The sequence below is a fragment of the Pleurodeles waltl genome, chromosome 1_2 (assembly GCF_031143425.1).
Source record: "Pleurodeles waltl isolate 20211129_DDA chromosome 1_2, aPleWal1.hap1.20221129, whole genome shotgun sequence".
NCBI classification, from domain to species: domain Eukaryota; kingdom Metazoa; phylum Chordata; class Amphibia; order Caudata; family Salamandridae; genus Pleurodeles; species Pleurodeles waltl.
Genome location: NC_090437.1, coordinates 1156542317 through 1156614405, shown reverse-complemented (window position 1 = coordinate 1156614405; position 72089 = coordinate 1156542317).

The window sequence follows — 72089 nt, the reverse complement described above, 5'->3', positions numbered from 1 at the left end:
GTCGGTGACTTGGTGGGGTCAGGAGGTGGACCTTTATTTTGCATCACACCGAGTCTGAGGAGCATCTACAACGTGACAGAATAACGCACCCACGAATAAAACTCCTCCCGCTCGGTGTAATGCAAAAATGGCGTCTATGGATGATGTATTACAGGCGTTAGTAGTAGTGCAACAAGAGTTGGCTAATTCTAGGGCTGAGGCAGCGGCTTTAAGGGAAAAGGTAGACAGGCTTACTAGGAATCCTTTTGATGCCTCAGCATCTACACCGCAGGTAACCGTTAATGTCTCCCCTCCTATCCCTTTGGCCAGCCCGGAACGGTTTTCAGGGGACCCCAGGAGGGTTCAGGCCTTTCTGACTCAGTTGTCTCTTCAATTCTCTTGTAGACCCGCGTCTTTTCCCTCTAACCTTTCCAGGGTAACGTTCGCTATTTCTTATCTCTCGGGAGACGCCGCTAATTGGGCCGTGCCCTTAGTCAGAAACGATGACCCTTTGTTATCGGATTGGAATGCCTTTCGGTCGGCCTTCGAGAGGGTGTTTGATCATAGAACAACCACCTTTAGTGCTGATAGGGAATTACTGGAGCTGAGACAGGGGAGGTCTGATTTGGTCACTTATCTTACGACCTTCAATAGACTGGTGGCGGAATCAGGGTGGCCAGAGGAGAAGAGAATGTCTCTCTATTATCAAGGCTTACGAGACGACATGAAGGATATAATCGCTCAAATAGATCCGCAGCCTTCCACTTGTACAGACCTTGTGAATCTTACCCTGAGACTGAATCACAGATTAGCAGAAAGAAGGGTAGAGCGTAGAGCGGGTGATAGGCGACCATGCATTCCGGAAAGGGAGGGGCGCCCAGTTTCTACTCCCAATGATACATGCGGAGAACCTATGGACGTGGGAGCCGTGAGGGCACCCTTGTCGAAGGCCGAGAAGGAGAGTAGGAGGGTCCAGGGGTTGTGCATGTATTGCGGCAGGAAAGGTCATTATGTGAGAGAGTGTCCCCAAAAACCAAAAAAAAGTTTCTCCTACTTCCCCACTCAAAAGGCAGCGGTTACGTCAGGGAAGACATCTGAGAAAAAGGATTTGCCCTTTACAGAACCCCAACCGGTGTTACGGGTAACTTCTTTAAACCTTTTTCCACAGGAAGAAAACGCATCCCACCTTTTTTTATCAGTAGAGCTGATGTCCCAAGATCGACGATATCCAGTATGGGCGATGATAGACTCCGGAGCCACGGGAAATTTCATAGATGCCGGGGTGGTTAGGAGACTGGGACTTCCTAGTATTCCAAGAAAGGACCCCGAAATAGTGTTGGCAGTTGATGGAACACCGCTGAAATCTGGACCCCTTACAGAACATACGGAGGACGTTGGGTTGATCTTCAATGGGGTATCTCCGGCACATAAAGAAAGGATCAGGCTAGATATAATAGAGGCTCCTCAGTATGAAATAATTTTGGGAATGCCCTGGTTAAGAAAACACAATCCTGCTATCGATTGGCAAACCAAGACGGTTAGTTTTCAGTCCTCGAGGTGTGAGAATGGCTGCTTCTTGTACGACAATCCCCCCACGTTAGCACTGGCTCAAGGGCTACAGTTGGCCACAGTGGTGGAGAAAACAGTGATATTGCCCTCTGTTTATGCCGAGTTCAAGGATGTATTTGACGAAGGTCAGGCTGAGACCTTACCACCCCATCGTATATATGATTGCAAGATAGATCTGATTCCTGGAGCTCTCCTTCCTTCTTGTAGGGTATATGCTCTATCAGACCCAGAAACCAAGCATTTGAGAAAATACTTGGATCACTTCCTGGAAATCGGGTTCATTAGACCATCTTGTTCTCCGGCAGCCTCTCCCCTCTTTTTCATAGCTAAAGCTAATAAAGAGTTGAGAACCTGCATCGATTATCGAATGCTGAACAAGAACACGGTAAGGAATAGATATCCTCTTCCCCTTATTCCTGTGTTACTGGAACAGGTGAAAGAGGCAATAATCTATACAAGGTTGGACCTGAAGGGAGCTTACCATTTGGTCAGAATTCACGAAGGGGATGAGTGGAAAACGGCGTTCAAAACCTGTTATGGCCTGTTTGAGTACTTGGTAATGCCGTTCGGGTTGTGTAACGCCCCGGCGGCTTTCCAGTATTTTCTGAACGATGTTCTTAAGGAATACATAGACCATTTCGTGATCGTTTATATAGATGACATTCTGGTGTATTCTACATCCCTGGAGCGCCACTTTGAACACGTTTCCTTAGTACTCCAAGCATTGCGACAGCATAGTCTTTTTTGCAAACTGAGCAAATGCGAGTTCCATGTCCAGAAGGTTGAGTTCCTGGGGGTGGATTTAAGCCCTGAAGGGTTTTGCATGTCGACCCGAAAGATACAGGCTGTTCAGGAGTGGCCAGTACCCACTAGTGTGAGAGACGTGCAATGCTTCCTTGGGTTTTCCAATTATTACAGAAGATTTATCTGTCATTTTTCCCCACATTGTGTCACCTATAACAAGGTTGCTAAGAAAGGGTGTGTCTTTTGTTTGGTCAGAGGAGGCAGAGGAGGCCTTTTGCTTTTTAAAACAGGCCTTCTGCTCCGCACCTATACTTCAACATCCACAGCCAGACGTACCTTTTATCGTCGAAGCAGATGCCTCTGATATAGCGATTGGGGCTGTGTTATCCCAAAGAAACAAAACCACCGGACAGCTTCATCCTGTCGCGTTTTTATCTAGGAAATTATCTGCTGCGGAACTTAACTATACGGTGGCAGAAAAGGAACTGCTAGCCATCAAAAAGGCATTTCAGGAATGGCGACACTACCTGTGGGGAGCCCAACACCCGGTCACGGTATACACTGATCACCGAAACTTGCAGTATATGAAGGAGGCAAGACAGCTTACCCAGCGGCAAATGAGGTGGATGCTCTTTTTTTCTGAATATGATTTTGTGGTAACCTTCCGTCCTGGGGTTGACAATCGCAAGGCAGATTCACTGTCTCGACAAGAGGATGTGAGAACCATCGCTTCAAGACCTGATGAATCAATCATCCCACCTGAAAGAGTGCTTTGTGCCCTTCATATCTCCCATTTCCTAGAAAAAGTTTCTAAGCATAAGTCTGTTGCTCAGTGGAAGAAATGGGCCGAAGTAAGTCAGGACCGTACCCTTAAGCATGGAATACCGTTGCAAGGTAATCGTTTGTATTTGCCAACACATGAACTCCGAGTGCAAGCCTTCAATTGGTGTCATGATGCGGTAACGGCTGGTCATCCTGGGTACACCAAAACTGCGCAAATAGTTCAACGACATTTCAGGTGGGAAGGTTGGGCTAAAGACGTTGCGGCATGGGTGGCCCGGTGTGAGATATGTGCTCGAGCCAAGGGAGAAAATGCGAAGAGTCAGGGCAAACTGATGCCTTTGCCCACTCCGGATAAACCATGGCAAACCATCAGCGTGGATTTTGTGGTAGGATTACCAATGGATAAGGGGTACAACGCTATCATGGTGGTAATCGACAGTCTCACCAAGATGGGTCACTTTCTCCCTTGTAGAAACCTACCTACAGCAAGTCAAACCGCCCACCTACTTTTGTCTCAAGTAGTGCGGTTACATGGTCTACCAAGAACCATTATTTCGGACAGAGGCCCCCAGTTCGTCGCTAGGTTTTGGCGCATGTGGTGCAAGGTTCTGCGCATTGAATCCGCCCTATCCACCAGTTTCCACCCACAAACCGATGGCCAGACGGAGCGCCTCAACCAAACCCTGAAGAAATATCTGAGGTGCTATGCAAAGGACGCCCAGGAATCTTGGGTATCGTTGTTATGGCTTGCCGAACTATCGTACAACAATGCTTGGCATAGCTCGATAAGGGAGTCTCCTTTTCGTGCTAATACGGGGTTCCACGCGGAAATGTTGCCCATAATCATACCTCGGGATGTCACGGATCAACCTACGGTTCATGCTATGATTAAGAATCTCCAATCCATGCAAAAGAAGATACGACTCAATCTGGAGAAAGCCAAGGAACAATATAAGAAATGGGGTGATGAACATCGGCGTGAGGGGCCGGCGTATCAGCCAGGTGATCGAGTGTGGCTTTCCACCAAGTATATACGCTTCAAGATGCGTAGCATCTTTCATCCTCGTTACATTGGTCCCTATGTGGTGTTACGCAAGATAAACCCTGTGGCTTATCATCTCAACTTACCTGCTTCCTTAAGGATCCATCCGGTGTTTCATTGCAGCCTTTTGAAACCGGCTCTTTCAGCGACCCGGCAGGCGGTGCCTCCGGTGGTTAGAGATGGGCAGCTGGAGTATGAGGTGCGCAGAGTGTTGGATTCCAGAGGACGGGGGGGGTAAGTTATGGTACTTGGTTTCGTGGAAGGGGTATAATGCCGAGGAGGATTCATGGGAGCCGGAAGGCAATGTCCATGCCCCTAGGGCAGTGCACCTGTTTCATGCCCGTCATCCCACTAAACCTGGTCCTAGGAGGCGCCTTGGAGGAGGGCGTACTGTCAGGTGTTAGCCGCGGCGCCTACATTGCCGATCGGGATCTTGTAGTCCTGATGGACTACATATCCCATGACGCCATCGCGGAAGAGGCCGCATAAATCCACGCCCATCCAGGAAGTATTGTGCGTTATTCATTTCATGCAACCAAGTCGAAGGCTCAACGAGGGCTATGTGGACGGCGTTTCCAAGGGGGAAATGTTAGCGTCTGAGAGGAAGAACTGATTTCTTCTGGGTTCCCACGGAGAATTGGACATTCTGATAGCAGAGGGTTCCATGTACTACCTGACACCAGAAGGAGGTGGTAAGCGGCGAAACGAATTAGTACCGGAGTCTTTCGCCTTTCTTTTTTGTACATTTCGGCCAAATTGTTTGGAATCTTCCGTAGTACGGCGTTCCATTATTCTAACTACCATTTAAACACGGACAACGGTCTTTGGAGCCAGAACATAGATACAATTGGCGGCGTCTCAGGATTAATGTTATTTTTGCAGGAATTAAACAGTCGGGACAAGTTGTTCTTTTTCAGGATATAGTGGAGTGGGACCTGGTTACTTCTACAAGTTACGTGACAATAACATGAGGCTTAGTATTTTAACTGAGTCATAGACAGTAGTACGAGATAGGGTTTTTTGCCATCCTTATTTTTTCTCTTTGTTTTTGTTTCATCGTTATTACATGACTATCTTGCATATGAGTGGGTGTTGTGAAACCCTTAAGTGATTATTGGTATTCGTTGTTGGCTTGTGGCCTCCATCTATGATTCAGATGGAGCATAGACAGGCATGGGACTAGTTCTGCCCTCATGAGTTATGGGCAGGCACGGTCATTGGTGTGTTAGTGAGACATTACGAGAATAGACAGGCAATGTGATATTTAACACTGTGTATTTTTCTTTACAGCTATCCCGTCCCTGCTGTTCCTTCCCCTACCTTCCCTCACCTGATTACTCCAATGCACCGTGGTTTTTGTCGGTGACTTGGTGGGGTCAGGAGGTGGACCTTTATTTTGCATCACACCGAGTCTGAGGAGCATCTACAACGTGACAACTTCGGCAGATGTCAACACCGGAAAATCCACTCCAAATATTATCATGGAGCAGGTGTGTTCCAGAGCCCCAAAACCATCAAAGGCGGCATCCCGTGCAGAGCCTTTGAACGAGACAATACCATCTTCCTCCAGGAAGGGAATCTCATAAACCGCCTCACGAAGCAAACGCAACCGTAGTGCACATGTTTGGGAATGAGCCCTAATCTGGAACATCAACAGATTAGCATCAACCACTGGGGGGCGCTGCAGTGAGAGACAGAGAGCCATCGCATGTTCAAACGAGCACCATAGGCACCGAAACATGGGCTGCACACAATCCAGAACTAGTCGGAATGACAGAGACCAGTCACACTCCAAATGTCCCAGGAGTGTTGCTCCAAAATGCTGCATCATGCACTCACGACACAGCTGCGCAGATGGGAGCGCCCATATTGGATCTTGTCGCGCTGGGACAGCCATTGCGGAAGAATAACAGCAACAGCAAAACACCAGCCACTAAAGCCAAAGTTATCGGAAATCCTCCAAAGATGCTTCAGAAAATAGAATGAATAGCCGAAGGTATCAAACCGAATATGGAAGAGAAGGCATGAGCAAATCCAACACCAACGGCTTTAAAAAAATGTGCAATTCCAGCAGTGCTGGAAGCATTAAATATACGTCCCACGAGTTCACCAAAGTGGCTCGGAAAGTTAGTATTTAAAAGGGACTGTATTTCTGCTGATGACTTCGCCACCTGAAGTGCGTAGGTCTCGCGTGCAGATGTAAGGGCCACATGCTTTTGAAACAATAGAGCCTTTAGTCGACTCAACTTGTCGAAATTCACCTTGGAAGTAGCAATATGAGGCCAGATGTCTGCTACCTCCCTAAACTGAGTGGGGGGAAACAACACATTTCCGCAGCACGAAACGGCCTTGGTGACAACGACCACGTAAACTATTCCGGCACGCATGCCACAACAGGCTTCACTGTTAAGAAGGACGTAGCTGCCATTTGAAAGCACCTGGAATGTGTTTTTAATCACGGGGACTGGAACTCCCTTTAGATAGCAAGCTAAATTCGCAACCGAGGCATTACACGCCCCATGCAAGGACAGCTGCTTACAAACCATCGAATTGCTGACAGAAGTTTCACATTCACTACCGCTAAGAAAAACCTCCTTCATACCATTAAGACATCTGTATAAAAAGGGAAGCTCCCTCACCTCATGTATGTAAATGTCTCCCAATTTCTCTTATCTGCCCACCGGAATATGCTTCAAACAAGAAGTGAATTGCAGAGTGGAAATAGACAAATTTATAACCCCGTGTATCAACCATTCAGCTGACGGAATCTCAGCCACAGTAAAAGGCAACTTCTCCAACTTTTCAATATTCAACATCACATATGTCGCCTCCTTTTTAGCCATCAGCTGCTGCTGACGTGTCAAATTAAAGGAAAAGAAAATCTCCCTGGCTTTGATGTGTTGCCACAGAACGCGACCCGCCTTCAATGTCTGTAGAGTGTAACCCAACTGCATAATGGACCGCGTTTGACTCTGCCCATGATATAAAGAAGACATATCTGATCTAATAATGTCTATAGCAGAGGAAACAATGTTGTCAATCGTATATACACGGTCGGAAAAGGTATGCATCCCATTATCTACAACAGACAACGCTTGCTTCAAATTCTCCTGATCTATCTGCCTCAACCGGGCTGCTGCCTCCTGTTGTGAAAGTTTCCATATCTCATTATAAACTTCATACAAAAACCTTTTCTTCCAGGGCACTCTTGGACCTGACAAAAAATCTTGTGAGTCAGTATAATTAGACAGTAAGGTGAGATGTGTCTTAACTGCATCCAGCGTGGATGACTTTAACCATTGCTGACAAAGTTTCCCCACGCTATATGTAGTAACGATATCAGCATGTTCTGGTGATATGTAGCGTGGGTCTGCCCTATTAGTCCTGAAACCCCCCGAGGAGGTGACAAAACGTTGATGACAACCATTAGTGTCTATGGGCCACAATAACCACCCGCCTGGACGTGTCAATGAAGTGTTAAGCGTACCATTCTGGACCCAGTCTGTAAGTTCACTAAACGTGGCATTAATATATTGCTGCCAATTTTTCATTTTGGAAGGGACAGGTATGCCGGGCACATTCAATTCTCTAATGGTTGCTAAACCCAAACAGCTAGTCTGTTGCACAGTGTCATTTAAGAAAATCATCTGGACAGGAATAATACATGCCCTAAACAATGTGTCCCCACCCCGCATTTGCCAATTTTTTGTTCCCCAAATACTTTTCAAATCAATAGTTTTGGACCAGTATTCTTACCCTTCAACAGATAGTTTGGATACAAACAAATCGGAATACAATAATTTAGTATCAGTCAACAACATTTGCTTATTAGTATGCGGAGTAACTCAAAAATAATATGACTTAGCATTCTGTTGATGATGGCCAGAAAAATATGCAAATTTATCATAATAAGTTTTAGAACTCCCCTGTGGAGGAGTCTGGCAATGTTCCCATTGCATATACTCAAATATTGATTTAGGGCTACTGGCTTTATGAATAAAGTGGTGTCCATAATAATTATAACAAAACATGTCACCATAATTATCTCTAAACTGGTAAGCATCTTCATTTTCATAGACAGTATAATATTGCAATTCTGTCAACATAGAATAGATAAATTGAGAACATACGGTATCTGAATTATTTCAGTGGGACCATATATATCAAACATTACTCTATCCCACACAATCCCATCCGGAATAGGTACAGCAGAAATGTTCACAAAGGACAAGTTTCTTCGAACCATATGTGATGAAAAATGCGGTTTCAACACCTTCTCCACCTGCTCAATCTCAGATCGTTCAGGAAGAAAATGACCATGTATCACCAGAAAAAAGGTGACTACAAACCCCAGCCACAGGAAAAAAGCCATCACAGTCATAAAAAGCCATAGATAGTTCCAAGGAAAAACAAAATACTTATGTCTGAGCCAATACAACAGCTTACATGTACCCAGGGCTGGTGTCGAAGAGGGCGAATAGTCTGACACGGCATCATCATTGTTATTAAAGCAGCCAGAGGCAGTTCTTGCAAAAGGTGCAACCGTAAACAAAGAGGGAGATTGTGTCTCTCGGCGTGGTACACTGTAGATAACAGCTTCAGTACCATCAGAACTCACAGCAACTGGATCAAAAGATTCCAAATTATTCGCCGTCAGTGGAACAATCGCAAGATCAGCGTCCACCCTCCCCAAGCTCGGAGAGGAAACAGCATCGGTGCAAATCACCTGCAGCGGAACATCATCCCCAGTAGTGAGAGGGATTCCGGAACTACTGGGCGTTCCTCTTGGTCTGCTGTGCAGAATCGGCCACATGTTGTAACTTGACATTGTCGATGGATACAAAGCGATTTCCTTTGGCCCCTTGCAACGGCAGCAAAATCACAGTTCTTGTGCCGTGGACCCCTAACACAGGGACTGGCGCTCGATACGAAGGGCCAAATTCTTTTTTTACTGCGACCTTTTCACGCACAAGATCCCCAACTCTGGGAATCCAACCAGTGGGCGTCACTGGTTCATCCTTAATTCCTGTGGAGGCAGCACTGGCAGAAGAGTTATCTTCACGGAATTGTTGTAAATCCTGCAAAACAGTGACACGATCATTTATGTCAAAGGGCGTATCTGCCGCCTCCACACCAGGACCATCCAGATCAGGAACATGCATTTGCGTTCCAAACAGGCACTCATATGAAGTACGACCACCCAGGGACCTTCTAGGCAATTTATTCAGTGCTCTCTGTACTCCATACAGGTGGGCTAGGCAGCTACGACCCGTACCTATAACTCTGGCTGTTAAGGATTGCTTTAAATCGCGATTTAAACGCTCCACAACAGAATTTCCCTCGGGATGAAATGGAGACGAGAACTGGAGTTGGACCCCCAACGAAGCCATGGTGTCCCTGAATGCCTTAGAGGCAAAAGCAGGGCCTTGGTCCGAATGAAAAGCCGCAACTGCATATGTATCGACAAAGATGCGCAAATCTTTAATAACAGTCCGAGCATCAGCCGAGCGCTGTGGCCAGACCCACACAAATCTGGAGCACGAATCTACAGCTACCAATATATATTTGTATGCACTATCTGGGCTCAATGGACCACAATGATCCAAGTACACACACTGTAATGGTTAATTCGATATTAGAAGGGGCATCTGCTGCGGGCGTCTAGCCGTGGAAACTTTAATTTGTTGACAAATGTCACAACAAAGGACATACTGCTTCGTCTCTTTATAGAGACCAGGCCACAAGTAACGGGCCTGTAAGAGCGAAATTGTGGCAGCCACGCCAGCATGTGCAGATGCCGCCCCCTCATGAGCTGCAGTGATCAATTGAGGTCGCACAATTTTATTGGGCACATCGCGTACACCAACGCCAGGGATTTTAACCTCATCGTTCAGCATATCACACATGGAATAATGATATTTGGAAAGGAATCCTTTAGGATATGGGGTGCCATCAGCCGTAGCCCCTATGGCAGCCATAATCTCTGTGTCCGGTTTGGAACTCGAACGAGTTACTGCGGCTACAGTGGCAACTGCCACTGCCGATTTCGCGGCTTCATCAGCCAAAGTATTTCCAGCAACGTGTATTCCAACGCGCTGGTGTCCAAGTGTATGCACAACATGGACTTTAGGAAGCGTTTCCTTCAGATCCGCAACCTTCCCCCACAGTAACCTGTGTTTAATGGTGTTGCCCTTGGAATCTCTGAACCCATTTAACCTCCAGTAATGCAAATATTCATTGAAAGACTGAACACAGTAATATGAATCACAAACAAGCAGTGTAAACTGTGCTGGATCCGCATGCTCCAATGCTAATAACAGAGCCTTCAGCTCAGCCAACTGTGCCGTACAGTCTCCCAAGGTCTGTGTATAAGTATGTTGGGGGCAGAACTTCTCCCCCTCCATATAGCCGCTCACCACCGCACATGCAGCAGAATACTGTTGTCTAGTTCCCACCGCAGGCTGCGCAGAGCCATCAGTGTACATGACCACTTGATATTGATCAATAGGCAGCGTGCCAGCAGGAACTGGGTACTCCATTTCATAATGAAGAAATTCTTGAGTATGCAGTTTTGGGTCAAAAATGTAATCTACATCAGTGGCTGTCAAAGACGTAGCCCATTGTATCCAGCGCGGGTGTAGTGCTTTCGCATTAGGAACACTCGCTTTCGTAACAGCCTCTAAGGCTGGAATCGGGGAAATGACAATGATGCGTTGGCCCTGGGCAAGAGGTCTTTCTTTAATCACAGCCATCTGTACAGCAGTGAGAATGTTCTCTGTTTGTGCAAAATGTTGTTCTGCAGCAGAATCCAAGTGAGACTGTCTCACCCTCATTAAAGGTGACATACGTAAACCCAACGGCCCCAGCTATTACCCTGATGACCAGATGTGTGTTATTGTCCCGTGTGTGTCAATGTTTTACCGCTAAGAGATCAGTTTGCAAGTCTCGAAGTATATGTGTATGCTCAATCGTCCAAAATCTACTTGAAAAATTTGGGCGAATCAACTCGTATAAAGGCTTTATACGTATAGCATAATCAGGAATGTAAGTTCTGCCAAAATTTAGAAATCCCAATAACAACTGGAGTTTCTTAATCGTATTCGGAGGTTGCAATTGTGCACATTTTTCCAAAAAGTGTGGCGCTAGGCTCTTGCCCTCATGCGACAGTTCATATCCCAGGGAAATTATGCTGAGGGAGGCAATTTTCGACTTTTTAAAGTTAAATTTGTAGCCAAGTTCGGCAAACCCTACAACAAATCGGGCTACCCGCCTTAAATGTTGTAACAACTCGTCATCTGTCAGATATATATCATCGACATAAGACAAAGCCTCAGGGTCCAACTCGTGCAAAATTTCAGTGACACGAGCTGAAAACAGTCCTGGGCTATTCTAATATCCCTGAGGCAAACGACAAAAAAATTTCTGAGAGCCAAACGCGCTAAAGCCAGTGAAATCCCTACTTTCGGGCGCTATATTCTGGCAGAAGAAACCATTCGAGATATCTAAAGTGGTTTTGTATTTTTTACGCACTATATTATTCATAAGCGCAGCGCTGTGTGAATTTTGTATTGCATATGTGTGTGTATGTCCATTTAAATGTCTGTATTCCACCACTATCCTATAAGAATGGTCCGGTTTAGCAACAGGGAATAAGGGATTATTCATCAGCGAGACACAGAGTTCAATTACTCCCTGGTACTCCAATTGTGTAAGTATGTTCCTAACCGATGCCCTTGCTTCAAATTTTATAGGATATTGCGGTTGTGGCTGAGGTTCGCCTTTAATTGGAATTACATGATAAGGTGAATGCCTATCCCACCCCACATGATTTCTATATAAGGCGGGTGCTTGTGCCAGAGCCCATTTAACGCTATAGGACTCTGCGAGTTCTCCCGGAACAAGTGGTGAGAACGAAGGTGAGAACGAAGGTGTAATAACCTCCTCCTCAACTGGACAGTCGCGAACAAAGTCAGGGGGCCAATCCTGTTCGGCCAGCAGAATGTCATACAGTTTGACTACACGATCCCAAAAGATGGCGTTTATTGTGCGCTCAATGTCCCCTTTCAACTGTAAAGTTACTGTATAAACTCTATCTGGATCAGAGACACGCATATCTGCCGTTTCAACTTGTATGAAGTCATCAGTTGCTTTCACCTCCAGATGCTCTAGTAGATTCCGGCAAACTATTGTGACCTCTGCTGCGCTGTCTAAAAGTGCCAGAGCCCATGTGTTGTTCTTCAAGAGAACTCTCTTCTTGTGCGGCATGTCTAACTGAGACCGCCGCCACTTTTTTCTTTTTAAACTGCTGTTTGTGTTGGACCGGTTTCCCTTCCTTCTTGAAAGAAACCTCCGAAGAGCGTTGTGATTCCTGTCTCGGTTTCACATACTCAGTTCTTCGCTCTGACCGCCCACCTCTCTCATTTCTCTTTTCCGATGAGTCCTGAAAGGAACGAGATTGGCGTGTATCAGTATATTGTTATCTATCAGGCGTCTTCAAATTATCCCTATTTCTGAGATTATACTTAGCCTGCGGGGTCTCCGGTCGCGGAGATTCTCTCCTTTCTTTTTTAGGTGTTTGCTGTTTTTTCTCCCAGCGCTTTTTAGTACCCTCAGGTTGCTGTTGTTTAGTAGTATCCTTACTATTCTTACCCTGAAACTGTGTTTTTTGCGGTCTAGCCCCTAGGCTATCACGACCGATACTCGAATATGTTTCCGCTATTATCCTCGCCAGCTCCCGCTCCTGATTAAGCTGCGGGATGTTTCGAAGACGCATACGCACCGCTAGTGCTACTGCCTCCCCTTCTAGATTACTCAATATGATGGAAGATACCGTGGCAAAATTGCCCATCAGTTGCATCCCTAAATCTAAGGCTGGGACAGCCCCATATTCATCTTGAATTTGTTTTAGCACTTCCGGTAAATTAGCCAATGTCGGTGTACCGTGTGCTATAGTGTAGAGCGCGGCAAACACCATGCCCCATGTATTACAATGGTCCGCAGTAGGAACCATACCAAACGGCAACCACATCGTCAATATTCTATGTTTATCCTGAGGGAAATACTGCTTCCAGCGGATTAATTTTTCGCACCAGCCAAAATGGAGTCTCCTCTCGTTTAGCCGGTACTTTGCCCATAACTGAGTGCACAGTGGCCGGATTGATACCCGTAACCACTGCATGTGGTTGCGCCGGAGCAGCACGCGCTGCGTTTGTATTTAGTGTCTGCATTACAAATTGAACTAAGCGTCTATATGTAGCCGTTAAGTCTGTATATAAACGACGAACTTCAGCCACTGCCAATTGAGCAACCGCAGGATGTGGTGTATATGTAGCCAATAAAGGCCAGGTAGGACCATCATTACTTAGTGGACCTAACCTAACTTGTGCTATGGTATGTGTGAGGGCGCCATCAAGCCAATTATGGTGTTCTTGATAAGATAAAGGTATCTCTAAGTATGCATATGCCCTGTATTGTCCAGGGGCATTCGCAACAGTGTAATCATGAAAAGTGTGTGATGCCCCATCAACTGCCGGAAATACGACCCAAGAATAAAAAAGCTCTGTTCTATAGGCTGCATGGGCGTCCACCACAAACGTGACCGGACCCCCCTGGTTCGTTAGACCATGTGCTAACAGATGTCCCGTGAGCGGGTGTCGCATATTAAGTGCGATGTTCACTACTTGGGGATTCGCCATTATGAAAACAGCGCTAGTTCAGAGAAGGCACACCAATATCGGGGTTTTCCTTTCAGAGTTCAAGCTTGAACAACCAACCACAAAAAAAAATAGGATCTACCTATATTGTGGTGTAGGAAATCCTCAGCGCCACGGACGTCTCCGTTAACGGAACCGAGGAGTCAATATATATATGAGACCAAGAGAGTCAGTCGGAACCGAAAATTAGAGCCAGACCAATTGTTGGCGGCGCCATGTTGCGTGGGCTCTCATTATCCTAAATGAGACTACTGGATTTCTAGGTAGCAGGATCGTTCCTGGTGTGGGGGACTGAGTCTGACCCACTTGGAAGGACCTCTGTCACCCTCAATCCGGTTTTGCTCCGGCTAACTAGCAGTGCCTCATCTCTCCCAAGGGGGAGGGATGATTGGGCAGCCGAACGCATGACATCTTTAGAACTTCTCAGGGAAGTCGTGGTCACTCAGGTCCCAACCAGCTCTCTCATTTACAATATGATCTCATATACAAATGACATAGGCAGTTTAAGTTTTATATATTGTTTTTAATAAAACGACTGCATTTTAGATAATAAGGCATGAACCGAAATAACCAGAACCATACAACACAGTAGGATTGAAATAGTCACGATGAGAGTGAAACATAAGAACAACGTTATCATGGTGTTAATAGGTTCTATTCTCTCTAAGTATCTTATATTTCGAGCACAGCATGTTAAGCTACTAACTTGCCTTTCAGATTCCCCGGGAAGACATCAACCCTCATACCTGAGCAAAGGCCTGTGATCTGGTTCAGCATCTGCAACAAGGCAGTCAGTGTCTAGTTGTGGTTCCCTGGTCGGAATCTCCCTCTTCCGTGTATTAGGACAAGTAAGTGTTTTTATAACTAACATGTCAGTGTGATCACAAAATGTCCCAACGCAAGTAATCCAAAGACTAAACTCCTACCACGTCTATCGGCAATGTACCAGACTGTATCCTTGACTGAAGCACAGAGTGAACAAGAATGTGTTATTGAGATCTCCAGTGCTGAAGTAGGCTAAACAGTGTGATATAAAAAATAAAACAAGACCGTAGAACTGGCTATTTGAAAAATAACAGTACGAAGCTGAATAAAATGCATTTAGAGCAAAGTGCCCAAAGGCTCTATGATGCAAGCAAAGGAATAAAATACATCCAGGGCAAAGTGCACAAAGGCCTAACGCCTGAAGCAAACGCGCAAAGGATACCTAAAAATGACCACACTACAATACTATTTTCTTGAACCAAGGCCTCGAGCACAGCATTGTCCCTTGATGAAGTGTTCATAAAGGTATGCTTATAACCCAATTTATTCACATCAGATAAGACTTGTGAGAGATTGACCACTAGATTGTCTTTGTCTGGTTCTTCCGTCGGCTCCTGGTGACCATTTGTGGTTCTTCCTTGGCCCAATAGACATGATGACTTCTTCCTCTGCATCTGCCTCTTCCTCTGCCACCGCCTAAAAAAGGCACAAACAGCACCACGGGGCATGGCTGAAAAAGGGGTAGTTAGTTTGCCATGGCGGAGGTTGGTGCATTTGGAACTGAGTTAATTGTAATAGGGTTGAGGCATACCCTTGTCTGTACTCCAACCATCCAATGGGGAGCTACTACTGTAGGTCCTTGGTTTCCTATACGAGGGTCCGGATTCACCTGAATCTTCCTTAATGTAAGCATATATCTTCTCTTTACTACACTTAATGATGTCTTTTTGGAGTTTGATGATCTTTTGTTGAGTGAGATACTCTTTGGTCTCATTTAGTTCAGTGTTGATCTCAGCAAGCCGATTCTTAAGGGCTTTCACCGATAAAGTAGTCTTGAGTGTATTTTCTACCAGGTTAATCTCAATAGTAATGGAATCTGCTATTCTCTTAGATTTATTAATAATCAGGACTAACCAGTCCCTAGTGCACTTCTAATTCCTAAAGACCAAGCCTTGAAGAAAAATCCGAGGTACATTGGTTACAATCAGGCCATTGGGAGCTATATTGGCCCAAAGGTATTTGGTCATAATAGTTCCATGCAAAATCATTTTTATGAGTTCACGTTTCAATGTGGAAAGTTTATCCCAATCCTCCTTGAAACTACCCGAAAGTCCAGTCTCAACTTTACCAAGAGTGGATGAGTTAAACTAACCTGACCTCAACCCCCTGGTAGCTATTGCACAGAGCAGACTGGCATAACATACAGCAATATGTAATGTATTTATGCAGTACTAAATCAGTAAATCAGAATGAAAAAATCTCAAACTGCATTAGAAAAATAGGGTATGATTTAATAAACAAAGTGACACCAAAATGACACAAATCCAATAGGGGGAACCAAAGAAATGAACTTTTAAAGTTATAGTAAGAAATAGAATTAAAAAGCATAAAATGTATATGATAATCAATGGTTGCATTACTCAGAGCCCTGGAGTGTAGGTCAGATACATCAACCAGGCTCACCCTGGTTAAAATTTTTACTGCTCACATAGGGCCTGATTTAGAGTCTGACCAAGGGGTTACTCCGTTACAATGGTGATGGATATTCCATCCGCCGAAATATAAATCCCATTATATCTTATGTGACGGAGCAAACTCTAAATCAGGCCCATAGTCTTTTAAGCCCCAGTCAACCACAGGAGTACACTTCTACGGCCTTCAGGACTTTAGGGAAGGCACTTAGAGACTCACAGGGTGTCATGCAGAGGCCTGCAGCACAGTCCAGTCAGGTCCAGTTTCCAGAGGTCAGCCAGTGAAGTAACATTAGCCCCCACTGTGGGGGGGTCCCCGAACTCCAGGGGGCCCCCTTAGCACAACGCACTGTGCACCAGTGGCAGGCCCCCAGCCAGAGAGTTCCTTAATGGGTTGCGGGCCCCTTCCATGTTCTTTGCGGGGGGACTTCTGTTTCAGTACAGCAGTTAGTTCAGCTGGGTACTTCCAGGAAAAGGTCTCTTGCAACTTGTTGTCTCCCTGTAGCCACATAGGAGGCCAGCCTTATGACCCTTGGAGTCTATTTTTTTCTCCTGGGTTCAAGAGGGAATAAATCCAGTCCTTCAGAACTCCTCTCAGATTAGAGACAGTAGGTCCAATCCTGTATTGATCTTCTGCAGGCTCAGAAGGGGTTATGAAGAGAGTCCCTAGGAATGCCACGTTTATGCGTTGAACTAGCTAGTGGGTGGTGGTGGCCCCCCCTTAACAATTGAGTAAAAGTTCTCAGGCACTGACCTACCTACTTCTACAGAAGTTTCTGTTTGTCTTCCTGCAAACAAGCTCAAAATGTGATGTGTCAGGACAAATCCAAGACGGCAAAGGTCATCAGCCACACTAAACTTGGGCTCTGAGGCTGGTGGTGTGAGTGGGGAGTGTACTAAGGTAATCCTGGTGCTCTTCCACATCTAACACTTAAGTACAATTTGAAGTAGGCACTACAACCACAGCAAACCCAGAGACAGAAGTCTGGTAGACAAAAGTAGGGTCCTTCAGCAGCAAGACAGGGTATCCAAAAGAATTGTCTTGGCATCCTATTATCTCCCTTTCAAGTATTCCCCAAGCTACATTACATGTGTCTTATCAGAACGATCAAGCAGCATGTAACACTGTGCTGTGCTGTTGTAAAGAGGCCCACAGCACCCACCCTATATATTCTATGAAGTTCAGATGAGTCATCGCTGCCCAATAAGGCCAACCTAATGTTTGCTCCTGGATGGCATTTCACACATATTTTCCACCTATTCAAGGCTGAGCATGGAGCTGACAGAGGCTTATGCTAATTAGCTTTCAGACAGGTAGAGGGTCATTTTCTAAAAGCACCATTTCCTTAATATTTATAAAAAATCTGTCTCCAATAATAAATTGGATTTTAACAAACATAATGGAGGGTGTGAGATGTGAGATGCGAATTTGACACAGAAAGCAAAGCCACTACCACAGAGGCGGAGGTGATATCGGCCAGGAGGGAGGCTTCCTTGACTGAAGAGTCACTAACTCATAATTTCAGAGACACCAAGCTGAGGGTTTGGAGACCTCTGAATGGGTAGTTGATACTTTGTGAATTTTGTGTGAGACATTTATTTTGATTTTGAACATTACTTTTGACTTTGATCTTGGCTTAGGACCATATACGTTTGGGCAATTTGATTATTTTTACTTATTTTTCCCACTAGGTGTTGTATGTACACTGTAGTTACTTGACATTCTCCATATGTGTTTTCCATTGTCCACTCCCCTCCAAGCTGACTCTTCCTTCTGAACCTGGGCCCTATTTTTGTCTTTTCTCCTCTTTCCACACATCCCTAAAATCTACCATCACGGAGGCCTGGGGTTTGAAGGTCAGTGTTTTTCACTAGAACACTCAAAAAGGGGGGAAGAGGAGAATTGTCCCTGCCCAACCTCCCAAACTCTCAATCAATAACACTATAGGACAGGAAAGAACCAGTGCATCATGCACCCCAACAGGCGTAATCACCAGTTATGAAAAAACTGCCCTCACCCACAAATTGTGGCATGCTTCATCATCGGACTACTGCTAACACGCTCCAACAAAATCCCAAGTCGGAGTGGAGCAGAAAGGGTAGGGGAACATAAAATTGCACAAAACAAATACACAACATTAAGCACAGGGACCAAGGACGAACAACAGACTTATAAATCTGTCTCAGATGAAGTACGAAGGTTGAGTCCGCCCAGGTGGCACTGTCCTACCTGGGTGGGGCTAGGTGGTCAAATGATGAAGCATGACATTATATAGTGTGTGAGACAACCTAGTCCGTAAAGGAAATACCCCCTCCCCCTACCCATCACCACCTCACAGCACTCACACTCCATTTATACACCCATTGAGGTCTAGGAGCCCCTGAATAATCTCCCGTGGACACAGCTCCCTATCACTAGTGAACCCCATACCCTTTTTGTGTTTATTGTCTTTATATGTAGGGAGTTAGTATGGGTTGATTTCTTCTAATCGCTTTGTTCCAATCTCACTATACTCTCCATTTGTATTACGATGGTTCAACAGATTGTAATTGATCTTGCTAAAAATGTTCAAGGCTCCACAATCCATCTGCTACCTGTGGCCAATCCACATGTTGGCATACTTGAAGCAGAAGAGGTGGTAGTAGCTGTTGGAGGAGAAAATGCCAGTGTGTACAGGGAGCCCTGGGGCCTCCAGGGTTGAAAGAAACCTGCAGTCTGACTCTCCATCTTCACCACAGGGGCTCCTACTTAACAGTTTTTGGGAAATAGAGGTGATGTTCACCAGGACAAGGATGGAGATTACCTGCCCAACATGGTCTCTGACTTGTAGATAGTCAAAGTTCTGCATGATTCAAAATGGCCCACTGACATTTTATGACCTCTCTTTCCTTAATGGCTGATTCCTCAAACAAAAATGGTCATCATTGAATTTTAGATTTATGATCCTTTACTTCCCAGTTAGAAGGGAATCTGATAGTACATTAGGCAGCACTCTTGTCTTTCAGGAACCCCTTTTGTGTTCTTGTGTAATTGCTTGCTACTTATCACTCCCTGCAACTTTTCTTGGAGTGTTGCCAGTGGGAACCACTCTATGGACTCCACTTGGTTCAAGGTACCCTCAGAACAATTGGTTGTAAGTGTGTCTGGTTTTGGGTTACCCTGAGTACTGGTGAGTGTTCATAGTGATACTTATCAAGTCTTTACAAAAAGGGGTGTGCTCCTGACTTTGATAACCGAGCTGCTAAACCAATTATATTTTCTCTACCTACCCCAAACCTGTTTCACATCATCCTACATCTCACAACAAACAGGGTCAAAGGAATTAAGAAACTGGGAGGCTTGGCTATATTATTTGCAATCCTCTCCTCTGGGCATGACAGCAGACAGCACAGGACCTTCAAAGTGAAAGATGACATGATGTGGATGAGCACATTAACAGCCAATTCAATGACAATTTAGTTATGAGTTGAGCACATTTTATCTATACATATATATTAGAAGTTTGTTAAAGACAGTGTAGAGGTGCAACAATCAAATAAATGCAATTTTGTTGAGTGTGGTAGTGCCATTGATATCAGTGTGATTGAGTTTAGTGTACAAATGAAATCTGTTCAATTGCAAGAGTCTCCAGCCCCTCATTTAGGGGAGTGAATAATACATCCTTTGACTGGGTGCTGTTTACACCCAGAAATAGCGAATACCACCTGCATCAAGATATCTGGGCAGACATAGGCAGTGATCTATGTTTGCTGACAAATCTTCATGTAGATTTCCGTTGATGAATAGGGACTGTTTCTTTTGCACAGCCTTCTGTTCCACAGCAAAATCTGGTCCTGGTCTTCTAGAACTAATAATATTTCCAAATTTCTGCAAAACCCATGTTCCAATAGCTTGCTTCTACCCTCTGTAACATGGGGTGGAGCATTTTTCATTCTGGTGGGAGATCGCTCCTTGGCTGACAACTCAGGAATAACCTCCTACTAAGTATCAAGTCCATGCAATCATACTTACATTTTAGGAAAGGTACTTGTTTTCTGAAAAGGATGCCATTTTTGTTAATGTAGCCTTTTTAATTTTATGTTCATAGCTATTCTTTTTGGGTACACATGCACTGAATAGAATAGAATAGAATAGAATAGAATGTAATTTATATTGAGGGCACAAGTGGGGAAATTCAACAGCCCAAGCCACTCATGGGTATCAATAGTTCCATGCAATAAGCATCAAGGGCAATCAGTAGTAATGGTCATTTATATTGACCTCAGAATGTAATAGGCATCAATACTGATCCAAGGGGGTAACAAATTTCAATAACCTTACGTATTAAATCATTAACTCAGTAAGGATTACCAATGGCCAAGGCAGTAATGATTCTCAATAGTCCCAAGAAGTAATGACACTAAAGCCTCAGTTGTTAGTCAACCTCAATGGCCAGAATATGTACAGTGAGTTTTAGGTGCATGCCCAGCTGTGAATAAGCAGTGGTGAATGGAGACGCTCTGTAGGAGTCATAGCTGATTCTCAGCCATTGGCCAGTGAACTTGCAGTGCACCTAATAGCAATCAGTCTTAGCAAGCTCTGTCATCAGGTTCCACTTCTCCTACTGTGCTGCACAGGTGAGCAGTCTATGGAAATCACTGTAGTTGGATCCTGCTCCTGATGGCCATTGGTATGTCGAGTGCATAACAGTCAGCACTGCTCCTAATGGTGAGGTATAGTTCAGTCCTGCTCATGATGGTGTGTCCCCAGCAATCACTTATCTCATTGAGCATTGCCTTCTGTCTGTATGGCAGCTGCAAACTGTTTCCAGAAGGGATTCATTTGATGGTGATCATTTCTCCATATACAGTCATACAGTTATGAGGAATACCTTCATGTATACTGACTAATAATCACAATAATAAGTACATAATGTGTGTGGCCTGACAAATGTGAGATTGACACTTACTATGACCAGTTGCTGAGGGGACTGATGTTTTGCCCCTCTCTGTGTAGCAGATATTATTTTGAGTGATGCAAGAGCTGTTAGGTCAAAGCCAATAAGAAAAAGGCAGGTCAATGTGTGCCAACTAGCACCGAAAAACTGTTTTGGACCCTAATCTCAAGAGCTTGACGAATGAAAACAAAGCCCCCCCCTACTAAGTAATTACAATAAATATATTGAGGTTGATAGTGTAATGTTCACAGATAATATACTATTAGGAGTGATGAATACCATGCTTCCTTACAAGATAGTTTGGAAACTATTAGTTTCACTGAACTTGTTCACTGAACAACTGATACATTTCACTGGCTGGGTGTCAATAAACCTAATTTGTTTTGCACAGTTTCCTCCTTTCCTTCTCACATGTGGAATAAAATCAAACCCACTGATCTCACAAAATTTCTATCTATCTTCACCCCTCTCCTTTCAAATAGCCGATTCTGATGCAGAAGCTGGCTTCTTTCAACTTTCAATACCTTAGCCTTCCTACTGATTCAGAAGGTCTGTGTGTTTAGCCCCTTGGGTCCCTGGTTTAGCCAGGCTCTCACATTAAAAAGGAGTGCCTGAAAAAAAAGAGAGGAAGAATGTGGCAGAGATATTATTGGTTGGAGGGCAAGAAGATTTATAATGTGGCCTTTAGGAAATACAATGCTGGAATTCAGTCAAAAAAAGCATTTTATTTTGTAGAAAAAATTGCATCAGCCATCAATGGACCACATGAAAGCTTTAAAATCGGCAAGCAGTTTCAGGTAACTCCATCATACAGCTTAATTTAGCTGTGATACCTGTTTCTGGATGAGTTTAGTTTAGACATTAGTTTGTTAGACCTGGCATACTTGGTGTGGTTTCCCCTAGCATTGTCCCTTCAGACCTCATGGTTTTGCTGACTTTTTTTGCTGGCCTTAGGATCAGCACACTTTACCACTGCTAAACAGTGCTATAGTACTGTACTCTTTCCTTAAAACATGGTAACATTGGCATATACCCGATTGGCATATTTAATTTACTTATGAGTCCACAGCAAAGTGCACTACCTGTGCCCATGGCCTGCAAATTGATTACTACTAGTGGGCCTGCTTTACTGATTATTTCACCAACTTAAGTAGCCCTTTGAACATGTCTCAAGCCGGCCATTACAGAGCCTTTGTTTGCAGTTTTAAACTGACGTGTCGACCCGACAAAGAAAACCTTCTGCCGGGCTCAAACCTACTCTTTTAATTACATATAAGAAACCACTAAGGCAGGCTTTTGACAGTTCCCAGTGGCTGGGTGCAGAGTATTTGAAAAGTTTGACATGCACTTTTAAGTTTTACATGTTGTAGTGGTAAAAACGCTTACATTCAATCTTCACTACTGCAAGGCCTATCTATCAAATTGGATAACATTAGATTTACCTTATTACTCCTTATAAGTGTAATTTACAAATAGGAGGAGGTAACCCCTCCATGTTTGGTATCTCTGGAATCACAATTTAAAATCCAAACTCATGGTAAAGTCTGATTTTAAATTGCAATTCTGAAAATGACACTTTTAGAAAGTTAGCTTTTTCTTGCCTTAGCTATTTGGTGCTTGCTGCCTGTCTCTGATCACATGTCTCCGATTGGTGACAGCTGCGCTTTGTTTAATCCTCATAGACAGCCGCACACAATGGGAGCTTGTGTGTGACTTAATGGGCTATCCCGCAGAATGGGCTGTAGGAGCTGAGCACAGGCTCACTTACACCTGAATAGGCTGTGTCCTGTCCACACACAAAAGGCTGCAACACCTCCTGTAGTGAGTCAGGAGCTAGGGCAAGAAGGGCAGGACATCTGAGTACTTCAAATGCATTTATTTGTCTCCTTCACATCAAATGCACAGCACCAATGGGTATAAGAACTAGACCTCAGTCACCACTACTTCAGTATGCTTCTGGACCAGTAGATACTCTGTGAGGAAGAAGGACTGCTGTGCTGTTGAAAGACTGCCAGTCTGCAGGACTGCACTCTGCTGGACTCCTGTTTTCTGACTTGTTGCCTGCTTCCCTCTTGCCTGGGAGTGAGAAGGGCTAGACCTGAATCTCTCCAATCCAGAACCCAGTGTAGCTCCAAGGGCTATTTGGCTGGCCCCCTGATCTGAAGTTTCAGGTAAACAAAATACTTCCATCCACTCTTCCTTTGCACCTGGACTCTACCATCTGTGATTCAACCCTGTCAAGTGGTGCCATCCCAATCCTGGGCTCTTCGGAGTGGGCCTCATCTGTTTTCCAGAAGAGTTTAAGCGACTCCTCTGCTGAGTGGCACGTACTTAAGCAGAATGGATGCTCTTCTTGGCTGAACAGCACATAATCCAGCAGAAGTGATGCATTGAAGCTGCTGCATGGATTGGAACCAGCACAGAAGACTTTAATTGTTGTCACAGCCTGAATTTTGGGTTCAATATATTGCCTTCAGGATCACCAACTTGTGACGCTTCTCTGGAACAGATCCTCACATCCCTCATTGACCGCAGCCTCGACGACAACGCCAAAGCTCCGCATTGCAGCTTCACTTTTCATCAGAACCGACACATCACCTCAGCTGTGCAGTGCTTCCCCAACATCAGCCTTTTCATTGCAAGCCCCATCAACAAGATCCTCGATGTAGATGCAACAAGACTTTGCACTGCAGCCTCTCCACATTGCAGAATCAACGCATCACATCCGCTGTGTTATGCATCTTCATCTTGGATCCACACAATACTCTGCAACCAGGATTCAAGCTACTTTTGTTCAGTGGGAGAAACTGTGTTCTTGTAGCAGGCCCATGCTCCATCGAGGTCAGCCTTAACTTTTGACTTTGTCCCTATCTATAGTGACCAGAAATCACTGATTGGTGCTATTCTACAGTTTATTGTTGGCATTTTGGTCTTTCTTCCACTGCAAGATTGCAGACATCGACAACAGCGTCAGCACCCAGACCTCCCCGGCAACCACCAACACCACAGATTCACCTCTGACCAACCTCCTGCTCTCCTTGACCCCATCAACGACAACGACACCATCTAAATCATGAACACCATCGATTTCTGCTCTCCATCTGACCTCTGCCCTCACCACATCCTCAACAAAGCAAGCTCTGTCATCGCACTCCAACTACGGAAGATCATCAACAGCTCTTTCGAGTCCGCCACATTCCCGGAGAGCTGGAAACACGCCGAGATCAACACTCTCCTCAAACACCGCAAGGCGGACCCAAAGGACCTCAAGAACTTCCAGCCTATCTCCCTGCTCCCCTTTCCGGCAAAAGTAATCAAGAAGGATATCAACAGACAACTAACCCACTTCCTTAAGCAGAACCGGACCCTGGACCCTTCCTAATCCAGATTCCGCAACAACCACAGCACTGAAGCCGCCCTCATCCCCGACAACATCAGAACCATACTGGACAATGGTGAAACCACAGCCCTCATCCTCCTGGACCTCTTGGCTGTGTTCGACACCGTCTGCCACCACACCCTACGCTCACACCTCAGCAATGCTGGAATCCGCAACAGAGCCTTGGACTGGGTCACCTCCTTTCTCACTGGCAGAACCCAGAGAGTCCGCCTCCCCCCATTCCACTTTGAGGCCACCAAAATCATCTGCAACGAACCTCAGGGTTTGTCCCTCACCGACCCTCTTCAACGTCTACATGGTCCCGCTTTCTAACATCGCCCGATCCCACAACCTCAACATCATCTCATATGCCGACGACACCCAGCTGATGCTCTCCCTCACCAAGGACTCAGTCAAGACCTACCTCCATGAAGGAATGAAGGCCATTGCTGAATGGATGAAGAGCAGCTGCCTCAAACTCAATTCCGACAAGACGGAAGTCCTCATCTTCGGCTCCATCCCCTCCGCATGGGATGACTCCTGGTGGTCTGCCACTCTCGGAACCACTCTGACTCCCACCGACCATGCATGCAACCCAGGATTCATCTTGGACCCCTCACTATCCATTACCCAGCAAGTCAATGCCATCTCCTCCTCCTGCTTCAAAACCCTCGGCATGCTCCGAAAGATCTACAAATGGATACCCACCGAAACCAAGACCTCGTAAGCAGCAAGCTGGACTTTGGCAATGCCCTCTATGCAGGAACCACGGCCAAACTCCAGAAGAGGCTGCAACGCATCCGGAATGCCTCTGCACGCCTCGTCCTGGACATCCCCCACCACTGCCACATCACAGACCACCTGAAAAACCTGCACTGGCTCCCAGTCGAGAGAATCACCTTCAAGCTCCTCACCCACGCTCACAAAGTACTGCACAACACCAGACCAGAATACCTCAACAGACGACTCTCCTTCTACACCCTGACCCGGCATCTCCGCTCCGCCGACCTCGCCCTCGCAATCATCCCACGCGTCTGCAGAACTACAACCAGTGGTTGATCATTCTCGCACCTCACCGCCAAAACGTGGAACACTCTTCCCACCCACCTGCGCCAGACCAAAAACCTCCTTACCTTCAGGAAACTTCTCAAGACCTAGCTGTTCGGACAGTAGCAGCACCTCCCCCTCTTCTCCCCCCTCCCCTCCTCAGCACCTTGAGAACCTCACGGGTGAGTAGCGTGCTTTACAAATTCCTGATTGATTGATTCCTGATTGATTGAATTGCTCCTTGCTAGTCATCTAATGTGTAACATGGGTAAGACTGAGTCCTTGTTGCTTGAATCTTTCCAATCTAATGTGGCTGCCAGACCACTACATTGGAATCGGTCTGACCGCCAGGGTCATAATGAAAGCCATAGTCTCCTGTGCTGAATGAATAATGAAAAATACAATGCATAATGAAAAATATAAGGTCTTGAATGAGTGTAGGAACAAACACCGTAAAGGAGAGTTGGCGAGTCTGTGGTGAACACTAGGACAGAGTAAAGGAGATAGAAAATACTGAGAATCTGTGGTCATTGGAAGGACAGGGCAGCATGACTGTAGACAGAGAGCTGTGTTGAATAAATACCAGAAGTGATGAGGAGAGGCATGGATCATGCCTTGCACATAGGACTCGGTGGTGTAGGGTGATGTCAGCCAAATGCTGCTGAATTTGCATTTCGGTAATCCAAGTCTCTGAGGGTAATTTTTCTAATCTGTAAAATGGTGGAAAGCTCACACTTGTAAACATCAAAGTCCAGAATCAAACAAATCACAGGTAACACTACAATCAAATGGAAAGCCTCACAGTATGTATTTATTGCTTCCACAATTTGGACCATTCTATCTGATTCTGGGAAAAAAGCTGCATTCTGCATATAAATAGATGTCTATAGTGTAAGGTGGTTCCCAGCGAGATCTGATACTGGGAATGAGTGAATGTGTAAGTAACAGATGTTGAACAGCAGATTCCGCTTGTACTTGGATTTGTGGCATTTAGCTGACTACCTATAGGATAGTGAATTCTCCCAGTGTTAGATATATATGTCAGCATAGATAGCACTGTCCACAGGAAGATTTGAAGTGTCTGCCAGTCATGTGATGAAGCTAAATCTAAAGTCCCTTTTGTCATTTAGTGGCTAAGCAAGTAGTAATCTCAGGCAGACTCGCCATAGTTTTACTGACAAAGAAGACGCTTTCACTTTGGGGCCATAAACCTTATGAGTTAAATAGTGTACTCTTAATCTCATATAGTTCTATAGACAGTCAGTGCATATCCCTATCCAATCCATCTGAATCATTGAAGTGTTTAGGTTTCCCAGTTTAAAACAGCAGGTTTTGCTAAGTAGACATGCTCTTCAAAATGTTGTTGGATGTAGGCTACTGGATTACCATACTCTGAATTGTTCACCATTTGTCATTACTGCTGGAAACCCTAACTCATACACTGAGGTGATCACTGCAAGTGATCTTGCATATGGTGGCCACTAATGTAATATTGTCTAATGTGGTCACTAATATAATATTAAAAATATCAGTAGTTCAGGATGTTTTTCATTGAACATAAGCAGCTCCTATCCCCGAAAAGGATGGAGATCACAGTAGTCTTGTTGTGATGGAGTAACCTGTCCGCTGGACTCTAAATCAGGCCCTTAGTGTCTCAGGACTGAATGGAATACCTTTCTTTATGGAAGATGAAATAGTCATAGTAACTTCCCATGTAAGGATACAGAATGCTGAAAGGTCTGGGAGAAAATAAAAGTCCTGCAAAAATAAAACCTTTCCAAGAAATTGTTTGAACGTCACACAGAAAAGAAAGAGGAGATGTCTGAAATGAATTTTCAAGACATAATAGAGATTTTGCAGCATATTGATTTGTTCCCAAACTTAAGAGGTATTATCTCACAACATCCAAGTAGGACTTAGTTATTAGTGGATCCAAGTGCAAGGTAAATAGATTACTCAATTATTTTGGCAAGTTGATTATTATATATGTAATAGGGAACTTCTGACTTTGGCGGGCGGCGGAGGCCGCCCGCCAAAGTACCGCCGTCAGAATACCGCCGTCAGAATACCGCTGCGCGGTCAAAAGACCGCCGCGGTAATTCTGAGTTTCCCGCTGGGCTGGCGGGCGAAGGCCGCCCGCCAGCCCAGCGGGAAACCCCCTTCCATGAGGATGCCGGCTCCGAATGGAGCCGGTGGAGTGGAAGGGGTGCGACGGGTGCAGTTGCACCCGTTGCGATTTTCAGTGTCTGCTTGGCAGACACTGAAAATCTTGGTGGGGCCCTGTTAGGGGGCCCTGCGACACCCGTTACCGCCAGCCAGGTTCTGGCGGTCAAAACCACAGCGCCGCCATGGAGGATTCCCCAGGGCAGCGGGAAACCGGCGGGACACCGCCGCTTTTCCGTTTCTGACCGCGGCGGTACCGCCGCGGTCAGAATGCCCATGGATGCACCGCCAGCCTGTTGGTGGTGCATCCGCGGTCGTTGGCCTGGCGGTAGTCTACCGCCAGGGTCAGAATGACCCCCTTAGTCCATTTAAAATGCTACTCAATAATATAATGTATTTAAGCTGTTAATACTGAAAGACAAAGTTTGTTGGATCAGTAACGTCTGTAACCACTCAGTTCCGAAGCTTTATGAATGAATGAACTTGTAAAACACACAGATAGTCCAAAGAGTGTCCTAGTGCTTCCGACTAACAGTACTAACAGGCACCATGTAAACCAACACAAACAGTCAAGTTTAAATATCTTTTCTAAAGATGGCTCAGAGCTCACCATACAGAGGTCTACCGCAAGCAGGTTCCACACTTGTGTGGCCAGATAGGAGAAAGAGCAATCTCCCCTTCCAACCTGTTTAGCCTTATGTACAACTACAACTACAACTAGAAGACAATGAGGCTCACAAAGTTTTTGCAAGGAAGTAATGTTGCAGCCTAGTTATCAGATACTGAGAGCCGACTAAAAAGAAGGCCCAATGGGCCAGAACTAAAGTCTTGTGGAGAATTATCTTCTTTGCTGGCAGCCAGTGCAGCAATTGCAAGTGAGGAGTCATAGAAGTCTGACTCAGAAGTTTGAGGATGAGATGTGCAGCTGCATTTTGAATAACCTGAAATCTGCTAATCAGATAATCTGGGAGGCCAACGTACAGATTATTAGCATAATCTAACCTAGATGTTTTAAATGGATGAGCCACACTCTTACTGGAATTCAATGGATGAGGGGAAAGAAGGTTTTAAAGGCTCAAAGCAATCCAAAGCATTCACCTACAACTGCAGAAACCTGCGGTGACAAGTAGTCAAACTCATCACTCTTTTTTCCACAACTGTCGAAGGCAGGGGTATAGGCGGGGCCATATCGGTGCTGTCAGTCCCATTCCGCCAGGGCAGTGCTGGCCTGGGGATTAGGACCCTCTGCCAGTGTTTCCATGGCGGTTGCCCCCGCATGTAAAGGCTGGTGGAGACAGGGTGCAGGGGGCCCCATGGGGGCCCATGTCCATGCACTTGGCATATATATGTATGTGTGTGTGTGTGTGTGTGTGTGATAAAGGCCGCACTTGGTAACTGAAACGCATTATGGCTAACATGACAAGAGATACAATGAACAAAATATAAGCTGGAGCACTATTTGGTGTCTGCATTAATCTGTGAAGAGAGCAGCACATTCTGTGGATTGATGATATATATATATATATATCCCACTGGTGCTTGCCAGTAAGAAGTTGTAGTTATGACAATGTTTCTGCACCATTTGACATATCTTCATGAAATATTCCCAAAATAATGTGCCAGTGATTCTATTTGCACACAGAATGTTTTGGGGTAATCTGTCTAGTGGGGACCCAGAAAAAGAGTGGGTCAAAAAACATGTGTTTCTTATGTTAATTCCCAGTTTTGAACACAACTACAGCCCGAACCGCTGGATGGAATTACACCAAATTTGGCAGAAAGGTAGCTTTCAGTTTTCGGTACGCAGATTACGCTTTTTGTTATTTATTGTAAATCCATTCAGTAATTGTTGAGAAATGTAAGGAAATCCAAATCTGCATATCTGTGGCCCTGATGACTTCACAAATAATAACAAGCTCAGAATCCAGAACTCATCCGCCAGCCTCATTCTGGACATCCCACGCTGCGACCACATTTCCCCCCACCTCAGAGACCTTCGCTGGCTACCAGTATCAAAGAGGATCACCTTCAAACTCCTCATCCATGCACACAAGGCCCTCCACGACACAGGCCAAGCCTACCTCAATGACAGACTCACCTTCCACACCCCACCCACAATCTTTGCTCCGCCAGCCTCGCCCTCGCCTCCATCCCCCGCATCTGCCGCCCCACCGCCGGGAGAAGATCCTTCTCTCACCTAGCCGCCATACCTGGAACTCCCTACCGCTCCACCTTCGCCAGACCCAAGACCTCTTGACATTCAGGAAACGCCTCAAGACATGGCTCTACGACCAATAGCTCCCCCCCCAGCGCCTTGAGATCCTAACTGGTGATTAGTGCGCTCTATAAATCCTTGATTGATTGATTGATATAGCGCTCTGCAGGGCTCTGATTGGCTGCCAGCACTTCAACCAGCAAGTGTTGGCAGCCATCTTGAGACTCGGCTTAGAAGTATCCCAGACAGAAAAATAAAAAAATGAAAAGGGGCCAGGGTAGGGACACCCTGACCCCTTTGTCCTGGTGCTGGGGTTCCAGAGGGACCTCCCCAGGGCAAAAAAGCATTTTTTTTAAAATGTTGCTGCAAATTCACGACGGGTCGCGAATCTGCAGCAATTTTTTTAAAAAAGGTAGTCTGTAGTTACTTGAAATAACTCTGACTACAACTGCTGAATTTCCCTGATTTTGTGAAAGTATATTGAAAACCTAGCTATAACGCCCCTGTAATTTTTTTTTCTTTTTTAGTAAATATATATATATATATATATGTATATATATATATATATATATATATATATATATATATATATATATATATTAATATATATATATATATATATATATATATATATATATATATATATATATATATATATATACACTTAATACCTGTAGAACCTTTACAACAAATATGCCTTTACCATGCATTCCTTTGGAAAAAAAATCATTTTAATGCATGCATGGTAAAGGCATGTGTGGTAATTGCATGTATGGTTATGGCATGTGGGGTTCAGGCTTCGCTGTAAAGGCTGTTTCCTCTACAGCACTATGACAAAATGAACCCCCTCATTCAGTTCCTTTCTAAATTAAGGGCCAGATGTATCAAAGCTTTTCGCATTCGCAAACGGTGTGAATGCCCGTTTGCGAATGCAAAAAGCCATTTCAGAATGTATCAAAGGCATTCTGAATGCAATTTTAAGGAATCGCTAAAATAGCGATTCCTTAAAATTGCGACCCTGTTCAGAGAGTCGCAATTACGACTCTCTAAATAAGAAATCGCAAATAAGGAATCCTTATTTATGATTTCTAAAGTACATGTAACAAGCAATTCCTTAATGCAAATTGGGCATTAAGGAATCGCTATTTACCACCAAGTTGAACTTGGTGGTAACCATGTGCAAATTTAAAAAATGCATTTAAAATGCATTTTTAAAATTTACATGTAAAGCACACATGCTCTTTTGGCATGTGTGCACCTTACATATTGTAAAAAAATATTTTGGGGTGCAGCAGAGGGGCCCTGAGGCCCCCAGCACCATGGACTTTGCATTTCCAAAAATTGCGAATTCCAGTTAGGAATTCGCAATTTTGGAAATGCAAAAAATTTGCAAATATGGGCCTACAGGCCCATAGATGCGAATGGGGGCCGGTATTGCAATTTGCGATTCGGTAATAGCATTTGCGATTTTTAAGAAATCGCTATTACCGAATCGCAAATGTGATACATTGCATTTTGCGAATCAGAAATAGCAATTTCTTAAAAATCGCTATTTCCGATTCGCAAAAGGCCTTTTTCATACATCTGGCCCTTTGTGTTTTAAGTTTTACCAGTTTGACTCAATCAAGATGGCTTTAGATGTGTAGAACACAAGGGGATCAACTGACAACCTGCTCCTGTTGGAAGTACATGTTTTACTGAGAATGTCAGACTTCATTCTCATATGACTGAGAAAGATAGTGTGAATTTACAGAACATATACTCGCATTGCAGCTTCTGGAGAACCTCCATCACCTCTATGGGAAAAACATGAGAAAACTGTTTTCTTTCAGACATGATTCATGAAATCCCAGCAGGGTAAAATCAGATCAGAACACACCACAATTGCTAAAATTAGTATGGTGCCATCAACAAATGATTTGTATTGTAAGTAAAATTAGTTATCACTCTTTATACGTTCTCCTTTTTGTGACCCTCAAAACCTGCCATTCACTACAATGCATTTCAATGGATTGCTGTCATGTATATTGGTCCCAAGATGACTACCAGCACTTCCTGGTTAAAGTGCTGGCAGCCAATCAGATCTCATCATGAGATCTATGTTTAGACTCCGCCCAGATATACAAATTTGGATTTCCATTAATTTCTCTGACATTGCTGAATGGATTAACAGCAAATAAAAAAGCACAATCTGCAGAACAAAATATAGGTTTCTGTGAAATTTGGTGGTGTAATTCCATCCAGCGGTTTGGGCTGTAGTCGTGTTCAAAATTCCTATGGGAATTAACATGGGAAACACACGTTTCTGACCCCCCTTTTTCTCAGCCCTCTCTTGACAGATCACCCCAAAAGTTTTCATGTGCAACAAGAGTCACTGGCACACATGTTCGGGAAAATTGCGTGAAGTTTCAACAAACAACGCCAAAGATATAGGCAAGTCAAAAAATGCTTTTCCTATGGAAACATGGTCCTAACTATAACTACCTACTGGCAACCGCTATATATATGCAGAGTGCATATATATATATATATATATATATATATATATATATATATATAAAATATTATATTATATATTGGTCTCCGAGACCAAACTAACTCCCTACATATAGACCTGGTCTCGCCGATATCTTGAACCAAAAGAGCCATCAAGCCAAACAAGTGGGGCATGTCAGGGCACTCTGCCTCAAAAAAGCTTTTATTGCAGGCAAGAAAAAAAAATTACATTTCCCTAACTATAAGAAAGATTAAACCTTGGGTGTTTTCATTATATCCATCTATCCATCTATCTATGATGTATAATACATATATATATCTATTAACCAGTGGTGGTCGTCACTGGATAGTTATAGTTCTGATTGTGTTGCCATAGGAAATTCATTTTTTGTGTCGCTATTTCCTTTAACCCTGTTTGACAAATCTCCAAAATCTTTTTTAAAAAGTGCTAAGTTTTGACCAGTTTGTGCATGGAAGGTTTGGTGGGTGATCCTTCAAGCAGAAGCTGAGAAAATGGGGGTCCCTAAAAACATTTTTCCCATTAATTTTTCCATAGGAACTTTAGGCATCACTACAGCCCCAGCTGCTAAACGGATTTACACCAAATTTAGCAGAAAGCTAGATTTTGGTCCAGAAAGTGTGCTTTTTGTGATTTGGTGTAAATCCGTTCAGTAGTTTTTGAGCAAATAATGCTCAAACGTTTTGTATATCTAGGGACATGGAGCCTCTGTGGATCCAACAGATATCCTGCTGACATCTGATTGGCTGCCACCCTATCAACAGAGACCCCCGACTGGGCCCAAGATTTTTTTTATTTTGGTGCACATTTGTGTAGAATCCACAAATCTGTGGCAAAATTGAAAAAAAAACAAGCAAAGGCTCCTGTTTATGTGAAACCCCGTGGGGTGGGCCAAGGTCCAGAAGGGAGACAGATAATGTTTTTAATTAGGTAGGAGGGCATGTGGCCCCCTCCCTGGGGCCAGGGCAAAAAAAAAAATAAGGCTCTCTCCCAGGCAGTTTTTGGCCTCAGGAACCCTATCCCTTGGGGCCCAATGTTATTTTTAAGGGAGCATTAGGCCCCCCTTCCTAGGCCATTTTCAGCTCTGAGACCCCTATTCCCCTGGGCTCGCTGGACTGCCCAGTACCTTCAAGTCTTTAAAAGGCCTTGGGGATCCCATCTCCAGGGCCCTACGTACTTTAAAAGGGAGGTGGATCAGTCTTCCCCCTGCCGGAGCTTATTAGGCTTTGGAAACCTCATTCCCCAGAGACTTTTAAGTTCTCGTAGATGGGAGCCGCAAGCCCTCTCCCCTTTTAAGAAATATACACATGTTGGGAGAGGGAGGCCAGGCCCTCCTAATTTATATGTACAGCCCTTCGGAATGGGGTCCCCAGGACCATAAAAATAAAAATATGGCCCTTCGGGATGGGGTCCCCAGGGCCAAGGATGGGGTCCCTAGGGGCTGATGAGGTTCAGGAAAGGGGTCACGTGCCATTCCCCTTCCTTTTAAAAGGAAATAACACCCTTGGAGATGGTGTAGGTATCCACGTGCCCCTCCTCCACCTAAAAATACATAGGGCCCTAGTAGATGGGGACCTTTGGACCTAATGATGCTTAGGGTGGGGAGCTGTGTGGCCCCCCTACTGTTTTTTATCATATTTGGCCCACGCACTCAAGAAGGTTTGACAAGGGGGACACATGCCTGCTTCCCTGGTTCATTGTTTTTGGCCCCAGAAGATGGGATCCCCGTGGCCCAAAGGCAAATCCTATGCTGCATGGCAAAGGCTCAAGCCCCACCCCGGGGGACGACCAAAGGCCTGTGCAGTGTGGGGTTGGCTACTTTTAGAGGGTTTGGGTACAAGGCCTGGCTGCTGACCAGGGACTGTGGCCTCCCCACACACCACCACACATGACCGAAAGCCATGCTCAGCGTGAGGTTGGCTGCCTTAGGGAGGTTTGGTCAAAGGGCCTAGTTGTACACCACTTACTTCAAAGGCTGTGCACTTCGGGGGCTGGATTTACATATGGTAATAAATTATTGCTCTACGTAAAAAAACTATCAGAAATGCACTTAAAACCCCAAAGGTTAAAGTAACATTATGGTTAGGTGAAATGTTCAGTAACAACATAACATTTTAAACTCTAAAAGCACAGACATTCACCAGTTATAGTTATCTCAAGTCACTATGACTCTGTCTTCTATGACATCATCGATATTTTCATTGATAATATCACTGCAACCTTTTCAATGAATATATTGATGAGAAAACTGTGAATGACGGGGATGCGAGTTACATTTACCTTAGGGCATCAATCAATCAATCAGTATTTGTAAAGCCTGGCTACTCACCTGTGAGGGCCTCAAAGCGCTAGGCGGGAGGGGAGGGACCTCATCCGAAGAGCCACGTATTGCAGTTCTTCCTGAAGGGCATGAGTCATAGACACTTGAGATAACTACAACAATAACTGATGCATTTCTGTGTTTTTTAGAGTTTAAAATGTTACCTTGTGACTGAACATTTCACCTAACTATAATTTTACTTTAACATTTGTTTTATTTCAGTAAATGTACACGTGGGTGTGTGTGTGTGTGTGTGTGTGTATAAAACCTTTGTTATAGTTAGGAAAAATTGATTTATTTATGCTTTTCACACAAACCAAACTTAAAGTACACAAACATTAGAAGTAAAATTTAAAGTTATACCTTAAATTTATAATTTACGCACCATCTTCAAATATTTTAACCAACACGCCTCCATACACAGTGTAGTGAACTCAGTAGCCACAGTAAATTAACTATGATTTACCACTCTGTCATGCTCTGCGTTCTGACAAAATTATGTGATTTGCTATCTTATAGGTGTTGTTATGAATGCTATAATTACAGGTGGTACAAGTGATAAAGTGATATAGTATGAAAGGGTATAAGCAGTCTATGCAGAAGGCACAAGTTATAGTTAATGTAGTGTGGCTACCAAGTTCGCTACACTGTGGAGTGCCATACAGTGGGTTAGACTGTTGTAGACTTGAGTGGTGTGGTGGTACAGTAGAGTGTGGTACCATGTTGTAGAGTTGAGTGGCATGGAGTATCATAGAGTTCAGTGGCATAGAGTTGCATTGAGTGGAGTCATCTAGAGTGGACTAGTAAAGCACAGTAGAGTAAAATGGAGTAGTGTGTCATAGAGTAGAGTTCAGTAAAGTGGGCTGGAGTGGCATAGAAGAAGTTGTGCAGAGTGGCATAGAGTGTCATATAGAGTGGAGTGGCATACAGTGGTGTAGCATATAGAGAGGAGTTGCAGAGTAGAGTGGTGTACAGTTGAACAGAGTAGTTTGGATTGCTGTAGACTGGGGTGAAATTCAGCAGAATAGCATACAGTAGAACAGTATAGAGTGGAGTGGCATGTAGAGGTACAGCATAGATTGGAGTGACGTAGAGTACAGTGGTGTACAGAGGAGTGGGGTACCGTGGGGTGGCTTAGAGTAGAGTGGTGTATAGTGAAGTGGCGTACAGTGGAGTGGCATAGAGTGGCATACCCTAGAGTGGAGTGGGATAGAGTGGAGGTGCATAGCATAGCCTGCATAGGGTGGAGTGGCATACAGTGGAATACCGTAGAGTGGAGTGACATAGAGTGAAGTGCTGTAGATTGGAGTGCCGTAGAGTGGAGTGGCGTACAGTGGAATTGCATACACTGGAGTGGCATACACTGGAGGGGTGTACTGTGCAGTGGCATACAATGGAATACCATACAGTGGAGTGCATAGAGTGGAGTGGCATAGAATGCAGTGCATAGAGTGGAATAGCATAGAGTGGAGTGGCATACAGTACAGTGGCCTATAGTGGAATAGTGTAGAGTGGAGTGGTAGAGAATGGAGTATACCATACAGAGGAGTGCATAGAGTGGAGTGGCATACAGTGGAAGAGCATACAGTACAGTGGCATACAGTGGAGAGGAGTGGAGTGTGGTTAGTTTTATGTATCCTTTGCGCATTAGCTTCAGGCTTTAGGCCTTTTTGCACTTTGCCCTGGATGTATTTTTATTCATTTGCTTGCAGCTTAGAGCCTCTGTGCACTTTGCTCTACATGCTTTTATTTAGGCTTCATACTGTTATTTTTCAACTAGCCAGTTCTACGGTCTTGTTTTATATTCATATCACACTGTTTAGCCTACTTCAGCACTGGAGTTCTCCATAACACATTCCTGTTCACTCTGTGCTTCAGTCAAGGATACAGTCTGGTACATTGCCGATAGACGTGGTAGGAGTTTAGTCTTTGGCATTTCTGCGTAGGGACATTTTGTGATCACGCTGACATGTTAGTTATAAAAACACTTCCTTGTCCCAATACACGCAAGAGGGAGATTCCGACCAGGGAACCACAACTAGACGCTGACTGCCTTGTTGCAGATGCTGAACCAAGATCACAGGCCTTTGCTCAGGTATGAGGGCTGATGTCTCCCCAGTGATTCAGAAAGGCAAGTTAGAAGCTTAACATGCTGTGCTCGAAATAGAACTAGCAGAGGGAGAGTAGAAACTATTAGACACCATGATAGCTTTGTTCTTATGTTTTACTCTCCTGGTGACTATTTCAATCCTACTGTGTTGTATGGTTCTGGTTATTGCGGCTCACGCCTTATTATCTAAAATGCAGTTGTTTTATTAAAACATTATATAAAACTTATACTGCCTTTGTCATTTGTATATGAGATCATACTGTAAATGAGAGAGTTGGTTTGGATCTGAGTGACCACGACTTCCCTGAGAAGTTCCAAAGATGTCATGCGCTCGGCTGCCCAATCATCTCTCTCCCTTGGGAGAAATGAGGCACTGCTAGTTAGCCGGAGCAAAAACCGGATTTAGCGTTCCTTACACGTGGGTCAGACTCAGTCCCCCACACCGCTATCGATCCTGCTGCCTAGAAATCCAGTAGTCTCATTTAGGATAATGAGAGCCCACGCGACATTGCGCCGCCAACGATTGGTCTGGCTCTAATTTTTAGGTCCGGCTGACTCTCTCGGTCTCATATATATACTGACTCCTCGGTTCCGTGAGCGGAGACATCCGTGGGGCTGAGGATTTCCGCTGCCACGGGATAGGTGCATCCTATTACTTAGTGGTTGGTTGTTCAAGCTTGAACTTTGAAAGGAAAACCCCGATATTGGTGTGCCTTCTCTGACCTAGTGCTGTTTTTTTACAAATGGCGAATCCTAATGTAGTGAATATAGCAATAAATATGCGACAACCGCTCACAGGACATCTGATAGCACATGGACTTACAGTCCAGGGGGGTCCGGTCACTTTTGTGGTGGACGCCCATGCAGCCTATAGAACAGAACTTTTTTATTCTTGGGTCGTATTTCCAGCAGTTGATGGGGGTACAAACACTTTTCACTAATACACTGTTGCGAATGTCCCTGGACAATACAGGGCTTATGCATACTTAGAGATACCTTTATCTTATCAAGAACACCATAATTGGCTTGATGGCGCCCTCCCACACACAGTAGCACAAGTAAGGTTAGGTCCACTGAGTAATGATGGTCCGACCTGGCCTTTATTGGCTACTTACACACCATATCCTGCGGTTGCTAACTCAGCCACAGCCGCAGTATCCTATCAAATTTGAGGCAAGGGCATCGGTTAGGAAAATTCTTACACAATTGGAGTACCAGGGTGTAATTGAACCCTGTGTCTCGCCGATGAATAATCCCTTATTTCCAGTTGCTAAACCGGACCATTCATATAGGATAGTGATGGATTACAGACACTTAAATGGACATACACGCACATATGCAATACAGAATTCACATAGCGCAGCGCTTATGAATAATATAGTGCGTAAAAAATACAAAACAACGTTAGATATCTCTAATGGATTTTTATGCCAAAATATAGCATCCGAAAGTCGGGACTATACCAGTTTCAGTGCGTTAGGCTCTCAGAAAAAGTTTTGTTGTTTGCCTCAGGGGTATAAGAATAGCCCAGGACTGTTTTCGGCTAGTGTAACTGAAATTCTGCACGAGTTGGACCCTGAAGCGTTATCATATGTTGATGACATATATCTGACAGACAATGAGATTCTGCAACATCTAAGGCGTGTATCGCGCATTGTTGTGGGGGTTGCTGAAATTGGCTATAAGTTTAATTTTAAGAAATCGAAGATTGCCTTCCTCAGTGTCATTTTCCTGGGAAATGAGTTGTCGAGTGAGGGCAAGAGCTTAGCGCCACATTTTTTGGAGAAATGTGCTTTATTGCAGCCTCCTAATACGGTTCGGAAGCTCCAGTCATTTTTGGGGTTTCTGAATTTTGGCAGAACTTACATTCCTGATTATGCTACGCGTATAAAACCCTTATACGAGTTGATTCGCCCGAATTTTTCGAGTAGATTTTGGACGATTGAGCATACACATATACTACGAGATTTGCAAACTGATCTCTTAGCAGTTAAACATTTACACACACGGGACAATAAAATGCATTTAGTCATCAGGGTGATACCTGGGGCTGTTGGGTTTACATATGTCACCTTTAATGAGGGTGAGACAGTCCCGATTGCATACAAGTCCCACTTGTATTCTGCTGCAGAACAACGATTTGCGCAAACTGAGAAAATACTCACTGTCGTACAGATGGCTGTGATTAAAGAAAGACCTCTTGCCCAGGGCCAACGCATTATTGTCGTTTCCCCGATTCCAGCCTTAGAGGCTGTTACAAAAGCGAGTGTCCCTAATTCGAAAGCTTTACACCCGCAATGGATACAATGGGCTACGTCTTTGACAGCCACTGATGTAGATTACATATTTGACCCTAAACTGCAGACTCAAGAATTTCTTCAATATGAAATGGAGTACCCAGTTCCTGCTGGCACATTGCCTATTGACCAATATCAGGTGGTCATGTATACCGATGGCTCTGCGCAACCAGCGGTTGGGACTAAACAACAGTATTCTGCTGCATGTGCGGTGGTGAGCGGCACTATTGGGGGGGAAGTGTTCTGCCCCCGACATACTTATACTAAAACCTTGGGAGATTGCACGGCACAGCTGGCTGAGCTCAAAGCTCTATTGTTAGCGTTGGAGCACGCGGATCCGGCGATTTTAACCTTGCTGGTCTGTGACTCCTACTACTGTGTTCAGTCTTTCAATGAATATCTACACTATTGGAAGTTGAATGGGTTCAGAGATTCTAAGGGCGACACCATTAAACACAAATTGTTGTGGGGTAAGGTTGCGGATCTGAAAGAGACGCTTCCTAAGGTCCATGTTGTGCATACACTTGGACAACAGAGCGTTGGGATACACGTTGCTGGGAATACTTTGGCTGATGAAGCCACGAAGTCGGCAGTGGCTGTTGCCACTGTGGCCGCAGTGACTCGTTCGAGTTCCAAACCAGACACAGAGATTTCGGCTGCCATAAAAGCTACGACTGATGGCACGCCATTTCCTAAAGGATTTCCTTCTAAGTATCGTTACTGCTTGAGTAGTGCGTTCAATGCTGTTGTTAATATTCCAGGCATTGGTGTACGTGATTTACCAAATAAAATTGAGAGACCTCGATTAATTTCTGCAGCACGTGAGGGGGCGGCATCTGCACATGCTGGTGTGGCTGCCACTATTTCGCTTTTACAGGCTCGTTACTGGTGGCCTGGTCTCTATAAAGAGACAAAGCAATATGTCCTTTGTTGTGATGTTTGTCAACAAATTAAAGGTTCATCGGCTAGACGCCCGCTGCAGACGCCCCTTCTAATTTCAAACAAACCTTTACAGTGTGTGTACTTGGATCATTGTGGTCCGCTGACACCAGATAGTGCATACAAATATATATTGGTAGCTGTAGATTCGTGCTCCAGATTTGTGTGGGTCTGGCCACAGCGCTCGGCTGACGGTCGGACTGTTATTAAAGATTTGCGCATCTTTGTCGATACATTTGCAGTTGCGGCTTTTCATTCGGACCAGGGCCCTGCTTTTGCCTCTAAGGCATTCAGGGACACCATGGCTTCATTGGGGGTCCAACTCCAATTCTCGTCTCCATTTCATCCCGAGGGAGATTCTGTCGTGGAGCATTTAAATCGTGATTTAAAGCAATCCTTAACGGCCAGAGTTATAGGTACGGGTCGTAGTTGGCTAGCCCACCTGTATGGAGTACAGAGAGCACTTAATAACTTGCCTAGAAGGTCACTGGGGGGACATACTTCATATGAGTGCCTGTTTGGAACACAAATGTATGTTCCGATCTAGATGGTCCTGGTGTGGAGGCGGCAGATACGCCCTTTGACATAAATGATCGTGTCACTGTTTTGCAGGATTTACAACATTTCCGTGAAGATAACTCTTCTGCAAGTGCTGCCTCCTCAGGAATTAAGGATGAGCCAGTAACTCCTACTGGTTGGATACCCAGGATTGGGGATCTAGTGCGTGAAAAGGTCGCAGTAAAGAAAGAATTTGGTCCTTCTTATCGAGCACCTGTCCCTGTGTTAGGGGTTAGCGGCACGAGAACTGTGATTTTACCGCCGCTGCAAGGGGCCAAAGGAAATCGCTTTGTTTCCATTGATAATGTCAAGTTACAACATGTGGCCGATTCTGCACAGCAGACCAAGAGGGACACCCAGTAGTTCCGGAATCCCTCTCACTACTGGGGAAGAAGTCCCGCTGCAGGTGATTTACACCGACGATGTTTCCTCTCCGAGCTTGGGGAGGGTGGAAGATGATCTTGCGATTGTTCCACAGACAACGATTAATTTGGAAACTTTTGTTCAAGTTGCTGTACGTTCTACTGATGTTTCTGAACATGTGGTTTATAGTGTGCCAAGGCGAGAGCCTCCATCTGCTTCTTTGTTCACAGTTGCACCTTTTGCAAGAACTGCCTCTGGCTGATTCAACGACACTGATGATGCAGTGTCCGGCTCCTCGTCCTCGATGTCTTCAGTCCGAGGTCCACGTAAGCTGCTGTGTTGGCTTAAACGCACATATTTTGTTTTTCCTTGGAACTATTTGTGGCTTTTTATGGCTGTTATGACTCTTTTTTTGTGGTTGGGATTTGTGGTTACTTTTTTTCTAGTAATACATGGTAATTTTCTTCCTGAACGATCTGACATTGAACACATGGAGACTGTGTTAAAACCACATTTTTTGTCTCATATGGTTCGAAGAGACTTGTCCAATGTAAACATTTCTGCAATACCGATTCCAGATGGGATTGTGTGGGATAAATTAATGTTTGATATATATGGTCCCACTGAATTGATTCAAATACCGTATGTCCTCAAGTTATCAATGAATCATGTTGTTTTACCAGGCATTGTTTCTGATGATTGGGATGTGAAGACAGTAGATTTTATGCTGACAGACTTGCAATATTATACTGTCTATGACGATGAAGATGCTTACCTATTTAGAGATAATCATGGTGACATGTTTTGCTACAACTATTATGGACACCACTTTATTCATAAAGCAAGTAGACCTAAGTCCATATTTGATTATGTGCAATGGGAACATTGCCCAACTCCTCCACAGGGGAGTTCAAAAACGTATTATGATAAATTTGCATACTTTTCTGGGAATAATCAACAAAATGCTAAGTCTTACTATTTTAAAGTTACTCCGTATGCTAATAAGCAAATGTTATTGACCGATACTAAATTACTATATTCAAATTTGTTTGTGTCTAAACTTTCGGTTGAGGGGTATGAATATTGGTTTAAGACTGTTGGTTTGAAAAGTGTCTGGGGAACGAAAAATTGGCAAATGCAGAGCAGGGACACATTATTTAGAGCATGTATTATCCCTGTGCAGATGATTTTCCTCAATGACACGGTACAACAGACTAGCTGTTTGGGCTTGGCAACGATTAGAGAGTTAAATTTGCCTAGTATACCTGTCCCTTCCAAATTGAACAATTGGCAGCGATATGTTAATGCTACGTTTAGTGAGTTTACACACTGGGTCCAGAATGGTACGCTTAACACTTCATTGGTACATCCGGGCGGGTGGTTATTATGGCCTGTAGACACTAATAAGTGTCATCAACGTTTTGTGACCTCTTCAGGGGGGTTCAGGACTAGTAGGGCAGACCCTCGTTACATTTCACCAGAACATGCTGATATCATAACTACCTACAGCGTGGGAAAGCTTTGTCAGCAATGGTTGAAGTCGTCCACACTGGATGCAGTTAAATCACATCTCACGTTACTGTCTAATGATACTGACTTACAAGATTTTTTGTCAGGACCTAAGGTACCACGGAAGAAACGATTTTTATACGAAGTATATAATGAGATTTGGAAGCTTTCACAGCAGGAGGCAGCGGCCCGGTTGAGGCAAATTGATCAGGAAAACCTGATGCAGGCTTTGTCTGTTGTAGATAATGGCATGCATACCCTTTCTGACCGTGTTTACACAATTGGCAGCATTGTTTCCTCTGCTATAGACATTATTAAATCAGATATGTCTTCTTTATATCATGGGCAGAGTCAGACGCGGTCCATCATGCAGCTGGGTTGGACTCTTCAGACCTTGAAGGCAGGTCGCGTTCCGTGGCAGCACATTCGTGCCAGAGAGATCTTTGTCTCCTTTAATTTAACTCGTCAACAACAGCTGATGGCTAAAAAGGAAGCGACGTATGTCATGTTGAATATTGAAAAATTGGAAAAACTGCCTTTCACGGTTGCTGAGATTCCGTCAGCTGAGTGGTTGATTCATGGGGTAATTAATCTGCCTATCTCCACTCTGCAATTTACTTCTTGTTTGAAGCACATTCCGGTGGGTAGATATGAACGGATGGGAGACAGTTACATACACGAGGTGTGGGAGCTTCCCTTTTCTATACAGATGTATTAATGGTTTGAGGGAGGTTTTTCTTAGCGGTAGTGAATGTGAAACTTCTGTCAGCCATTCCATGGTTTGTAAACAGCTGTCCTTGCACGGAGCGTGTAACGCTTCGATTGCTAACTTAGCTTATTACCTGAAGAGAGTTCTCGTCCCGGTTATTAAAAACACTTTCCAGGTGCTTTCTAACGGCAGTTACATTGTTCTTAACAGCGAACGCTGCTGTGGCATGTGTGCCGGAATAGTTTACGTTGTCGTTGTCACCAAGGCCGTTACGTGCTGCGGAAATGTGTTGTTTCCCCCCACTCAAATTAGGGAGGTAGCGGACATCTGGCCTCATATTGCTACTTCCAAGGTTAATTTCGACAAGTTGAGTCGACTGAAGGCTTTATTGTTTCAAAAGCATGTGGCCCTTACATCTGCTAGCGAGACCTACGCACTACAGGTGGCAAGGTCATCAGCGGAAATACAGTCCCTTTTGAATACTAACTTTCCGAGTCACTTTGGTGAACTTGTGGGATGTATATTTAATGCGTCCAGCACTGCTGGAATTGCAAATTTTTTCAAAGCCGTTGGTGTTGGTTTTGCTCACACCTTCTCTTCCATATTCAGTTTAATACCTTCGGCTATACACTCTATTTTCGGAAGCATTTTTGGGGGTTTCCCGATTACTTTGGCTTTATTGGCTGGAGTCTTGCTATTGCTGCTGTTCTTCCGCAATGGCTGTCCCGCCACGACGAGATCCTATATTGCTGCTCCTGTCAGCGCAACTGTGTCGTGAACGCATGATGCAGTATTTTGGAGCAACACTCCTGGGACATTTGGAGTGTGACTGGTCACTGTCATTGCGACCAGCTTTGGATTGTGTGCAACCCGTGTTTCGGTGCCTTTGGTGCTCGTTTGAACATGCGCTGGCTCTCTGTCTCTCACTGCAGCGCCCTCCAGTGGTCGATACTGATCTGTTGATGTTCCCGATTAGGGCTCATTCCCAGACTTGTGCACTATGGTTGCGTTTGCTTCGTGAGGCAGTTTATGAGATTCCCTTCCTGGAGGAAGATGTTATTGTCTCATTCATAGGCGCTGCATGGCGTGCCGCCCTGAATGGTTTTGGGGCTTTGGAACACACCTGCTCCATGGTACTTTTTGGCGTGGATCTTCCGATATTGACATATATCGAAGTGGAGGAGCTCCTGCTTTCTATTGCTTCTGTCTGACAATTGGATTTTTTTTTCCCCTCGAAAATTGACATTATATTGTATTTGGCTTTATCGTCACATGCTTCCCAAATTTATGACTTTGTTGTCCTCTGACCTTGTCGAAATATATATTTTTAGGTATTGTTTATATCTGGGGCATGTCTTTTATATTATTGGAACCACTTGCTACCGACAAGGGGAGGGTGTAGTGTGGTTAGTTTTATGTATCCTTTGCGCATTAGCTTCAGGCTTTAGGCCTTTGTGCACTTTGCCCTGGATGTATTTTTATTCATTTGCTTGCAGCTTAGAGCCTCTGTGCACTTTGCTCTACATGCTTTTTACTAGGCTTAGTACTGTTATTTTTCAAATAGCCAGTTCTACGGTCTTGTTTTATTTTCATATCACACTGTTTAGCCTACTTCAGCACTGGAGTTCTCCATAACACATTCCTGTTCACTCTGTGCTTCAGTCAAGGATACAGTCTGGTACATTGCTGATAGACGTGGTAGGAGTTTAGTCTTTGGCATTTCTGCGTAGGGACATTTTGTGATCACGCTGACATGTTAGTTATAAAAACACTTACTTGTCCCAATACACGCAAGAGGGAGATTCCGACCAGGGAACCACAACTAGACGCTGACTGCCTCGTTGCAGATGCTGAACCAAGATCACAGGCCTTTGCTCAGGTATGAGGGCTGATGTCTCCCCAGTGATTCAGAAAGGCAAGTTAGAAGCTTAACATGCTGTGCTCAAAATAGAACTAGCAGAGGGAGAGTGGAAACTATTAGACACCATGATAGCGTTGTTCTTATGTTTTACTCTCCTGGTGACTATTTCAATCCTACTGTGTTGTATGATTCTGGTTATTGCGGCTCATGCCTTATTATCTAAAATGCAGTTGTTTTATTAAAACATTATATAAAACTTATACTGCCTTTGTCATTTGTATATGAGATCATACTGTAAATGAGAGAGTTGGTTTGGATCTGAGTGACCACGACTTCCCTGAGAAGTTCCAAAGATCTCATGCGCTCGGCTGCCCAATCATCTCTCCCCCTTGGGAGAAATGAGGCACTGCTAGTTAGCCGGAGCAAAAACCGGATTTAGGGTGACAGGGTTCCTTACACGTGGGTCAGACTCAGTCCCCCACACCGTTATCGATCCTGCTGCCTAGAAATCCAGTAGTCTCATTTAGGATAATGAGAGCCCACGCGACAGGAGTATTGTGGAACAGCATAAAGTGAAATGGGATAGAGTTGAGTAGTGTAGAGTTGTGTAGAGTGGCATATAATTGAGTTGCATACAATGAAATAGTCTGGAGTGTTGTACATTGGAGTAGAGCACTGCACAGTGGCATGGAGTGGAGTAGACTGGACTAGCGTAGAGTGAAGTAGTGCAGAGTGTAGTGTATGTTGTATTACAATATTATATTATAACATTTCAATTACGACCTACAATTTAATCAGAGACTTCTATGGTAACTCTGTATAAGAAGGTACTCAGCATTTTTACCACAGACAATACAACACAGGATATCCGTCTTTGCAGTCTAGCGGAATCCTGATAACACCCACAAGTTACCATAACCAGCAGCAACTCCTGTAAATAAACTTTTATTACACTTTCCTGTTGCTTTATTGTAACTCAGTGGACTTCACTTAAACAATGTGCGCAGCTTCAAATAATATTAATGAGCAATAATCTGTGTGTCACACTTTTTGCCTGGCAATTCGGGAATGCAGCAGCTGGTGTGACCACATGACCATGCTGTTAGCATGCAACAAAGCTAAATGCCATCCCTGTGCTGTTTTCATACTTCTCTATGACAGGACATTTCTTCATACCATCACTCTTGTCCCTTTTTAAAAGTTACATGCAATATTTTATGACAAGTCATCCCACCCGTGGCAGCAGCCTGTCACACTTCTCCCCCTTATCCTTCCACCAAGAAGACCACTGAAATTAGAGAATTCCACTGGAAGCAAGGTCAAAAGCACACCAGCACACAGCGTGCGAGTTGTGCGACCCCCGCCCTCTGGAAAAACCGTCATGCCCTTTTCACTGTTTCTTCTGCAACAGAAAGACACAAGATTAGCCAATCCCTAGGCACTTTCCCGCAAGCTCTCATGCCCAACTAGATCCCCCATTCCTCAAGAAATTAACCCTAGCTTGCCAAATGTTATCCTGTCACTCATTAATCCTAAATTGTCAAAGTCGTTAGAAAAACAGTCTACATCCAACTCCAACAACAAATAGATACTACCCAGCTCATCCAGAATTACCAAGCAGGCTTCCGGTTATGCTGCAGCACTGAGATTGCCACCATACAAGTCATAGATGATTATCTCCACACCTATGACAAGAACAGTCCCTATGTCTGGCCAAGACTAGACTTCTTCACTCCCTTTCACACAATCTTCTCACTCTTACAGCCTAGCATCAGGAATATAATTCTCCAGCACTGTCCTACACTGGTCATACTTCTCCTTCTGCAGCAGTGTAAGCTCGTTAAGATTGGTACCTCAGGACCCAAGAACCTTCCCATCAATGTAAAGTACCACAAGGTTCATTCACATTCCCCATAATCTTTAATATATGCATGGAAAGCATCTGAAGTCCATTCACTGGCATCACCAATACACTGGGACACACTGCTATGTGAAGGTATTCACTCCGCCCTACATTCACTGACTCAAAGACTTCCTACCCCTTATCCTAAACAGGATTTCCAGCACTTACCTGAAGCTCATTTTAACGAGCCTTGCATTCCTCTTCTTCACAAATGATAACAAACAACAATTCCAAAGCAGCCTTCTTGGCATCACAACTTTCCCCTTCGAAATTGCTGCTGACTAAATCAACCATATCACCACATCACTGATGCAACTCCATACCTTCATCAGTTTCAGGCTAGCGTTTACTTACAAGGCCACCAGCACCGGTACCTCTAGCTACATGGCTGAGAAGATGAGCGTCATTTCAACATGAGCCAGGACACCATCAGTCTGCAGACTAGGAACTACAAAAAGTACAAAAAAAAAGCTATTATAGACCATTTCCTTCTATGCTCCCAGAGTCTGAAATAACCCTGTCAACATCGGAGCCGCCAGTTTATCTCCGTTTCCGGAAAGATTGCAGACTCACTTCTTTGAAGAATACTTTGAAGCGTTGAACTAAACCTCCCACATGAATATTGCAGTCAATCCTTGTTCTCTTTATTTAGCGTTATGCTGCGACTATCTATGTAAATGCTTTAAAAATACGCATACTTACATACATTCGCACTGAAATACAAGGTCCATTAAGTCAAATCAAAAATGCCTTTTGATTTGTGGTATGAAGAACAAATGAAGAAAAACAATTTCAAAAGGAAAACATTGAAAAAAGTATCAAAACGGATACAGAAAATGATAAAGTAACATGGGATTGTCATTTAAATTGTGGGAATGTAAATGGGCTGAAAACAAAATCTTAACAAGAACCACATAACCTCTTAAGGAGTTTGCTCATTCACAAACTATGATTTGCTCCTGTTTTGCTTTTCCTATCTCAAATTCCCACTGTTTTGAACATATTTAAAATTTTAGCTTAAATCTGATATTCGTGTTTGTTTTCTATACTGTGCGTGAGTGGAAGTCATATCCCAACATATTGAAGATGTGGTTAGAAGTGAGTTATGTGGTCTATGATAAGGATGTAAAGTACACCGGGGGTTGGATGCTGAAAAGTGCCTTACATGCTTGTGGCTGTAAAGAAAGGCTAAGAAAAGGCAAGGCGTCTTATGTTTTGCGGTTGCAAAAGAGGCTGTGACTGAGGAGTGAGTGTTGAAGGAACTTGAAGCTAAAGAATAGAATATAACAGCAAGGTGAGGTCAGTGCAAATGTTATTGTTAAAAACTAGAGCATCGATGTCTGAGATGTGTATGATAAGATGAACACAGAGTTGTGAGGTGGTGCACTAACATAAAAGTGAGGAGCACTGTGGACTCTATATAGTTCGTCTGAGATGGCGATGATGTGGAAATGGTGATATATATTTGTGTTAAAGTATAAAAAAGTTAACATGGTTGCAGACATAAATAATGAAACTGTAATATGTAGTGCAAATTTAAACACAAAAAGCACTTATCAATGATTGTAACAAAGAATGAGTAATTAACATGCAGCCAGGTTATGTCCTGTAAAGAAATACATTAAAAAAAACTAATAAATCTGTCTTTTCTGCTGACCAATGCTTATTTTAGAAAAACAGATCATAAAAATGAAGAGCTACTTCTCTTTTTCATTATTCTATGTTATATTTTATTTTATTCTATTTTAGTGTCACAATGTGGGGGTGTGTGGCCCACGTGGAGCAGGACGTGAGACCGGGAGCTCCAGCATGCTAGCAGTATCTGACCCCATTTTGCACACAACTGGACCCTCCAATCTGCAAACCGAGGGGGCAGGAGTTTATAAAGTCTGTCTGACTGCGGCGACAGACTGTATGCTGAGGAAAGACGCTGCCCTGGCTGCCATCAAACCTGGCCGAGGCAGCCTGCCCATAAAGGAAGATCAGACTGTGGTGTTGTTACTGGTGGAGGAGTGACTGACACTCCTGGCGGAGGGGGAATACCGCGGTGATTGCGAATCCTTGGAGCAAGTGCCATGTGGTGAGCGGAGGAGGCCTGGTCGCTGGGTGGGGAAGAGAAAATGTTGCCACACGGTCGAATGCAGATCCCCTGGACCGGACAGCTCGGTGCTGAAGCCACTCCTGCTTGTGAGGCATAAAGGAGAAGAAAGAGCATGGAACAAGAATCTCTCCCCAGCCCCCCTTTGTGCGAGATGGTGCAGGCCGTGTCTTCGTGGCCTGAGGACCCCCTACAACCCCTTGTGAGGCCTGCATGAGGGGCCACTGCCAAGGGGTGAGAGCTGGCGCTATGGGGAGGCTGGGGTTGACCTCTTAGCCGATGTGAGAACTGCCCCAGGTGGAGGCTGGCACTGGAGCCCACACTGAGAGGTGATGGCTTAGAAGATGGCTGCCCCTCACCTGGATGCCCTTTCATTGTACCGGCACAGCCCAGGGCCTGAGCGCTGACCGGGAGCTAGAGTGCAGAGAAGAGGAGCAGCGGCGGAATGCCCGAAAGACCAGTAGTAGAGACTAGAGCCTGCTTCCTAGAGATAGGGGCCCAGCTCGCTGCCTGGGTGCTAGGGCTGATCTTCCGCTGGACTGGGTGGTGCTGCTCTGGAGAGATGAGCCCCCCATGGCCTTGCCATCACCAGAGGTGCCTGGAATTCAGGGGATCGCCTTAGCCTCCTATGGTGGGCCCGCTGACAGCCCCTGGTGGAGGGGGTGCATGAGAAACCAGGAGAGACCTCACTGACGGGTCACCACTGACACCGAGCTATAGTTGCGAAGCCCTGAGGCTATTGTTATGCTGAGGGCGAACTATATTTATTTGGTGGCTGGTCAGGCCTGTGCACCATATGAGGAGGGAGCCTGGCCCTAAGATTTCCCACACTTCTGGTACCATGGACAGCCAGGAAGTCGGGGAGGGGCTGGCGGGCTGGGGAGAGGCTTGCCAGAGCCCAGTGCTGATAGCCCGGGCACTAAACTGGGGAGACAGCCGGGCCTGCCTGGGCTGCCTAGCTGACTGCTTCTGCACCCCTGCAGGGGGGGGCATGGCAGAGGCACAGGCCCGCATGGGTGGTTAAATAGCATGGAGGCAATCAGAGCCTTCGCCTCACATAGCACACAGTAGAAACTCCTACCCAATACTTCGCACACCACTGGGTTCCCTCACTGCCTGGTGCGCCCCCTCAGGAAAAATCAAATCATGGGCAAAATCATGGGCAAACACTCCCGTAAATGGCCCATCAACCTCAGAGAAATGCCACATAGTGGATTGAGCACTGGGGCGAAGCAGGACACCCCCCCATCTGATGCAGAAAATCCTACACTGGACCCAGCATTACAAGACATATTACAAGCCATCACAGCCTCACGGGAGGTCCTTCAAACCAAAATAGACACTCTGGGTTCAGACTTAGGCCGCCTGCGTGACAGCCACTGGCACCTTGCTGAATGGATCACAACCACTGAGAGAGAATTGGCAGATGAACTTCAGAGCTGACCCCACCAGAGCAAAGCTATCCCCGATGGAGTCACGCCTTAAGACGCTGGAGGCCATGGTCGACGATACTGAAAACAGATCTCAACTGAATAATATTCGCATTTTGGGCCTCTCTGAGCACCTTGAGTGTAACAGCATGGTCAACTTTTTAGAAAACTGGCTGCGCACAGAGGTGGCTCCAATGGGGCTCTCTGCATTTTATGCACTAGAACGGGCGCATCAGGTATTCACGAGGCCTTTGCCACAGGGGGCGCTGCTGAGGCCAGTGGTGGCCTGACTGTTGTATTACATAGATCACAACCACATCCTGAAGCAAGCCAGACAACTAGATAATATCACCATTGAAAACAACAAGATAATGATTTTTCCTGATTTTTCACGCAAGGTCCAGCATCAGAGGTCAGCATTTGTAGAGGTGAAGAAGCAGCTCCGAGAGCTTTGTGTGTCTTACTCCATGCAGTTTCCGGCACGATTGAGAGTAGTCACCCCTGAGGGCATTTGCTTCTTCCATACCCCCCAGGAGGTCTGGTCTTGGATTGACCTTCAGCCATGATCTGGACCCAGCACGACACGGTGGGTGGGCCCACCGCGAAGGCACCCTCGCTCCCCGAGGAGCTCACCAGTGCTAACGATAGCAGAAACAGAAAGAGAAAGGAAGAAAGTAATGGAGGCAGTGGTCTCGCTGAATGGCTCCAGCACTGGCCCACCCACGCCATCCCAACAAATCAAAGATGATAGCTCTGACTCTGATCATGGATCCTCGTCCTCGGCGGTGTTGAATGTCCGCCTTCCACAGGTGACTCCCAGAACTGCAGATAAATTGCTCTAAATGTAACCCATAGCAATTGGAGGGCTTGAGTGTAGGGAGGAGGAGACTGTGATACTTATCAAAGCCCTGAGAGAGATGGCACTTGAGTCATCCTGAAATATTTCCTCCCCTCCCCACCTCAGACATCTTTCCCCCTTTGCTCGCATGGGTCAGATGGGGGCTTGGGTGCTGACACTTGGGTACCACTATGCCAGTTCCCCCCATCGAGGTACTTAGCGTGCTTTAAACTATTTTCACGTTTGGATGGACGGGGTTCAGCTTGTCATCCTTGGGAGTGGGTGTTCGGGGTCACTGTCTCGTATGATTTTTGTTATCATTACAATGCTCATAACTAAACCCACTCTGAGACAGTCACCATTACCAAATGTATCACCTAGAGGAGTCAAATTAACTTTTAGACTGATTTTATTACTATCATGGAGACCAAGGCAAGCTACAAAATGATTTCCTGGAATGTAAAATGCATACACACTATGTCAAGGAGATACAAAATATTCTTCTACTTAAAAAGGCAGAGTGTCCATATTGCCCTCTTTCAGGAGACACATTTAACGGCTAAAGAGGGGTCAGCCCTCCAGGGAAGATGGACGGGCAGGTATACTACACCACCTTTTCCACTATTGCTAGGGAGCCTTAATATGGGTTAGAGCAGGAGTGCCGTATCAGCATTACACCTCCATGGCGGACACTGAGGGCAGGTACCTAGCCACAGCCGGCAAACTGAATGAAAAAGACATCAACATCATAAATGTATATGGACCTACTGCTGAGCAATCCACCTTTTTGACACAGCTGTCGACCTGACTGGCCCCCTTCTTCACATATGACACCGTGGTAGGCGAGGACTTTAACTGTTTTGCCGATCCTTCTCCGGATCATTCTCACTTCCCTCTGCATGGCTCCCCCATGCACCACACGGCTCGAGCATTCACAGACTGGCAGTTAAACTGGGACCTCATAGACTTGTGGCGCACCAGACACCCCCATGTTAGAGATTATTCCTATTTCTCCCCTATGCACGAGCTTCATGTACGACTTGCCACCTTTTCATGCCCAACTACCATACAAATGCTAGTGCAAAATGTTAAATATCGCCCGCGTACATTTTTGGATCATATCCAGTTCTCATACATTTGACCTGGCGCAGACCATTGACCCAGATATCCACTTGGAGATTGCAACCTGAGACAATAGAAGATCCACTTTTTCAAGCCACCATTAGGGAGAAAACCCACACTTACTTTGCGGAAAACATGGGTACGGTGGCCACCCCCCCACAACTGGAGTGGGACGCCTTTAAGGTGATGCTCCAGGGATATTGCTTGTCCGAATCAAAGGGAATCCAGACCACATTGCTCAGGGAACTTTGTGATGAAAAGGATAAATTGCGAGATAGCCAGGAGCACCAGTACAGCTCTGTTGCCAATACATAGCATTATCAGCTGGCACATTTAAAGAAATTACATGCTTGTACAGGCCATTACAAACTGACACATGTGGCGCACCTGATAACTTTCAGGCTTGATGGGAAGAAGACCTGGGGACTCCCATCACGGAGAGGGCCTGGGAAATTATCCTTGAGCGAATAACCAAGATCTCAAGAAAAGCCGCTTTAAGCTAATTGGTTTTTATATACTTCACAGGGCCTACCTCACCCCTGAGAAAATCAATAAATATTCTGGAATCACTGACATCTCCTTCCCGAGATGTGGATGCCAATTTTTCCCAAATAACATTTTCTCGTCCCTTCATACTTGGTGGGAGTTACTGCACTATTGATTAGGCTTGCAGAGAGGCCTGTTCCTACCTCCCCAGGCGTTTGTCTTAGTCACTGTTTCCCCCACACTGCCAAAAACGGGGTCACCAGCAAATTTCAAGACCTAGCATTGGTCCTAGCCAAGTGTGAAGAAACACTTTTATTGCGGGAAGCTTCACAAGGCATCAGTAAACTGGACGATGCCGAGACGTGGGGGTGATAGTGGATAGCCTAAAGCACATAGATCAGCACTCCCACACAGTCACCCCAGTGGCTTCCCGCTCCCAGGAGGCTCCAGCCATAGTCCCCTGACAGTTACTGGCCCAGAGACCCCAACTCTGGTGACTGACACCCCAATTTCACATGACATCATCTAAGCACTCATACTTCAATACATGTTGAACTCATGATGAATACTATAACAATGCATTGCCTCTTAACCTGGCTTCCCATTTGTTGGGATGATTGTTGTCCATTTTTATTTTTGTTTATGAAAATCAATAAAGTGCGTTTAGTGTCACAATGTGCCATTCAAACAGGCTATTGCCAGCAGGCATTAGGACTTCACAAATCAACTCCAAAAAACAAATTAGTGACAGAATTTTAGCCAGAGATTGCAGGCCTTCATGTATTATAAAAGGGTTAGGTTGTTGATGATGAGTGTAATCGTGATGGGGTTGTAAGGTGTGCTATACCCTGAGCAGCAAAGGACCCTAAGAAGATGAGCTTTCTTGCTTCAAAGGGAAAGAGAACAAATGTACCATATCTACTAAGATATGGCACAATTTTTGTCTTCCTCAGCTCTGGTGCACTTTTGGCTGCCATGTGCCAATGCAAACACCTTTGCACAATAGTGCAAGAGTGTGCACATTCTCTAAAGAATAGGTTCTGTACTGGAAGAGGGCTCTTCTAGTATAAAAACTATCCCATAAGACTTTTCCCAGATTGCATGCTTTCTAAACAATGCAGTGCATGTGCAAAACTGGAAAAATAAGAAAAAATAAGAATATTTCTCCTCATCACCCCTCATTAGGAGGCTAAGGTTGTGGTGCAAATCCTGGTCTAGAAATCTTAGTAGGAATTGCATCAAAGCCCATGGGTGGTTTCATGGGAGCACCCATGTAAAGCCCATGGAAAGCCCCCTTGATGCAAAGTAGCACATAGTAGTACATAGCACCACTTTGTGTCACTTTGAGGAATTTTCAAAGACAAATACTACTTTGTGTTGGATAGTAAATACCACTCCAAATCATTGCAACATGTTTGCGTCCCTTTAGCATTAGCATTAACAAAACTGGCTAGAGTGTCTATTAATGGGATGTTATACACTGAGTGTGAAATAAGAGTTAGCATGTACTTAGTGGGGCTAAATGGGTACTGTATGGTAAGTACATGATATGCAATAAGTATGGGATTGAGTGATGTGTGTAAGCACAACTTGCAATGAATGTGTGTGATGGATGTATGGCGTGGGGGTGCTGTATTGGACAAAAAAATATTTAAGAAAAAGCATGACCCACATTTGGAGTCAACCACTATTAAAACTCACAAATGTTAACATAGCAGTTGCATTTCAATATCTCAATCTGCAGTTTTGCTTTTGTCATGCAAAACTAGTCTGTTCTTAATCCCCACTATCCAGTTACACATGCATGCCACATATAAAGGGTGGGGGTGCATTGACAGAGAAAAAAAAAGTTGTTTTGAAAAACTATTTAAAATAAACTCTGGTTGGAGTCAGCAAGGAAGTGCCTTCTCTTTCATTCTTTGCCAGCTACATGTCTTGTTATTGCTAGGCTTGGCACCTGACGGTGGAAAGAGTCTGTCTAGTGTGCGTTGTCTGAGGATGACCATTTGCAGGAGTGCCTAGAACAACAGTGGTTGGTGATATTTTTAAGTTAAGAGTGATGTTAGATAATCAATGAAACCAAGATTATGGGATGTTGGAATTGTGTTGGTTGGATCTAACAAGGATACATGTTGACACTTTTATTTGAGAGGTACATATGTACTATAGATTTGATATTTTCTAAATTACCGTTTCTAATTCTGCCAGCAGATTGTCCACAATGTGTCCTAGTAGACATTGCCTCCACTGAAATTCCTAGTTAGACTGTAACCAATAGGGAAATAAAATATCCTAACACTCAACTAAATTGGTGTGGTTATTCATGACTGGAAGGTCATGGTGTGTTCAACTTATTGACATTATTAAGCAATATTGATAAACTTTGTTGATTAATTATTGTGAATACTGATTGGGTTATTGAACTATTGATTTGTGATACCAAAAAGATATCTCAGACTGGGAAGTCCCCGAAAGTGGTCCAAAGGTTCATCGACCTAAGCGTGTCTCCTTGTAAGTTTACTTATCGAGGCTCTGACGCGCTATCAGTTTTTGGTAGCAGTGCAAATGGTTGGGCCCTTTGGGGCCCAAGTGCGAGGCACTACGGTTTGATAGAGTTGATGGTTCGAAAGGTCTGGTAGAAATTGATGGGCGTAGTTTGGAAGTAAGAAAGGTGTATCAGAAAAATCGGGGTTTGGGAAAAATTATTCTTTTCAATTATGCAAATTGGAGAGATGATGTGCCCCTAAGTCCCAAATGACTTTCCCGGAATCTCGGAGCTTGCTGAGGGAAGTTTGAGTATGTTCTCGGCGTTTTAGTGATAGTGTGAATGAAGTAGATTTTGCGCTTGCACAGCTTATGTATACCGCATGTGAATTGTGGAGTTTGTGAGGATTTTAGGCCAGATGATGATGTTTTAGTAGCCACCTCCGAGACCAGCGCAGTTTGAGGCATTAGCGATTTGGGAGCTGATGGCAATACGACAACAGCAACAGAAATTTGAGAGGAGAATGAGGAAAGCAGAGAAGACACTAGCGGAGGCTAGGTGGGATAGTGCACAGAGAGTTTGGAGAAGGGAAACAATAGATGGAGTTAGGCTGTTTCCAGCAATAGATCAAGAAGGTGAAGACAAAGGGGGAAAACCACTTGTAAGACTGACAAAAGTCATTCCAGAAACAAAGAGGCTAGGAAGCCCTGGTCAGAGGTAGATGACCGAGATGATGATGAGTTCCTTAATCAGTTACTGAATGATCGACTGCCGCCATATGCGATAGATGACAATAGACCAAGTACTAGTACATGTCCTGCAGGTTCGACCCAAGAAAAGGTGACAACGAAGACGATACAGGTTAGTCCTGTCTCGACACCAATCCCGGTACAGAGTAGTTTTAGCGTGTCCACTGCCCACGGTATGCAATCTCAGCTGCAACCACCACAGGTTCAGAGACTTTACCCCGATGTCCCAATTTTAGAGACTACCACGAATCCGATGGTGCAGACAGACCAAGTATATGGAGGACCAAAGTTGATTCAGACTGATCCCACTCCACCCTTACTGCCCCAGGTACAGCAGCAAATGGTTCCGAATTATACTTCGGTCACAGGGCCGCAGTCAAACATGGCACCAGTGATGAACCAGAATATGGGAGTTTATCCTCCACAGGTTTTGGGGAACAGACAGGCACCAGCTGCCATATCTTTGCCTATTACGGTTGGTCCACCAGTACCATTGTATGCGCAGGCGAAGCCTAATGTATGCGATCAAGGGGTAATGACCCAAGAGATGACAAGATGAGGGTTTGTAGGAAACTCCCAAGTGATGACTTCAGTGGAACAGACGTTTGAAGGATCTAGATCCCTGTTAGACTTCAGTCCGATTGGGGCTCCTCCGGAGGCCATGAGGCAGACAGGTTTGAGACTGTTAACTCCGCAGGTCTCGAGTGTGAATATACCGCAGACACCTTTAGCGCAGGCTGGGAATATCTCATTACTAGGTTTAACAGCACAACAGCTGACCGACTGGTTAGACAAGCTTAATACTCTACAGACTGCTCCGGTGGTTGCAGGGAGAATGGAAGGAGAACAACACCTGAATTTTGTGAGGTTGGGCATGGAGGCAAATGAACTGGTTGAAGGGAGCATGGGTGTGAACAGGTTAGAGTCATACACGGAAGCAGAATTGAGATACTTGTGTCCAAAGATAACTAAAGAAGTGAGCAGGGTGCACCAGAGGTTGGCAAATTTGGCAGATAATGGCATAGATTTAGAAAATACCAAACATCTGAAGAGGAGTTATAGGTTAGATTTTGAGCCTAAGGATTTTGAACACATGATGTCTACTGGGATGAAGGCACACCTCAAGGAAATACTGCAGAAGGCACAAGTTTGGGGAGCCTTAGAAAAGTGGGAAGGCAGATGGGCGAAGAAAAGAGACAAGAGGAAGAGTGACTGCATAGAGCAGCCAGCAAGAGCGTTACCGGACACCAATACGGTAAAGATGTTACCAATGAGAGAGACTGCTGGAGGGGTTCTCGTCCGTGTACCATGGACTAGAGGTGATATCCTATCATTTACGAATGATTTCCCCAGGCTGAGGGAGAAGCCAATAGAGTGGTATCAGCAGACGGACAGGTTTGTGAAACTTGCGAAGTGCCTTTGGGAAGACCTGAATACTCTCTTTGAGATCATAGTTCCAGCTGATTTGTGGCTTGAGTGCAAGAGAAGTGTGGATTGGCCGACTGAAGAACCGGCAAGGGACAGAGTCACAGGAGCACCGTCTCCTGAGGTGATGAAGTATTTCTATAAGGTGATTGAGTTTCTGAAATCGAGAGTTTCGCCGAAGAATATTGATTGGCAAAGGATTGATCGAACAACTCAGGAAGTCAAGGAGTCGGTACATGCCTACTATGAGAGGTTGTTGAAGGCGTTCAAGCACTACAGTGGTACAGATTGTTGAAGCAAAGGACATGAATCGCCTTGTGTTTAGGTTTGTTGAAGGGTTGAGACCTGAGATTAGCCAGATGATTAAGAGTCACTTGATTTTCTGGCAAGCCAAACCAATTGACCAAGTGTTGCAGTATGCGAAGTATTGTAGTGACGAAATAGAGTTAAAGCAGAGAAAGTTGAAGGAGAAAGCGATGGTGATGCAAATTAAGGCAGCGCAGTCAGGGATGCAGGGAGGTTGTCTACAGCAGATGTTGCAACAGCCGCAAGGAAACAGGATGTTTCAGGTGCAAGTGAGAGGCAGAGGTCGAGGAGGTTTTGTGAACAGAAGTCCAGATTTGAACTCTGTAGTGGTTCAAAATGATGTGCAGGGTATGAAGAAGATGTTACCTTGTCATGCTTGCGGGGTCGTTGGACATTGGAAGCGGGAGTGCCCAATTATGATGCAGGAAGGTGTTGTTCAACAAAGCAATGATGTCAGTTCATTCCAAATTGTGAGAGGACCGAGATTGAGAGGTCCGAATCCAAATAAAAGTTTCAGAATAATACTAATCAAATGCAGGGTTTTCAATCCATGCAGCAGGTGCAGATGCCGCGTATACAGCTGATGCAGCTACAGCAAGTGCAACAGCAGGTTCCTATGCTACCTAGACAGCAAATGCAAGTGCCTTTAGCGCCAATGGGACAGCAACAGGTGATGCTTCCTCAACAGGTCACAGGCCAAAGAATGAGCCAAAATAACACAGTGCAACAGTACCCATTGCGTGGTGAGAATGGAATAAACGATGAATGGTCGGATGAGAGCTCGGATAGTGAAGACTGCAGGCTTGCAGCGTCCTTAGAAGTAGATCGGGAAGGGCCCTATGTTCAGGGAAAGGTAATGGGTCACAAGGTTTCATTCTTGGTTGACACAGGAGCTACACGCTCTACAGTCAGAAGTGCAGAGGTTCCGAAACTGCCCCTTTCAGGACGGACAGTTAAGGTAGTGGGAGTAGCAAATCAACTCCTGACTAACCCGATCACGGATCCGGTTCAGGTTGAGATTGGTACTTTCCAAGGATTGCACAGATTTGTGGTTTGTGATTCAAGTTCCGTGTCAAAAATATTACCGCCGGCTAAAGCCATTTTGGTGCGCGGTGCGGGCGTCATATTTATACTTTGACGCACGGCGGTGCAAACAACAGGTGGGAGTCATTATTTTTGACGCACACCGCGGCGTCAAGTCGTGAAGGAAAACTACGTTAACGAGGCGGAAATGACTGTGGGTCGATTTACGACACCACAAACCGGATATGCGCCGTTTTTTTTTACGCAATACCGTCAAAAACCCCAGCAAACACAGCCATTTCACCAGAGGAGAGACAAAATGGATCCCAGATGCCACTACAGAACCCCGGGAAGATGACAGCAGACCAGGAACCAGCCAGGAGGACCCACACAAGAACCAGGACACATTTAAGAAGAAAAGAAAGTATTGCTTTAGTGCAGAGGAACAGGAAATTCTGGTTAAAGAGGTGACGGAACACCAGCACCAACTGTTTGTCACATCAAAGTTGCCAATCAGTAGGAGAGAGGCCATATGGCAACAAATTGTCGACAAGATTAACAGTGTGGCTGAAGTACGCAGAACAGTCATCGAGTGCAAGAAACGCTGGCATGACTGCAAGCGCAGGACAAAGGAAAAGATAGCCAGGAACAGGAAGGCAGCACTGCAGACTGGAGGTGGGAGTCCAGCACACCAGGAGGCCCTGGACCACATGGAGGAGATGGTCGCAGCCGTCATCCCTGAGGAGATCGTCACAGGGATTCAAGGACAGGACAGCGCAGACTACCAGGAGACAACGCACATGCAGGGTAAGTCGCATGGGGAATTATAATGCACTTATGTCAACTGCAACCGGGGTGGGGGGATACCTACTACACATTGCATGTAAGTCATCATATACATGGAGTGGCATGGGTAAAGGGGCACGGCATGGGGGCATGGCCTGCACAGACAGAAGCTGGGGCACACCATTACACTACACCAACAACAGTCCCATGGGGGCATCCTGTCATGCCAACGATGGAGCAAAGGGAAAGCCAAGACAGGAGAGAAGGCCACTACGTCAAACTGACATCCTGGCACACGTCAGCCAACATACCCCCTACATTAACTAGGGCCCTATTAGCAATTCTCTAGCATACAGACAACTGCAATGTAACTGCGACAACAGTTGCCACTACCACCTCTGCTCTGTGTGCAGCTCAAGTAGGCAATGGCAGTAACCTCCCCATGGATCATACACACCTAAATTAGGGGGTGAGGATGACAACTGCAACAATCCCCAGAAATAAGACAAAGGCCCCAGTACTCTCAAATGTCAATGCCCATAGTTGTCACAAACATCAGCCAATGTAAACAACAATAGGAGCTACACAGCACTAAGGACACACCCATGCTGCATATGTCAGGGTCCATCCTGTGCCTGGGTAACAAGGCAACATCCCAAATGTCATACTGCTCAGACAACAGCATTGAGGAGGGGACACATGTTACTGGTCACTGAAATACACCTGCACAGTCAGAGGAGGAAATAGGACACTGATACGACTATCAGGGCAATCCATTGTAACACACATTCCCCAACATCAGCAGGACACATTACCAATGTCAACATCCATATCGGATCATAACATTGCCATTCATAGGATATGCACCATGTCAATTACATTTAAGTCGATGTGAAAGATCAGAGATTGGGGCAGGTCCAGATTGTTAAGTGTGCTGCCAGGGCCATCAGTACACCCACAGCCAGTGAAAGGTCTCACCATGAGAATGGATGTACACAGAGGGTCGAATAGGAAAAGGATGTGGCAATTCTCTATTTGGCAAAAATCAACCCCTATAGGCGATGAGGCTGACAAGTCTGATAACTCAATAACATACATTTGACACACAGGTGGGCCATAGGCCTGGAAGAATGCCCATCTGAAGGACTGGAGAAATTAACACAAAACAAGATCACAAAGTGAATTCATCAAAAGGCAAGCACGTCACATCAAAATTGCCACAACACAGACACACTAATTGTACCCTGTTTCATTGCAGAGGAAGATGGATCTCCTGCCGATATGCCTGTCCCAGATTTCCCTGATGACATGGATGACGAGCCGATAAACATTCCCCAGGAGACCATCCAAAAGTCCCTTGAAACCCTCCAGATCCCACCTTCAGTCACAAGGAGGAGCACAGAACAAGCAGCCATCGCAGAGGAACCACCCACCACCCCAATTGTAAGACCTGCCAGCTCCAATACAGCTGAGGACTCAGATGACACTGGCACCAGCTTTGAGAGAACTGTAGTTGGAGTACAGCGGGAGCTGGCCAAGGAGGTGCGGTGGGGATGCAAACTATGGCAGCCAGCCTAGAGGGGGTGCGTTCGTGCATGATGTCATCTGCAGATCAGGCAGCAGCTATGCAAGCCCTAACATCTATCTTGCAGGAACTGCAGAAAACCCAGAAGGAAATCAGCACAGCTGTAATACAGTTGACCCAACACCTACAACAGCAATCCTGTCAACGCGTGCACGAATGCAACATTGAACCCCTCAGGGCCGACCTGGCTGCCTACCATCGTGATGTGGCTGCTATTCTCAAGAACCAGCAGGCCCTCCTTGCTGCAGTACTGCCCTTAAGACCTTCACAGGGAGCAGCGACCGGGATGTCTGACTCCACGTCTTCTAACACTGAGGTGTGTGTTGCTCCTTCACAACCACCACCAACAAGGACAGAGGAGGCAACACACATATCAGAAGAAGAAGACATGGAACAGATCACTTTCACACGGAAAAGTACCCGGAAGCACTAGTCCCTGCTACATGGCCAACTATTACCAAGGTCCTGCACTTTATAACATGCCAGTCTTAAACTCTACTTAATGACTGTTCTGCTTACCACTGTATATCTTGTCAGCCTGCCCAGTGATTGTCTCTCTCTTCCTCATTGGAAAATCCTGTCCCTCTGCACTGTCTGAAACATCACCCCAGCATGTCAAAAGCATTTCCGTAACCCCTTGTGTAGGATCACAATGTAAGATGTCACTATAATGAACTCACAATCATGGACAATGTACAGATAGCACTACAGCACTTTTCAATAAATAGCACTTACACAACAAATCTGTCTCTGGGTAATGTGACATATCAACTGTGCAGTAGATAACTGAAATGTGCCTACTGTCAAATTACATAGCTTGTCAATACAACTGTCCTTATATTATGTAGTCTGATAATTCTGCACAGTGCCCATGATTGCATCATGCTCTGCCGATCCTGAGGGACATATCTGATGAAGTGAGAAACCATACACCATCATGCTGTGTTGGACAGAATAATGCTTCCTCAGGGGATATCTAAGTCATCAAATAGTGGCTGCAAAATGTTGTCACCATGCAATACTAACACATATAACAGTGCACACAAATCTAAGCAAACACTACAAAAACTGCATGAATGAAGCTGTCTCAGTTTACATACTAATAGGTACTCATGCTGAACTGTGTCACAAATGACGTATGTGAGTCATGAATACAAGAATACAAGAGTGCCTACGAGAACTCATCTTATAAGGGTGTCCTTGATCATCACACTGCAGTCAGACCTAAAACTGTTCCCCCAATACCAAGTCTGGAAGCACTGTTTGTGAGTTAGAAAAAATACTTATCGACAGAAACACATTGGGATCCATATTAACTGTGATTGGTGGTTGCAACAAATGGTGCAAACTTTGCAAGGTAGCTCTGGGGTAGCTGCCAATCTTACAGCTCAGTTGGGATTTGTTTGTAGCATAGGACACAAATGTAATAGAACAACATTCATGTACACTAATTCCAAGCCCATGATCAAGTAGCATTTAACACATACTTTTAAGGGTTAACTATATATTTATTAAATGCTAATCACAGAAGAGGAAACAGGGAAAAGTCTTACCTACCCTAATCTACCCTGACTACTCATTACCCACAACTGTCCCTAACTAACCTAAGCTACACTTACTTATCACATGTAACGAAACGTTCTAAACATCTAACCCCTACCCCCCTTATGAGACGGGACACATGGAGGACAACACATACTAATCTAAACACATACTATACTATCCTAAACAAATATATATTATTTTGTGTTTTTATTTTTAAATTTTATTTGTTTTTGTTTTACACACAAGAACCCCATCATAGCCCCCCTCCCACCCACCCACACATGTAATAAGTACAAAATAGAAACAAGCAGGCCCCCCACCCCACCCCACACCCACTAACACTAACTAAACTAACAGCCTATACTAACCTAACACTATGCCCCCTAAGCCCACCAACTATAAGAACAAGGAAAGAGGAGGGAGGGGAGGGTATCATGTCCATCAAATAAAGTGTCTAGAGGTTGGTCCTCCGGAGGGTCCTCTTAATATCCTTGACCCGCCGTTTAATGTGCCGCACGTCCCGGCTCAGGTGGCTCACCTTGAGCAGCACTTTGTCCATCTTATGTTCAATTCTGTTGAAGGCTGCAGGGTCAACAGATGGAGCAGTGGCAGTCTGTGTACCGGTGGAGGAGGTCTGTGTGGGCTGTCCTGCACCGGTGGCAATGCTGGGGCCAGGAAGTCCTGCAGATGTTGGACCAACAGTGGCAGCTGTGGGTGGGGCCACCTGGCTCTGATTGGTGGTTGTGCTTGTGGTGGCTGTGGTGGGCAAAGTAGGCCCACCCTGTGGGAAGGCTCGCCATGCCCCAGAGGCACGTTCATGGCGATATCGCCGGGCCATCCTCCGGAACCCCGACTCCACCAGCAGGATGTGCTGGTATCACATGGCCCGGCGCTGAAATTCATGGACCTGGTCTGGAGTCATGTTAGCTGCTGTGAAGACAAATGCAGATATGCTACATTAGTAACTGCATTGTGTGAAACGGCACAGCAAGTTAATCAGACATTACATCTACTGTACTTGTAACAGCTCATATCACGATACAGAGCATTGAATGTCCCTGAGGAAGTATATGGCAGGCCAGACAACAAAGGTTACATCACACAAAGCACATCCATAACCCACAAGATGGGTAACAACTGGCTTTGACTTGCAATCTGAGTTCTGACAGTTATCATCTAAGAATCATGCAGCATATCCTCCACCAAGAGCTGGGCTACAAATGTCAGTGTACGGAAAGCAAAACTAAAGCCACATGGTCTGCAAGTTGTAACTGGACTTGCCAGTATAGTACCAAGTGCCAAACCTGAGTGTGTATACCAGTATGCAACCAAACCGTCCCTTATTCACATGTATGTGTAACATACTGGTAGCATCAGTACTAGGTACCCCATTCACAAACCCATGGCCGTGTTTGAGGGGGGGCGGTGGATACACAACTATAATTTGCCAACAACATGTACACCGAGGAGTGTATAGGAAACTCCACACATGTTTGTCTCTACAGACACACCACTGCTAAGGTCTATCTACAATTAGGAGTCAGCAAACCCTAGAGCACTCATAGTGTCAGACATGTCAGGAAATGCAGAACTTGGTACACAACATATACTTCCAGTGAGGCCTGACTTACATCAGACACAGAGTTGCTAGAACACCCATGATCATGAATTGCATGCACACCTAGGCCATTGCACTCAGGTTCCACAGACTTGATGCACTACATGTGGAAGTACATGCTGCTAGGAGGTTCTACATACTGTTTCAAACTTACGTAGGTAAATAGGGAAGCAGATGTCTATTGGAAAGCTATTAGCTCTACCAATCTTAGAGAATGTGGGTCTGACAGGCTGACTAAATTGGGGATTACTTCCATTGCGACTCTTGGTGATACAAGTGTCATACACATGACTATCCCCTGTACTCACAGTGGGGCCTACAGGGATGTCCTACAATCCCTACATGATACCATTGGATACGCATTGGCAAACTCAAAACATGTGAGAACTGCATTCCCAATCATGGAACAAGTGAAAAGCTTGCCCAACGCATCACACCTTGCTATGCGTCCAACTCACATGAGTCCATAACCAGCAAACACATAACAGACATATCAACACTTACTGGAGTGGTCGGGGTCCTCAAATGTCGCCACCTCTCCCACAGTGTAGGGTGCCGGTCCACCTGTAAGGTATGGAAGGAAGAAATGTGCTCAAAATCTGAGCACAATGCAACAATTTCATAAACATATACAATGTGTAGGCTGAATAAGGAAATGGCAGCCTTTCAGACATGATGGTACTGCATCTGATATATCACGGCCAACTTGTACATAGCATGGGTCTCCTGTGACAGTTACACACACATATCTGCACACATACATTGGCCCTAACTATCATGTGGTTGCAAACATGCCCCAAAATTGGTGAGCACTAAGAAATATGGAGTGTAATCGTCTCATCATGTGCATCCAAGAGAGACATCCAAAGCCTGGTTACTTGAGGACTGTATTACCAGTCAAACATGCCTTGTGACCATGACACATTTATTGCACATAGGCCCAATGTACAGAGGGATGGCAGGGACTCTTGTAAGCCATCCTGTTGTTACAGTATAGTCAATTGATGTGGGCCAACTATGGTGATTTGCACCAACCATGGAGATGTGAAGACATGTGCATACACTTGGACTGCCATCCATATTTGGATTGTGGCTCAACTAATTCCAACAAACATCTTAAGATGTTAGCTGAGGGCACCTTACACCTTTTCACGATGTTTTCAAATCAAGAACTGACATGTATCCAAAAAGATCAAGGAACACAATAATCCCACACATTCATAGTACTTCTGTGAACGCTTTCCTTCCACACTCACCAGACTCACATGAGACAAATGTCTGAGCCACTTTGCTATTATCAATTGACCTGAAGGTAGCACTCATTTTCTGCATCATGTAGTGATTCTAAAGTCAGTCTAGCAATTGCGTCAACATAGTTGGCCTAAATGTTGGTACATCTGTACTTCTCTGTCAATAGTACCCTATATAGACATGATTGGCTCCTATTTTGTTAGCTGTTCTGACAAAAAGGCCACACCAATTTCCTTCATGGAAAAGTAACCTGTAAGTTTGCTGAGCACGTGCTACCTGACAGCTAGCAATTGTGATCCTTGCCATAGTGCATCAATGATCCCCTTATATTTCCCCAGCATTACAAACAGTCAGCAAGTTAGTTGGCAGACATTTCACTAATCCCTTGATGTCACTACAGAGCATTTAATCGTGCACATTAACATAAGTCGTACTCAACAGTGCCACCAATCATGATTCCCAGGTGGTCCAAGAGATCTTGCTCCCTGGTGATGAGGTCAGCCCACCGGTGCTTCAGTTGGTGGTCACTCCTCTGGCTGGCATACACACGCTGCAGGTGATGCTGCACCTTTCCCCACCGGATTCTGCGCGCCTCTGTCGGATACCCCTCTATGACCCTGCCCCCTGCCTGGATCATGAGCGGCAAGAAATGTGTCACCAGCCAGATGAAGCCTCCCAACTCCTCTTCCCCCATCCTGCCAAGACGTGGCCTACCAGACATACTTATAATTGACGATAAGGAATAGGGGAGTAGGGGTACAAAGACAGAAAAAAAAGTTAACCTAAACACTAAAAGAGCCCAACTATCCCCAAACTATCACTACCCACAACAGACTCCCGCAAACAAGAAAAACACAAGATAAATGGGCAAATGTAGACAAAACACAGTACTACAGTATACACAAACAATATTTATTTCACAAAAGGACTTTACAGATGGCACACAGGACAAAAACAGCACAAAATCTCAGGACAACACTCTCTACACAGCCACACAGTCTAGAAGGATCATAGACTGCAAAGTGAAAGCGAAAGTACACCCACTGTACATGATCTGTAAACAGGATATCCTATTACATCACTTCCTGTATGAAAAGTCCCGCCTTTTTCGCGTTATGCGTCATTTTTCATTTACCAAAACTGTATTTGCGTCATTTTTTTTGACGCACAGACGTGAATATTAACCCGCATCCACATAATGATACATGGACTGTACAAATATCTGGATGCGGGCTAAATTTCACTCCTGTGCGTCCAAAAAAATGACGCAAATACAGTTTTGGTAAACAAAAAATGACGCACACCGCTAGGGACGTCAAAATTACAGTGCATTAACTAGTTTGGGGCATTTTTACTTGTTTTTTGGTTATTTTACATTTGGAACACATCAGAGATTGGCTAATTGAAGACAGTATGGTGTTGATGGTGTATGTTCACATGTGTGACATCATACTGCAGCGGAACATCATCCACTACACCCTTCACAGTATTTGTACGTTTGGCTGACGCAATGGATGGTCATAAGTGTGGACTGCATATATGTGTTGCACTAATTGTGCATGTGTGGCATAACTAGAGGATAGCAATGTGCCGCACATATGTACAATACCTAAATGCCTTGGGCTCAAAGTGTGTGCTTTGACAACTAATGTGTTGGTTGACCAAATGTGTGTGTATCACATGAAGCATAATTGTACATATGGTTGTATGAATGTGACGTCCATGTGTCCAATCCTTAGATGCAAGTCAAATTGAAAATGAGCAAGGGCATGTGTTAGTCATACATGTAACAACACCCGTAAAGTGTACTTCCAAGTCTTACGGTCACGTACACACCACATGTGACATAGCATGCACCAGATGGATGGCAGACGCTTGTTCATGTCAATGGTCTACATTTTCTACATCCTATGTTCTAGAGTATTGGTAAGAGCTTCCTAGGCACTAGTTGGTGAATCCCACAGTGAGTCATACACATGCATTGAGGAAGTGGGTACCATGTTGTTTGCACAGACAGACAAGGGTGAATCTCATATGTATGATGACACCACAGTTGAGGCCATAGAACTGAGCCCCAACTATCAAGTGGCTGTGGTGGACCAGCATACAAGAGAGCACGTGTCCACATATTTCCAGTGATCAATTGCACATAGGTGTCTTGTTCAAGTGTGTGTTGTCCAATGATGATCCTGTAGATTGTTTGGGGTGTAATTTGTCACAGTTGGGTCCAGGACTCATCATGAGTTAGTGGCAGCTATTCCTGTAACTACTGAGTATCCTTGGTTGATCAATGTGAGTAAAGTAGATGTGGACATGTGAACGAACATGTGGATGGTCCCACCCTGTCACTAAAGACGTGTAATGAGACAGTCAACAGGGCAACCTTGGTGTGCTGGTTGAGATAATGTCTCAGGTGTCATGTTCCGGCAGGTGTCATTACAACATTTGTACACAGGTTGGCCTCTGCACTTCCCACTGCATCTGGGAACATCATAGCCTCTGTGCTGATTATTCTCGCAGCCATTCACCACACACGGCCCATCACTATGTTGTGCGCACTGTGATGCTGTGTGTGAACTGTCATGGTCCTGACATTTGTGTATTATTCATGGACATTATCAGAGGTTGCTGGTTGTGCTGAAAGCCCCGTAACCAATCCCTGCCTACAGCCCTGGGACACTGTCACACTTTGTCATTCATGCATAAATGCAACCCAGACAAGGGATGGGCCATGAATTTTGCTTTCTCAAGAGGATGTAACTCAAAAGGTACAGTTAAAAGGCAGATGATGCTATACAAGGTATTTGGGTATGCATGGAAGAAGCCCATGCCCAATGTCCCCTGATGAATGGCAGGTTTGCTAACGCAAGTGTGGTACATATATGGACACAGGGATACTTTAGTGTGACGCACAGACAGTTGCCAGTCAGGCTGACAGAATGGAAGGTGATTCAGGATCCAGTTACTTGACAAGTTACGTAATCAGTGGTCTGACTGAGACAGTTTTGAGGACAAAATATACAGTTGACATGTCAAACTGTGTACGTCCTGTGTTTTTGAAGGTGACAAATGAACCCAATGGCTGTATTACACGGCTTAATTAGTATCAATGGTTGACGGTGTGTTTGACAGAATGGCAACTCCTATGCTGTTCCAGGCATCATCAGGGGCAGTGCTTTTTGAAATGTGTGGTGTGCATGGAGGTGATCATAGGTGTGGGCTGCATCTGTTTCTCACCAGTCCTGTAGGTGAGACTTGCATTCTAAGGGCCAACAGACATTTTCACAAGGGGAAGCAATCTACATGTGCTAACAGGGCTTTGAAACTAGATGACAGTGTATAAGTTGACCTGACGTCTTTGCAGTCAGATGTTCTATGACAATGGCATACCATACGAAAGGGTGTAGCACACTGGTTTGCTAATGTTGGTCTGTGTGTGTAGAGGAGGTATTATCAGGGTACACATCTTAGTATTCCAGGGACGTCTTCCGACAGGTGGGTTGTGACCAGGTGCATGGGTGTGTAATGAGTTAGGAAATGGCCTGACATGTATATGGAATGTCATGTGCGCAATGCATGTCATATGTGTGGCACTTGTGCTGTCTATGTTCTGCTTCTATGGAACTCTAGTCACAGATAGTCCTTGCAAATATTGGATGCAGTTGGACTAACTGCTGTCAAGGGTCTGGTCAGGCATTCCTGTTACTGATGCCAAAGCACATTGACAGCCTCATGTATGAGGCTTGTTTTTCCCTTATTGAGTGATGATGTCTTAGTTGTGTGTCATATGCTGCGTTGGACCTTGCTTTCAACATGTATGTGTGAAGTAGTTGTGGTCCTCTGCTATTGGCCTTCAAAGGAGATATGTACATGATATATGTCATTAAGAGTGTGTGTGTATATGACCATTGTATGTTAGGCATCACATTAGCTCTGGGATGTTCCGTGTCCTACTCAGTATCTCAGCAATGCTCCATGAGGCAACACTCTTATTTTGATAAGTAGAGATGGTGTGCAAAAAGGAATAGCCAGACCATGATATGGTGATTGGAATTGGTGTTTATTTAAATTAGTTAACTAAAGTGGTGAAGGTGATCATATTCAGAAGGAATTATTTACAATCTGTTGCCGCCTGCGTATACCAGCGGCCGTGTTCTGTAGTTCCCCCTCCTGTTGCAGGCCAGCATCCTCCTCTTCCTCCTCTTCAGTCATGTGTGGCTCTGGTTCCAGGAGGGGAATGTTTCTTTTGATACAAATGTTGTGCAATATTGCACATGTGAGGATGATCCTACAGACCATCTCGGGGGAATAGAGGAGGCTACCACCAGTGATGACGAGGCAGCGGAACCTTGACTTGAGGATGCCGAAGGTCCGCTCGACAATGCTGCGTGTCCTCCTATGGGCGTCGTTGTATGCACGCTCTGCAGCAGTACTTGGGTTGCCAAAAGGTGTCATAATCCATGGCTGGATGCCATACCCCTGATCAGCTGCAAGAGAAAATAAATGGGATCATGTTGATGTAGCTGGCACTATTGAAAAGACCTTTCATGGCAGTAGTTGTCTTGTGTTGTCTGTGACTCTTTTGTGTACTAATGTGGCATCATATGCTTGTATGGCTGTACCATCTGCATTGTGTTGTTTCCTTGGCTGAACAAGTGTTTGCCTGTTGACCGTTTGTCAGCAGTATGTTTTGGGATTTACAGTACAGTGTGCCCTCCCTAGCATTGTGACTTGTGATACAGATGTCCCTGTGTCTTCACTGGGGGTGAGAAGATAGTTCCATACACAGGTTCAATTTGACAGTGTTGTTAACACGTTTATATCAAAGTACCCTGGAAATCGCATACCTTGAAACTTATGCAATGTATTAATGTAAAGGTCATTGGGACACTTACAATTTGCAAGGTGACATTTAGGCAACCACACTCATTAACGTCTTAACATTAGGCTGTACAGTAATTTCCGATGTGTGACAGGTTCAATGGTGACTTCAGAAACATGGCTAGCAATGTCACGACCTCAGTATGTTCCTGTTGACATGTTGCTGTTGTGGTGTATGTGTTGTGTGTTCTAGAGGGTTGCTGTGCAGTGTGTATATAAGTAGGTTTTTGTACTTACCAACAAGTAGTCCATTGCCATACTGTCCATCCTGGAAGTGTTCATTGATGGTGCACTGACGGAAGATGAATGAGTCATGTACACTCCCAGGATATTTAGCCACGATGTTGGTGATCAATCCCTGGTGATCGACTATGGTCTGCACGTTGATGGAATGTGTGTGCTTCCTGTTGCGGTAGAGGTGTTCAGTTGCAGCAGGTGGCACAAGGCGTACATGTGTGCAGTCGATTGCACCAAGGACGTGTGGGAAGCCACTGATGAGGTAGAACCCCTGTTTTGTTTCCTGCTGCTTCTGCAGTGTGTTAGGGAAGCAGATGTGGCGGGGTGTCAGTCGAATGATGGCATCCAGTACTTTGGGCAAAAAGGCGGAGAATGATAGTTGTGATATTCCGCCAACCAGGGCACCAGTTGTTTGGAAAGAGCCACTTGCCAGCATATGAAGTACGGCAAGCAGCTTTGTTTCTGTTGGGATGGTGCGGGGTGTCACCAAAGTGGGGGCCAACTGCTGTTCAATGTTGCGCAGCAGCTGCTGAATGGCCTGCCAGTTCAACCGGTACCTCTGTATGATGTCGTGTTCCCTGAGGTCCTGCAGGGTGGTTCTTGGGCGGAATATCCTCTCCTGCCTTCTGCGCTGCCTTTGGGGTCCCTGCTGATGTTGTGGTAGCTGTTGTTGTTGCTGCTGGGCTCTGCGTCTGCGTGCACGCTGGATTAGAATCACCTCCATGGCTCCCTGTTGCTGCTGCTCTGCTGTTTGTTCTGTGTGTTCTGATTACATACAGGTGTGTTTGCCCCATTTTAACGCCTGCCCTGACCCAGGCGTTAGTTTTTGACGCAAATCGGGCTGTGCGTAATTTTCTGGCTCTGCCTCCCGGCCGTGCGTCATTTTTGCCCAAAAGCATAATTACGACTCACGGCCCTTTAAGCCATTTTTTGGACGGGAACGCCTACCTTGCACATAATTAACGCAAGGCGGGTTGCTGCATCTAAAAAATGACGCACACAGTGGAATTTTGTCGTCTGCTGGCTCGGGCGTCAAAGTTTAAATACGGGGCAATGTTTGCGCTGATTGTGCCTCAAAATTTTTGATGCACAAGTGGAGCAGACGGAGTATAA